The sequence below is a fragment of the Nothobranchius furzeri genome, chromosome 1, assembly GCF_043380555.1.
Source record: "Nothobranchius furzeri strain GRZ-AD chromosome 1, NfurGRZ-RIMD1, whole genome shotgun sequence".
NCBI lineage: Eukaryota > Metazoa > Chordata > Actinopteri > Cyprinodontiformes > Nothobranchiidae > Nothobranchius > Nothobranchius furzeri.
The window spans coordinates 99,904,431-99,976,519 of record NC_091741.1 but is presented as its reverse complement, the minus strand read 5'-3'; the positions used below and the strand labels follow the sequence as shown (position 1 = coordinate 99,976,519).

Here is a 72,089-nt window from a genome sequence, read left to right as displayed (position 1 = left end):
ACACACACTCTCTGCTCAAACTCTGAGCATGATTTTTCAACTTCTTCAGCATGGATTTTCTCCTGCGCCGCTCGCTCTCTACAACTGCTCAATTCTAACTCCTGTTTTTTCCATGCTTCTGCAAAAAGCCACATCATATCTCTCACTCCTGCCAGCGGCGCTTTTTCTTTAACTTCTATCCGCGTCAAACGGTCCAGCACCACGGCGGGGCTGACCACTCCATTTAACTCTCCCCACGGCCCAGGGCGTCCACCGCGCTGCCTTAACATATCACCAATGGTTCGGAACTCCTCCGTTTCCCAGCCGGGAATCGGCACGGGAATCGGCGTTCCCTCCCCAGAAGCACTCGGCTCCTTTTTGCTTCTCCAAAAACACTTCATTGTTGCTGGAATAGCTTGACTGATCCTGTTCGTGACGCCAAAAATGTTCTAAAATAAAATGTTTTATTTTATTTTAATTACCTTAAAAGACTCAAAGTCTCTTTTTACACTTTATATTTATTTAATCAGGATCGTTGTCAAGTCGACGCCAGAAACAATGAAACACAACTTGAATATCAGATGAACAACAAGGCTTTATTCAACCGGCATTCATACAAGTTATCAATCATGAACGAAACATTTCTCTTACCGTTGCTTATGGGTGGAGAGCTGAACACCCCAGTTAGAAAACGTAATCCATGATAGGTGAAGAACTGAACACATGTAATCCATGAACCTCGTCAGGTAGAATCCTTCAAGCAGCTCTAACCCCCCTGAGCCCTGCTCTGCTCCTTATACATTCCCTGATGTGCGTGCAAAGCTGCACACCTCTACCATGATTACCTTGATTACATCCTCATGATCACATTATGTTCGGCTCTACCATGATTACCCTTGATTACATCCTCATGATAAGTGTGATTGACAAACAGTAGTGATCAATAACTTATATAAAGCAATTATACAACAGATGACAAGTTCATTTTTATTACAGGGGTAAACGAACAAACTGGGGAAACCAATAAATCTCAAAACACAAGTCAGAGTCGCACCGGTAATATTTAACTATTAATTAATTTGCTTGTTTTTTTTTACAAGTTAAGTTGGGACTTATTGTTGAACTTTGTAACCCAAATTCTACAATGTTGTCTTTATCTTTAGGCAAACAAGCTAAACAATGTATTCACAAAATTTGAGAAGTGACTTAATTTAAAGATGGTTAAATGTTTTATGAGTGTTTTTAATAAAAATGGTGTCAGCAGGCAGACAGAAATAAAGTTATGATTTGTTTGTGGCATTTAAAGACTAAAATAAAAACAAAGATTGAACATAATTACAAAATTTATCATTTTAAGCAGAATAAACTTTTCTCAGTAAATTGTAATGTAATGTAATGTAAATTTAAACATACTATCAGTACCTTTATTGTGCAACGTCTCTGTATATGTCTGAGTGTAGACCTCCACCGTGCTTTCTGGTTTTTATTAACCTTGCTTGAGTGACCTGACATGAGATGTTTACTTTTATTAGGAGAGGTTATCATGACTACCCTGTTTTGCTTGTACTGATTTGTGATTATTTATGGTGCATTTATAAATAATCTAATGTATGGTGGTTCAACTAGTTTGGCAAGATAAGATCCCCGAAACAGCATCTTGTATAGGGCCCCCACAAAGTAGAGCCCCCACGATTCTGTCCAAAACCATCAACAATACAACGATTAATAAAACGATGTAATGTCTCTGAATATTCTTTCCAGATTTAAAAAACAAAAAAGCTCTCCACTTTCTTTCTTTGCTTCTGCAGCACCAATGGACAGAGGTGAACAAACCAAAGGCTGCATTTTTGCAGGGCCTGCAGTTTGGGGACGATTGTGAAACAAGACTGCAGCCACCCCAATAAATCTCTCACAGGCAGAATGTCTAAGCTTGTTTCAGAACAGAGCATAAAAGTTCTGTAAAGTTTCTTCTGGAATATAATGTCTTAAATTAACGGCCAACAAATTTTCTAACGTCAAAACAATGTCCATGATTACAGGTTCAAAGAATGACCTTCCTCATGCTCCCTGATAATTGCTCGGTGGTGCATCGTTAATCATCACAGCTGTTCTCAATAAGTTATCAAACCACTCACTACGGTTGGTCAGATCTTGCTGTTGCACACTTGTTGTCTGTTACTGTTCAGCCAAGTGATTTTGTGAATGTTTCTTGCTTTTATTGAACTGCCCCATCACTGGTCATTGTTTGGTCACATGTCATGAAACCTGCCTGCTTTGATTTCTCCTGCACCTTCTAGGTTCAACCTAGCATGGCCTGCGAGACCCGCCCGCTGTCTATTCTACACAGAGGACAAGTCTGGATACTCAGAGGCAGAGAGCACCATGAGGGGCGGGACTAGTGAGCTCAAAAATAACCAATCAGATAAAAGGCGGAAATGACAATGGTATCCACTTCCTAGAAAAGTAGCAGATGGGGTGATCAAGTCCATCAGCGTCTTCTTGAAGCAGCACAGCTCCAGCTCCGGCATCAGAGGCATCGATCTCTAGCTTAAAAAGTCGGGAAAGGTCAGGGGCTGTAAGAACTGGAGCACAACAGAGTAGGTCACGCAGAGCAAGGAAAGCCTGGTTACAATCAGAGGTCCAAGAAAATGGGATGTTGGTGCTTAACATGTCGGTAAGTGGTTTGGCAACAGTGGAAAAGTTACGACAGAAGCAGTGGTAGTAACCGGTCATGCCCAAAAATCGGCGGAGTTCTCTACGTGTGGTTGGTGGTGGAAACGAAACAATTGCCTGGATTTTATCAGATAGCACCCTCACCTGGCCTTGTCCTACCTCTTTTCCTAAATAACGGACAGTGGCTTTTACGAACTCACATTTAGCGAGATTTAAGGTAAAGTTAGCCATTTTCAGTCAGTCAAACACTTGAGCTAGAGTCTGAAGGTGAAGATCGCAAGATGGAGTGTAGATGACGATGTCATCGATATACGTGCTGCAATGAGGCACATTAGACAAAATCTGGTTCACCAAACGTTGGAATGTGGCAGGAGCGTTCCTCAAACCGAAAGGCAACACGGTATACTGGAGTAGCTTATCTGGAGTGACAAAAGCTGAAACTTTGGAAGCAAACTGAGTTAAAGGCACCTGCCAATAACCTTTAAGAAGATCCAGCTTGGTAACAAATGAAGCTGAACCGACTCTATCTACACAATCCTCCACACGAGGCAACGGAAATGAATCTGGCACTGTCTTCACGTTTAACTTCCGGTAGTCTGTAATAAACCTATATGAGCTATCAGGTTTATTTTCTAACAAACATGGAGAGCTCCAGGAACTGGGGCTGGGTTTTGCTGTTCCATGTTCTAATAGATAAATTCACCTCATTTTTCATTAGCTCCCTTTTCATCGGACTAGCTCTGTAAGGGTGCACACACACACTGGGATGGAATCAGTAAGGTTGATGTCCTGGGTTATCAGGTGAGTTTGACTAGGTACATCTGAAAACAGTTCTGGAAAGGAGTGAAGTAGATGAGAAAGCTCCTCCTGCTGTGAAGAGGTGAGGTGGCTCAAACTGGACGACAGGCTGGAGAGAGCTTCAGTGTTACAGAGACGTGGGGTAACTGGAGGCAGTGAACTCCACGTCACAGCATCATCTTGTGATGTACAGTATCAGGCAGTGGGGGAGGAACCTCTGCAGAGACTAGACAAGACTGAGTCACAGTGTTATCACATTCACGAAATAGTTTTAAACGATTAACGTGGCAAGTCATGGTTTTCTTCCTCATTAGAGGAATTCTGATCACATAGTTACATTCATTTTGTTTGGAGAGAATCTCAAAATGGCCCTCGAACTTGGGAGACAAAGAAGAACCCACTACAGGATTCAATAGCAAAACCTGGTCTCCAGATTGTAGTGTTCTGACAACTGCCTTTCTGTCAAAGTTTATCTTCATTTTCTGCTTTGCATCCCTTAGGTGTTGTTGAGCGAGAAGATTAGCCTCCCTTAACCCTTTTTGGAAGGTGTCCACATACAAAGGTGCACTAGAACCCGCAGTGGGAGCTGGCCACAAAAACTTATCTTTTAGGGCTTTGAGGGGGACCCTCGGAGAGTGGCCAAAGACTAGTTGGTCGGGACTGAATCCAGTGGATTCCTGACCGGCGTCTCGAGCAGCGAACAACACAAAGGGAAAACAGTAGAAATCTGATTATAAACTTACTTCGTATATCGATCCAGCCACAGCTCGCTCTAATGCCTGGTCCGACACTTGTCTTTTTCTCTTTAGCTCATGCCGAGCACAGAATCTTCTGACGCTCATTTCTGAGCATGGTAGGATGTTCATCTGCTGCAGCGTGTAGGCGATTTGTGCGTGTGTCAAACCGGTGTTGAATAAACTTGTCATCAAATTAGTGTGTGATTCTAGTGCTGCAATGTTGACGATGTCACCAAAATAGATTACCTGCACTTTTCTACTCAACTTCCGGGTCACGTAATCCCAGAAATATTAAAATCAAATTCGGTCCTGCGGCCGTTTAACCATTTCTCATATTTGATCCGAGACTAAACTAGAAATACCAAAAATATGACTTTTTTTCTTTTAAAAATCCGTTTGTAAAAAAAAAAACAAAAACACAAATCAATTTTTCCCTTTTTGATTGTTTGTTTTCAATCGAAAATAGAAAGAACGAATGATACACGGATTCCGTCTTCCCAAGACCTGCCCAAGGTAAAGCAATATTTCTTGAGCATTGTCTTAAGGGTCTGATGCCATCTTTCAACTACTCCCTGACTTTCCGGATGGTAACTAGAAGACTTATGGTGTTTAATGTGTAAAGTCTCTGCTACCTGAGCATAGATCTGCGAGGTGAAATTTGTGCCTTGGTCAGACTGAATGACTTTAGGCATGCCAAAAACAGAAAAGAAGCCCGTCAGGGCCTTAATGATGTTTGCTGCTGTAATAGATGACAAAGGAACGGCTTCTGGAAAACGGGTGGCGGAACACATGATAAGGAGGAGTAGGGATGGGTACCGAATTCGGTACTTTTTAAGGTACCGACCGAATTCCATAGTACCGACCGAGCACCGATTCACGTCATTTCAAACGGTGCCTCGTTTCGGTACCCGTCCTTCATAACGAGAACTTGCCAAGACAGCTGCGCATGTGCAAGAGCGTTATGTCGTTGCTCGCGGCGAGCCAGTTGTAAACAGAGCAGCATGGTAGAAATAACGCACCATAAAGCTTGGGTCCACTTCACTAAATGTGATGGGTAACTGGGTGATGATGAGACCAGCGACAACGATCTAAGTGAGACATCCTCATCTGCTCTGGTAGGTAAATAAAATGTTTAAGATAACGTTAGCTTGATATGTTAGCTTCTGTTTCGCTAATGGTGCGTTCGCTTTCTCCTCGGAACTCCGAATTTCTGACTAGAAGAACATGAACGCGCTCTAAAACTTGGCTTCACTTTAGTAAATGCGATGGGTGATTGGGTGAAGATGAAACCAGTGACAACGATCTAAGTGTGAGGCATCATCATTTTAATCTGCTTCAGCAGTTAAATAAACTGTTTAAAATAACGTTAGCTTGATATGTTAGCTTCCATTGCCACCGTTGTTATCAGCTAATGGTGCGTTCGCTTTCCTCTCGGAAATTCTAACTTCCCAGTAAGAACAATCAAATGAAAAAAGACGGCAACAGGAATGAAGATACACTGTAAATTTAGTTCACAGTAAAGATGTTTGCTTCAGTTTAATTATCAGCTTAGAAAACTACAAGGACAATGTTAAAATACAAACAGTTGAATGTTATTTATCGTGATATTTATCAAATATTGTTATATATTGGGAAAAAATATATTTAATTATAAAAGAGAATTAAAATAATAAACACTCAAAAGCATCGAAAATTGGTACCGTTAAGTACCGGTATCGATTCCGAGGCACCGGGAATTACTACTGAACCAATTCAAATGTCAAAGGTACCCATCCCTAGTGAGGAGATATTTCTTTCCTGAACAAGACGGAGGAAGTGGCCCTACACAGTCTATGACTGTGATCGAATGGGGTGGAGATCACAGGAGTGGGATGTAAAGGTGCTGGCCGTATGGTCTGGTTTGGATTACCCACTGTCTGACATGTTGGGCAACTCTTACAGTAGTTTGAGACCTGTCGTTTTAATCCTGGCCAAAAGAAATGGCGTAATATGGACTCATAAGTTTTCTTTATCCCCAAATGACCCGACCAGTCACTCTCATGAGCTAGTGACAAAATGTGTGAACGGAACTTCCCGGGCACAACAATCTGTTTTATGTTCCCCCAGTCAGCCCCTTTAGCAGAGGGCTGAGCCCAACATCGAAATATGTCTTTTTCAAGCACATAAGTAGTCGAACTACTTGCAGACTTAGAATCACCGCAAGCTAGGGCAAAGAAGGGTTGCAGAGTCTTGTCAGCATTTTGAGCTTCCACTAAAGCATCACATGTTATGGGGAAAGTTCTCAGGAGTAACCTGCGGCGACACATGAAAGGCAGAATCTGGGCGTTTATCAGAATCTGAGAAAAGATGGTTTAGGACAGAATCTTGGAGAGTTATGTCTAGGTCCCTTTTTGCTTGAGCACGAGTTAACACACAAGCGGGTAAAGTGTCAGTACTCGCTTGCACCTCTGGTTCTGTGATGAGCTCAGGAACAGGCACAATCAAACCTCCTGCGGCTTCATTTCCTAGGATTAAATCAACCCCTTTTGTCGGTAGATTATCCAACACAGCCACAACTAGTTCACCAGTAACTAAAGGACAGGACAGATTAATTTTATGCATATCAGCAGCAACTGTTCCCATCTCAATGCCTTGTAATATCACGTAATAGCCAGCTCGGCTCATTTCAGAAAAAGGCAACACGTTCCTTTTAATCAACATTTGTGAAGCTCCTGTGTCTCTTAAGATCACCACTTTCTCATTCGTCTCAGAACCCAGAAGTGATACAAGCCCCTCTGACAGAAATGGTTTGTAGCATGGATTTGGTTTGGTAAGATTTATCCCAACACAGGGTTTTGGAGAATAAAGGGCTATTTCTGTTCTGGTTTTGTTTGGCGAGGCTCCATTTCTACGGTTTTTCTGTTTTAATGCATAACAGTCACGGATGACATGGCGGCACTTGTGGCAGTAAAAACACTCAGAACTCTCAACATTTGGGTGAAGCTTAGCAAGTGGTCTGACTACTCGTACTGGCTCTGAACTAGTTTCTCTGCCTCGATGGGTGAGAGAGAATTAATCTGCCATTAAAGCAGCTTCAGAGAAGGAATAACTTTCTGTTCATTTAAATAATGCACTAGTCTTTCTGGGACATGTCTCTTAAATTCCTCCAACAATATTAGTTCTTTAAGTTCAGCTAATGAGGTGACATGTGAAGCGACACACCACTTTTCAAACAGAACTGACTTGCTATGGGCGTATTCAACATATGATTGATTTACTCTAGGCTTTTCAGAACGGAACCGGTAGGCTTCCGGTACAAGTTCATATGCATGCATGACTGCTGATTTTACTTTATCGTAGCTAGCACCGTCTGTTAGAGACAAAGCAGACACCACCTGAAGAGCCTTACAGTTCAGAAGTAAAGGCCAAACCTCGCGAGGCCACTGCAGAGTCGTGGCAATCTGCTCGAAAGCGAGGAAATACCCATCCACTTCAGTCCCTCGAAATGGGGGCAGGGGCATGATGCATTTGCTCACATCGAAGTGTGGTGTAGACAACGTAGGACCAAGTTGAGTCACTGGTTCCGGTCAGTCATCCCCGAGGGAAGGCAAAATGGTGGCGTCTGAGCCTTCGGCGGGTTGAAAAGTCCTAACAGTGGCAGGATCGAGTTTCCTGCTCTGTAGAGTAAGTTCAAGTTCTCATAGCCGGATGTCAGCGTCCAATCTTTTTACTTCCAGCTCATGTCTTAATTTTCTCTCAAGAGCGCCTTCCACGGCCTCAATGCATAGACGAGCCAGTCTGAGCTTCAGGCGAGCGCTGGTTAGTGGAGAAGACGGAGGGCTCTGATGAGGTGAAGAGGATCCCGAGGAGCAGGCTTCTTTTGGTTTTTCCATGCTCTCCTCTTCCTCGTGAGTCACCGGTGGTGACGGTGGGCGTGACACCGGTTCCGAAGGCGACGGAAGGATCTCCTGGGAAACCAGGTAATCCAGGACGAACTGACATAGGGCGTCTTTGGTCAGCTGCTTAGGGACGAGCAGACTGAAGTGGGCGGCAACCTGCTGCAGGTCGGATTTCCTACAACTCTCCAGCAGCTGGCGCGAGGGAACCTCCACAAATGCCTGTACGTCAAAGGATGACATAGCCTCTGCTTCGCCTCTAAGAGAATAAACAAGGTTAGTTCAAACACAGTACAAGTGGAAATGAAAACCAGGTTGTAGCTGTAACAAGTCCCGGATGAGCCCCCACTCTTTTACGTCCCTTGGCTTCGCTAGGAGCATGATTTAATTTAAGGGTGTAAAGAAAAGATGTCTGTGAATGAAAAAAACCAAATGAAAACTCTTGGAAGGAAGTTTATTAACCAAAACAGCGCTCTGGGCTGAAATAAGAAACAAAAAGGTTATCCACTTACTGGGAATTAAGATACGAAGGGGTCTCTAAATAACGAAATGAATTCTAATAAACAAAAGGCACAGCGCAAAAGGGCTGGGAATAAAACTAAACGAATTAACACAAAAAACTGCACCAAAAGGGTGAGCCAAGTCTCTCAGGAAGTGAGGACACAAAAACTACTACAAATACTAAAACCACTCAGGTAACAAAACAAAGAAATACCACTCAGGTGACAAAACAAGACCACTCAGGTGTCAAACAACGACTTTAACGTCCGGAACAAGGAGAAAGAGAGGAGAGCTAACACCTCCGCATCAACGTCCATCTGGAATCTCTTAGAATGTCTCCAAGAGCTCCCTTTTAACAGGGAGACTCAATGAACATAATAGCCTGCAGGTGTGCAGGCAGAGTACCAAGACCCTCTAGAGGCCAGGGACAGACAGCAACTGTCAAAGTGATGCTGCAGTTTTTTAGCTGTAGACAAAGATGGCGTTTGGCGACAAACATCTTTCTTTAGAAGAAAGGCTTTTAGTGCTTCTTTTTATGGTTTTAAAGACATGACCAGGTCATTTAGGACAGAGGAAAGAAATGCAGCAAACTCTGCTTCAGACGCCGTCTTTGCTGTTTATGAGAAACTGAGTGTTGCGGTGTGTGACTTACGATGCTCAGCGCTGATTGGCTCGGTTAAAATTCTCAGGGGGTGGGGTTATATGAATGGGAGTGTTACCAGGCCCTTTGCTTCCCATCAGGAAGCACTGGCATGGCTGGCGAGGCTTAGTTAAACCAACTCCACCAACCAAACCATTACACTTCACTTGAAAGGTTTGCTTCTGAACAGATGCCTCTATTTTTTTCCAGTGAGCTATGCTCAGGTTTCCTAGATGATGCCTCTTGGTACTCAAAGAAGTGGCATCAGGCTTAGTTGGGCAACTGAAACCCACAAGGGTGTTTACTCCACTCGGGAGATCAGAGGGTCATTGGTGTTTTTGACCATCCTTAGGGAATGGTTCTTAAATGATCTACTGATCAAGCCAAAAACAAAATACAAGCAGATATTGAAGGTATATAAATATTTAATCAAAAAAAAAAAAGATGACTCACTTAATTGTGATCAGGAAAAAAAGTCCAAAAAAGCCTTAATTACCTATATAATTTGGTTCAGGAAATATGATTCCACTTGGAACGTTGTCTCTGGAAACAATAACTTAGAGAACTAAGGCCCTGTCCACACGTAGACGGGGATCTGCCAAAACGTAGATATTTTTCTACGTTTTGGCCTGTCATCCACATGAAAATGGAGTTTTTTCACACGTCAACGGATCTTTTTAAAAACTCCGGCCAAAGTGAAGATCTACGTTTTCTCCGTTTTGAGTGTCTGCGTGTGGACAGACAAAACCAGAGTTTTAAGGTCCGCAACGTCACTTTCCCCGACAAAAAATGCTGACATCAAGTGTGCGACTTGTGTTTACACTAGCTGACAGCATGGATGCCCTCAGAGCTGCGCTCGCTTTATCAATTGTCCAAGCGCTTTTTGCTTGTTTGTTTTTGCAAGCAGAAGTACTGCTCCTTGCGGAAGACCACAGGAAGACGAAAAGTTAGCTGACTGGATACAATTCAGGGGAAGTACTGCCGCCTACAGGTCTGGCATGTCCTTAACAACGCATTTATCCGGGTACGTGTGGACAGAGTTTTTGTGTGGCAAAAACTTGTCTGAATGCCAGAGAGGATTATAAGATACCTTTCGTCAAACATTTTGACAGGTCTATTGTTCTTTGACCTTTTTGACCTTTCAGTCATATTGTTCATTTTGACCCTTGACCTTGCCCCCCTTTCCTATCATTAATCAAATGGACAGGTGTATTGTTCAATCTTTGCCCCCCCTTCCGTATCATTAATCAAATGGACATGTGTATTGTTGATCATCCAGATGGCCTAGACCCCCCACGCCGCATCATCAATGGCGTATTGTTGACCGTCCAGATGTCCATGATCCCCACGTCATAGGCTAATGTGTGTAATGGCGTGTGAAGTTTCTTATTGTGTTACTCCAGCGGTTCTCACAGCCCCCTCCCTTCTGAGTGTAATCCTATAGTGGATAACTCTTTAAAAGCTCAGATCTGTCCGAATGGTGAAAAGCCGAGCTCTAAGAAAAAATGATGAACCACGAGGAGATGCATGAAGCACCAAGCCACGAGGAAGAGGTGCCTACTACATCCGACGCTTCAACTTCAACTCAAAAAGTGAAAGAAGAGAGCGTGGATACGCCGCTGTCAAAAACCATGCTTTGTGAAAAATCCATCGCTATACATCAGATGCCGGCTGGAATTGGTGCTCCCCGCAAATCTACATTTTACATCTGCAGAGTGCAGGTTCCTCCTTTCGGCGGTAAAGAGATCTTGGAGCAAATATGGCAGTTGGAACCTTACGGCTATTCCGGTAGTTTTGGGTACCGGTTCAGCTACGACACTAAGGAACTGTGTTTAATCCAAGATGTGGCTGAGGGGGAACCTCTTAAATCCTATTTATCAAACTCACCAGCGGTTCTCTCCTACAACGATTGGGCTGTGCTCAGGCTGGCTGTTCCACGCAAGGTGCACAGAGATGATGAAGAGAGACCTCGTCCGCCTGTCAATCGCAGCGGGCTGCAAGCTCTTCCAACGTTGGATGAAATCCAGAACGCTGTGACAGCATTCAGCGCTTCATGGGAGGGGGAAGAGGATGCTGATGGAGAGTGGATGTTCAAGGCCTCGGTCCGTGTGAGAGGATTTGAGCTCTTTTTTGTGCTGGAGAATGTGCATTCTGTATGCGGAATTTACCGCCTTCTACAGGTTGTACCTTTCGAAGCCTGGTGTGAAAAAATAAATGAAGTGGAGGATCGTATTACTTCACTTTTTCGTACCAGCCGCTGTTGGAACGACATTCTGACAGTGCGAAAAAAGCTGGAGTTCTAAGACCTGCCTTAGGAGGAGGAGGAGGAGGTTGCATCATCATACCACGCCCCCCACCCAGCACTAGTTATAAAGAGCTTACAGTTAGAAACCATTTCATCCAGACGATCTAGGCATCAGCATGACGGGGTTCTACAATCAGACGACCCTTAAAGACCTTTGGAGCCCACCACCGAGCTGGGTACTAACGGATTCATCACCACCGAGATACAACACCAGTCCGAGGTCCAGATCGCTACCATCACCACCACCGCCGAGATACAACGGCAGTCCGAGGCCCGCATCGGCACCATCGTGTTTTCCAGAGGATAACCTACCACGACTCCCCACCATCATGGAGGTTCCGGAGAACGTACCATTCAGGCCCTGGGTCGACGGGGCTGATCCACCTTTGGTGACATCAAACCCTGAGCCGCCGCCAGGTCATGAGGAGGAGGAGGATGTGCAACCCCTCGACATCCAGAGCACCGATGAGGAGCCTCACCGTCTGCCTGACTGGGTGTTTTCAGAAGACAAAGTAGACCGTGTGAAAATGGGTCTTCTTCACTTGGTCAACATGGCGATCAAAGCTCACTTACCAACCATCTGCCACGGATGCAAGATCGATCACCCCAGTCAACGGCAACACGAATGTCTTTACGTAGCTGAAAATGAATTATTTTACGATTTTCACTTTACGGACATTATTCGCAGGGTTTTAACACCTAAACTGATTCCGGCTCTTCAAAGTTTTCTCAGTCTGCACGGCTTCCAGCCTCTGGACACTGAGATTCTGTTCACCATGGCTGTGACGCAGCTGCACGGATTCAGGGCTGTGATGCCCATTCACAAAGACATTTTTCCAGTGTACGATCGCCTGTCCAAAGCTGACCTGGACGCGCTGTCCGGGGTGGTGATGGAGTGAGCGAGCTGCGGAGGGTCTCTTCTACAACTTTATTATTATATTTGACGACAGTATGATTAGATTTTAGTTCTGACTAGTGTTTAGATTAGACTGTGTGATTTTATTCATTATATTTGATGACTGTTTTTAGTTCTGACTAGTGTTTAGATTATATTTGACGGCAGTATGATTAGACTGTGATTTTATTCATTATATTTGACGACTGTTTTTAGTTCTGACTAGTGTTTAGATTATATTTGACGACAGTATGATTAGACTGTGTGATTTTATTCATTATATTTGACGACTGCTGTTTTTACAGTATGATTAGACTGTGTGATTATATTTGATGACTGTTGTTTTTTACAGTATGATTAGATTTTATTTCTGACGGTAGCGTCGTTAGATTTTAGTTCTGATTAGATTGTGTGATTTTATGAAATAAAAAGAACTAATGAAAACAAATATGCATCATTTTTGCCAACCATTCATCAGAGATGGAGGAGGTAATGAAAAAGGTTTATTTTACACCAGAACATCAGGGTAGTTACGGTGGTGTGGAAAGGTTTAGAACCGGTTTACAACAAGATATTGGGGAGAAAGTTTCATCGGATAAGGCTCGCGATTTTCTCTCAGAACAAGACGCCTATACACTTCACAAACCTGCAAGAGTTCATTTTCCGAGAAATAAGGTTTTTGTCTCAGGGCCGCTAAAACAGTTTCAAGCTGACTTATGCGACATGCAGGCCTTGTCAAAATCAAACGACGGCTTTAATTACCTATTAACCATCATAGATGTATTTTCAAAGAAAGCCTATGTACGAGCCCTGAAAAACAAATCGGGGAAAGATGTTACAGAAGCTTTTGCTTCAGTTTTGAAAGACAGCGGTGTCCCTAAAAAATTGCAAACGGATTCCGGTAAAGAATTTTTTAATAAGAAATTTGAAGCCCTCATGAAGAAACACGAAATTGTGCATTTTGCCACAGCCAGCAGCGTAAAGGCCAGCGTTGTGGAGAGATTTAACAGGACTCTAAAAGGTAGAATGTGGAGATATTTCACAGCCAAAAACACCCATCGCTACATAGATGTGATTCAAGATTTGGTGAAAGGTTATAATCATAGCTACCACACTTCTATCAAAATGGCCCCCTTTGAAGTTAACACGGAAAATCAATGGCAAGTGTTTCGCAACCTTTACGGGACCACCGCACCGAAGCCTGCAAAGAAAATGAAGTTTAACAGGGGTGACGTTGTGAGAATTTCCAAACTCAGAGGTGTTTTTGATAAAAAATATGAGCAGAGTTTCACGCACGAGCTGTTCACAGTGGACCAGTGTCTTCATCGAGCACCGCCGGTTTATAAACTCAAAGATTTTGATGGGGAAAAAATTGAAGGGTCATTTTATGAACCCGAATTGCAGAAAGTAAACTTATCGACCGAACGATCCTTCCACGTTGAAAAAATTTTAAAGCGCAGAACTTACAGAGGCCAGAAGCAAGTTTTTGTTAAATGGCTTGGCTGGCCTCAAAAATTTTCCAGTTGGATTAAAGCCTCAGACCTGCACGACGTTTAAAAAAACAGATACAATAAAAAAATGGATCTGAGACAAGAGGAGGGTTTTTATATCACATTGCCCTCTAACGCCAGTAACGAAGTGTTTAAAAATAACACGATTGCCAGTTACAGAACCGATCTAGCCCGTCACATCAATCTCAATGGCAGGTGGCAAGTGGGACTGTCTGAAATCACTTACGTGCACTCGTGGTTTAATTTACCGAACGATCGTGCGTTTGTTGAATGGCGACGAGTGAAAGAACCTAAGAAAATCAACAGAGCTCCGATTACTCCCGGATATTATAAAGCTATCCAAACACTTAGAATGGAATGTGAGACTGCTATGAGAAAGATTGATCCTGATTTCTATCTCATTCACAGATTCCCCGACCCCATTCTCAAATATCAGATCGGTGATGAAATAGAATTTAGATTTTTAGCGCCTCTGGCCTATCTGTTAGGTTTCAACGCGGGTGAGTGGTTGACGCCTGAAGGTACTTCAGGCCTCGATGAACCGATCAAATCGGCGCCTCACCCACCCGATTTAACAGGCGGTCTATATCAGTTTTACTGCTACACGGATGTCGTGACCGAGCAGTTGGTCGGGGACGTCTTTGCGCCTTTATTAAGTACGGTGAAAGTTGAAGGGACCTTCGGTCACACGGTCACTCATGTGTTTAATCCTGTGGATTACATCAGCGTTTCTACGAATCATATAGAAAGCATTCATATCGAAATAAAATCTGATCAGAATGAGCCGATTCACTTCTTATACGGAAAAACAATGGTGAGGCTTCATTTCAGGCCTGCACATCAGAGAAATACAATAATATAACGCTCGTGAAACAGGGTGAGAGAGTCAGTTACGCTCATACGTCTTGCAGACATGATTTATCACCTGCAGAGAAACGATCCCAACCGTTTTATCAATTATTACGTCACTCAGGCCGGTCATGGTTTACCAGGTTTTAGCGGTGTTCCTTATATGTACGGACGTGGCTTTGGATCGATATTTTCAAGACTGTTTCGATTCATATCACCTTTTGTTAAAAAAGGATTTGCTCTGGCTAAACCGCATCTCAAAAAGGCCGCTACAGGAATCGTGTCAGATGTGTTGACGAGAGCCGTCGGTAAAATCAATGACCCTAATGCCCAAGAGGGGTCAAGCCTCATGGTTCTGTCGAGGCGTGTTCGCAAAAGACCCCCCGGCAGGCGTTTAAAGTGAAAATATATGTAACTCTCATATAAGCTCTTTTATTATTCATTGTTACATGCTACTCTTTTCATTACGGGATCATGTTATAATATCAAAGGCCTCTCTGTGTTTCGGGAGCAGGTCGCGGGACCTGCTGTATGTTGCAAAGGCTCTCCCCCTCATGAGCGGTGAAAACAGTGACTGGACTTCTGATCATTTGTCTCCACATTCTGCCAACTCAAAAGGTGTTTAACTCCATCTTCTCCGTACCCGTGCTTGGTCTAACAGAAGAAAGACCAACAAATTTGGCGTCACGAACAGGATTTTTTCTTTTTGAAGAAAAAGGAGTTTTTGGAGGACAATTTGACCAACCGACCCAGTGAACGATCTTGGCACAGAACACCGCGGTGGAAAACAAGGTGAGCAGAACCTTATTTCTAAAAACTGCTCATTGGATTTATCCAAAGCCTTTGTGTCCAGAATCATAGTAGCTGTGGTCCTAAAAATAATAGTTGGAGAAGAAAGTGGAGACAAGTGCAGAAGAGATAAGAGATTTTTGTAATGGTTTAATGGTGAAATAAGATAAGGATTTTTACAATGGTTTAATGATAAATGAGATAAGGAAATAGTACAGAAGAAGGGTTGGAGGCCCAGGGTTATTAGAGAAGCCCTAAATTCCATTTTCCAGGTCGTGGCTGACCACACTATTTGCTGACAAGCGAATAGAAAATATAACGAGGTTATATTAAGCTAGGGTAGGGCCTTAGGGGTGGGAACCCTAAAATACTGCAGGTCAGGGACCTGGTTCGGGTTAAGGCCCTGGGAGGCTAAAGAGAGCTCCCTAAATTTTGAAGCACAGGTCAAGGACCTGGTTTAGGTTAAGGCCCTGGGAGGCTAAAGAGAGCTCCCTAAAGTTTAAAGTACAGGTCGAGGACCTGGTATGGGTTAAGGGCCTGGGAGGCTAAAGAGAGCTCCCTAAATTCGAAAGGTCGAGGACCTTTGCATGAGATGAGAAAAATGTTCTAAGGTAACTGTTTTTGCATAAAATGAGCAATGTTTAAAATATGACAAGCAGCCCAGTTGAAGCCACGAGAAATAAGGTTTTATTGAGAAAGTCAGCAGAAAAGGCGATGAAGGAAAAGGGGTAGATGTTAACAGTAGAGGTAACTGGAGCAAGATTTGGGAAGTGAAGGCTGCAGAATCGAGAGAAAAAGGCACAGCTGTAGACAAGCTTCACTGTGTGTGTAAGCTGAGTTCAGCCTGTGTGTGTGAGGCGCAGCAAGAGGCTGCTTACGGCTCTGGATTGAAAGCGCAGCACTAGGAGAGTGCAGAATGCAGAGCAGAGTTTTGGGAGCTCCGTGTGTGTGTGTGTGTGTGTACAGCGCTGGATGGTGTGTGTGAAGGCCTGATGCGGTACTAGAAAATAAATAAATAAGATAAATAAGAGCTTTAAAAAGTTGCAACTCGTATATGTAAATTACACTGCAGTGCTAAAATTAATGTTTGGAGCTACGCAAAATTCAAATTCTGCAACCCTGTTCTGATCAGTCTTTGAACAGAACACCATAAGTTAATAAATAAAAGGTTTTTAAAGTAACATATGTGTATGTATGTGTGTATGTATGTATATGTGTATACATATATATATACATATGTAGTGTACAAGCGTGATAATCATTTGTGTGCGGAGCAGCATGTGAGGGACCAAAAAAAGGGGGTTAAGTGGCCTGGAGATAAAAAAAAAAAAAAAAAAAAAAAATTGCAATTGGATTTGCTCTAATGTTACATAAGGCCTGCTTAAAAGCATAGTAAGCATTAAATTCTGAAAATAACCAGTGCAGTGTTAAATAAATTCTGTGCTTAAAATATTATATATATATATAGAGAGAGAGAATAAATAAGTGACGGACTGACTTACTTTAAAAAAAAAAACTGTGACAAACAAAGAATGTCTCTGTGCCTTGTGAATGAGTGGATGCGTGTCTTCTTGCATGAGAAGTAAATGCTGCTTTCGCTGGATCTTCTCCTGAATGACTCAGTTTTTAATAGAGGGAACAGCTGCTTGAGAAACGGTGCGGTTCATGTTTTTGCTAGACGGTTATTTAGTTCAAGAGACTGTGGAAACAATAGAAAAAGAATTTATCGTTAGTGTGATGACAAGTAAATCCTTTAAAATACAAAAGTTGCATGGTTGTGGTTATAAAGGAAGTATTTTGTCTGATTATGGGCCGTGGAGTCAGCTGGACTCCCTCGCTCTCTCTGTTTTTCTGTGTAACATGCAGTTTTAAGCAATTTGTGACTTTAGAAAGGATATTTTTCGGTGTTTTGGACGTACCTTAAGGCTCCTGGTTAGGGTATTCAGGAGATCCTTCCTCTCGGACAGATCTAGTGAGAATGACTGGAGTTTCAGCCTGGGGACCTGACTCCACCCACTTTTACACACAAGAATCCCATAGTCTAAAAATAGCACAGGGTGCTGCGAAAAGCAGCTCTGAACTTCTCAGGATCATCTTTATGAAAACCATAAAATTAACAAATAATCAGTCAAGAAACAAAATATTTGTTAAATCTTGCTATAAAACAAAATCCAATAATTGTCTTGCCTCAACTTTAAGAACCATTAACGTTAATGGCTGGATTTTGGGACGCTGAATAATGAAAAAACAGATAAACTAAGTATTATTTCCTGTAACCTGGCTAGAAACTGTACCAGGCTGTTTTGAGTTAAAAACTGGTAGTTATTTTCCTAAAATAAAAATAGATAAATAAAAAATGAAAGGAGGGATCTTGCATTTGGGATAGATTGTGCTTAATGTTTAAAACCTGTGTAGAACTGATTTGATGATTCAGAACAAATTGTGCATAGGAAGTAGTTCAGATTTATTTTTGAGTCAATAAAGTCGACTAATTATTAGAAACCATCGTTGATTTTGATTTGTAAAAGAGAAAGTTCTGTCATTTCAACCCAATCAACATATTTAAGGAAAACGTTTGCTGTGCATTGTGGTGGGCATGAACTTTACTGGGTGGGCCTGTCACAACCAGCTGCAAAGAATGTTTGGGTCTGACTTCTATACAAAGAGAACCTGGAAGCCCTCACCAAAAGCTGTGACTTATAACATCAAGACGGGGGAGCACTACAAGATGGACAAAGAGGCAGAAACTTATTTGCCCTGCTGCTAATGAAACAAAGTACAAAAGGGGGAGCATGTGTGCTAACATGTGAACTTTAATCAATGACGGTGGTCATCCTGGACTTACAAAGAGAGGCTCAAAAGAGACTGTTTCCTATGGTTACACCCAGTAAAAGAGTGCTTGCTGCAGTCAGGTAATGAACAAGGCTTTTTGGCAACAACCAGTTGAATTGATGAAATGTCAGAACTGTGAAAAATTTACTAAACTACTGTAGAACATAGTTAACTGAGAAAGTTAGCCAAAAAAAAAAAGATAATAATAATAATATCAATAAATAAATAAATAATAGGATTAGTAACCTGGATTTCAGCCCAACTCACCATTGGACGTCAATATAATCTTTATTGTCTTAGGATTCTCAGCTGCAGCGGACATGCAGTAAAGCCTTATTTTCTTTTCAAAACGGAATACATCAGCGTCATCACTTATTTTCATTGGTTAAGGAAACGGTGTCTATTTATAAGTCTAGGAGAACGCTTTAGGCTTCAACAGTTTTCTCCTTCGAGCAAACATGCGCAAATTTCCGGACAGTTTATAGTAACGTTCCATCCCATTCCATTCATTGCATAAAAATAAACATTAAATGAATAATTTGGCATTCAGCTGACTAAATGATTCATGGAACATCTCATCCGAGACAACAGTGTTGTTTCAGCTCCGTTGAGTTTCCCAACAGATCTAGCCAAACCTAGCTGATCCTATATTTTTCTATCAGCTGTAAGTTCTAACGTAGAAAATAATGTTACAAAAATATTGAATAATGGTACCCCTCATTCGATAAAAATTATGTTCACATTTTTATCTTGTGAAATCTTTAACATAATATTTTTAATTGGCCTTTTTGACGACAATTGGCTAAAAAGTCTTTAAGATTATCATCACAGGATGGCATGATAAATAAGTAAATAACATAAATAAATAAATAGATAAAAATAAGAGAGAAAAAGCAAAATTAATTAAATGAAACGTAATAGTAATAAAACGTTAAATTGATCTAAAATCTGTCATTCAGTGCCACTGGAAAAAGGAAGAGGATAGGGGAGTATTTCTTAGCACAAATCACGTTATTGATTTAGCAATGCAGCTTAATTTCAGATGCTTTAAGGATGATACTAACTTGTGTTATAGATGGAGGAGTAGCACAGAAATACACTTCTAGATGAGGAGATAAGGAAAAAAACTGCTGATTACCAATACTATGCACAAACAAACCTGTAACTGCAGTTTCGTTATTTATGAATTAACCTTAAGTAGTGAATTAATTCTTAGGATTTCTTGTGCGAGTAGTGTTCTTAAAAAAGAAAGAAAGAAAGAAGGTAAGAAAGACAGGTAGTTTAGGTAAGGGACAACCTGAAACTATTTGGTTGAATTGATAGTAAAAGTGGTTGTCCTAATTTCTAATTGGAGAGATCACACCGCAACATGAGTTTAGAACGGCAGTTATGGGAAGTTTTGTTGGATTAATTTGATTACACGCTTTAGGTCTTATTTTTTTCTTTCCACTGATTTAGCGTTAGGTTAAGTGTTTTCACACTTTCGCTTCAGTCTGACATTTGCTTGGTGTGTGAGGGCACAGAGACGTGTATGGACCGTGTGTTTGACTGTGTTTGTCTTGTTTGTTTGTTTATTTATCTATATGGGCATGGCCGAGCCTTGAGAAACAACAACAAAGCCATTGGACTATTCTGAGTAAATTGACCAATTCAAATTCAGGATCCTGAAACAATTTGGCTATAACCTCTAATTGATGAAGGACATCTTAAGAATTCATTGTACAAGGCATCATCTCCAGTGTTGCTGGAACTGTTATAAAACCCATGCATGGTTGTATATTTTAGTTTGATCATTTATACTCATTGAATTATTGTTGTTTGCTTTATGTTTTAATTTCTTTGTAATTTTTTCTCTGTGACACAGGTGGAGATGCTGGTGGCAAAGTGGATCCCACTCATTTCTTTCTCCCACACACATTCTTACTCTCTCCCTCTCTCTCTGTGTATGTGCATGTGTATGTGTTTGTGTGTCCGTGTGTGTTCATGTCGTGATGTCACTGTACCTTTAATTGCGCTTGCTGTTTGTAACTGTATGTGTCTGATGTTGAAGGTATCAGAGGCTAGGGTCAGTAAGAGCTAGGACATTTTTGTGCATAACCTTTAATCCCTAGGCGATCGGTTCGGGGAACTTCTGGTCCGGCCGGAGTGTGAATCTTCCTACCAACTATCTGCCGAGATCAATTGGACTGCACAAGCCGAGAAAGTCTTCATTGGACCAAAACCACACACACGAAGATACTTCGCCTTCGGTGCCAGGCGTCTGGGTCCTGCTGAAGGTCACCAAAAGAAAGTGGATGGAACCAAGGTGGACCGGGCCATACAGGATCACGGAGAGGACGTCACACGCTGTCCGGCTGGACGGTAAAGGAGACTCCTGGTACCACTGGACCCAGTGTGCTGCAGCGGAAGAGCCACACCGCACCCTGATTGAGGTTCAAGAGAACCTGTCACAAAGGGAGGAGCCTAACCTGGAAGAGAAGCAGCCAACATCTGCCTGACCAGGAGAAGTACCCAAGGACCAGGACGAGAAGCAGCTGACATCTGCCTAACCAGAGAAAGGATCCAAAAACCAGGAAGAGAAGTAGCTGACTACAGTAGCGTGCCAAGCTACCACCACATCCTGCAGGACGAGAATTGTGATATCATCACCCCCTGCAGCTGCCTGGAGCCAGTGAAGGGACCTCAACAGGGGGAAGAAGTAACCACCCTATGAACATTCTACAAGGGTTATATTTGACACCCTCATTTAACAGGGTTATATTTTACACCCTCTACTCATTTTATATTATTATTCATTTACCTGTTTAGTATTAGATATATGTTTGTGCTCATTGCATTTCTACAACTTAATGTACATATTGATCACTCACTTGTCCTGGCCAGAAGAAGATTCTGAGGGTAACATAATTCAACAAGAATCCTTTACATTAGTCTGGTATCCAAGTAAGCTGAACCGGTTGGCATACAGGGACAGTAGGTTGGGGTTGTGGAACGACAGATACTTTCGCGATTTCTCTGATTTAGAGGATTTGGTAACAATAGCAATTTTAGCTTATAGCGCGTTCTCTGGTACTGATTACAGCAGCTACAACCCATACAATTTCTTAAATTAACACCTTCATAAGTCTAATTATGTCCTGGCCATTCCCTCCCATCCTCACGTGCAGGCAGCGTCTCCTGATCCTACTTCTCACTGTTATCCTGCTATGTATCCCATTGGCTATTTTGTTCCTCTGTAATGACCTCCCCTTGCCACCCTCACCCCCTACATCCCCTAAGGATACCCCGCTAGCACCAACATCCCCAACAATACGGCCTCGGACGGTAGCTTAACTAAGGCCTTAGACGGCCTCCGCTCTTTGACAGAAAAAATGAAATCCCACTCTGGTGTAGACACCTCCATGTGGGACTCTTGGCTTGATGTATTTGGTAAATACAAATCCCTCGTTTCCTCCATCCTGGTGTCCATGTCTGTCTTCGCTGCCATTCTTGTTACTTGCGGCTGCTGCTGTATCCCCTGTCTTAGGCAATTAGTCCAGAGATTGATAACTATTGCCATCTCTCCTCCACCTGCTGACCCAATTATCCAGATGCCCTTGTTACTAGCCAATCCTAACATCTATTTGGGAGGGGAACCCTCTGATGACAGTGATGACTCTCATGATGAAGAAGATGATGTTAGAGTGTGAGAATGTTCAGTGATTTATGTAACAATCCCTTCACCTGTTCATTTCTATGAGTTTTTTGATTGTGTTGTTTTTATTTTTTGATCATTGATGTCCTAGGCATGCCCACTCTGTGCCAAAAGGCGTTCGCCTTAAAATGGGGGGACATGGGGGAATTTTCCCTATTTGACGTACGATAATTAGGGTTTTTCGCCCTCATACGGTGAGCATGCGATCCATTCATGTTGTAACATGTTCAGTTAAATATATGATCATGTTTTTTGTATTAGTTTACTGCTAGAAATATGAGAAAATGTAATCTGATTGATTGTTTGTATTTGTATTTTAAAACTTTGCTTATTAGATTCTTTTTGATGAAATTTGGTGTTGTTGTTTTGATTTCCTACATCTTTGTTGAACTCTTAAAAGAGTTCAAAAGGGGGATTGAAAATATATGTAACTCTCATATAAGCTATTTTATTATTCATTGTTACATGCTACTCTTTTCATTATGGGATCATGTTATAATATCAAAGGCCTCTCTGTGTTTCTCTCCTGCACAAGCTCTAAAACAGCTGCAGGAACTCCAAAAGGGAGTGAGACATTGCAGTCTCTTCTTGTACCGGTTACCAAGGATGCTTCTGCTCATCTTAGAATTACAAGTTCTTGTGACATGTTAGTTCCTGCCTAACAAGGCAATATATATATATTTACCTTATAAGCTCATTTTATTATTCTATGCTATGGAAACTCGCTCAGATACTCAAGGCCTCTACACAAAGGTTAATAGCTGTATATCTTCTCCTGCACCAGAGAAGGGAGTGTGCACATTCCATCTCCACTCAGTGCCTCTCGGTACCAGTGAATGTATCTTCTCCTGTCATGAATGTATCAGGATGTTCCTGGTAATCTCAAGGATGCATGTTCTAGTGATGAATTAACTGTCCACTAACAAGGCTGTTATTCTTTACCTGTCATGATCATTGACGTATGTACATGGCAAACTGCGTATGTTACATTCCTGTACTCTTCAATAAAAATCAGCCGTTTCAGCAGAACGGGGAGAGTCTGTCCGAAGCAACTGACGGGAGCAGGTCGCGGGACCTGCTGTATGTTGCAAAGGCTCTCCCCCTCATGAGCGGTGAAAACAGTGATTGGACTTCTGATCATTTGTCTCCACATTCTGCCAACTCAAAAGGTGTTTAACTCCATCTTCTCCGTACCCGTGCTTGGTCTAACAGAAGAAAGACCAACAAAAGACATCTACATCACGAAGCGACCGGCGCATCAAAGCTCCAGTTACAAAACGCAAGCAAAAGAGGAAGAAGTCTCGCCAGACGGGCTCTGATATTTTTTAATCATGTCACTGCTCCACAGCAAATCGTCAGAATGTACGCTGAGTGAACTGGATCTCTTCACCGTACCCATGACGCAGTTGTATATCGAAGATAAGATCTACAGCGAAATTTTACCCATAGCGGCCCTGACAAACGGCGGGCCTGTAGAATTTTTTGTCCCCGGAGATGGAGAAAAATATTTGGATTTAAACGACACTCTTCTATTTTTGCGGGTGAAAATTACAAACGATGACGGCAGCCCGCTAGATGATGGTGCTGCCACCGGTCTGATTAATTACACGATAAACACGATTTTCTCACAATGTGACGTGGTTCTCGGCGATCGTCTGATTTCACAGTCCAGCGCCACGCACCCCTACAGAGCGATCATCGAAACCCTGCTGAACTTTTCTGAAGCGAGTTTGAATTCTCAATTCAGCACGGGATTGTTCTTCAAAGACACCGCAGGCGCGCACGATTCCACCGTTGTAATTAACGGACGCAATTTAGGCCTTAATCAACGAGCGACTTTTACAGAAAACTCCAGAGAAGTGGATCTGATAGGACCCCTGCATTCTGATATATTTTTCTGTGAAAGACTTCTTTTAAATTCTGTCGATCTCAGAATTAAACTGACACGCGCGTGTGATGCTTTTTGCCTGATGGGGGCGCGTGATTCCACCTACAAGCTGAAACTGCTAGGTGCATCGCTTTTTGTGAAGAAAGTTAATATTTCACCCACCGTACGTTTGGGTCACGAGTCTGCTTTACTAAAAGCAAACGCCATGTACCCGCTCTCATGCGTGACCGTCAAAACTTATTCCATTCCACAAAATTCGAGGATATGTAATCTGGAGAACCTCTTTCTCGGCGCCATTCCTAAATATATCGTCTTAGGATTAGTGGATCACGAAGCTTACACAGGACATCGAGATCTTTCGCCTTTTAATTTTCGCCACATGAATGTGGAATATCTGGCGTTGTCCAGAGACGGAAAACAGATTCCATCGAAAGCCTTCCAACCTACTTTTTACCAGGGAACATCGGTCAGAGAATTTTATAATCTGTTTACAGCCACTTCAAGACAATTGAAAGATTTGCCTCTATCGATTAATAGGTTGGAATATCAACAGGGGTATACACTCTTTGCCTTTAATCTGAACACAGCGGATGACTCGGAGGCGCTTTCAACCGTTTCCACCGGCAACCTGAGGATGGAGATGCGCTTTGGAGAACCTCTGAGAGCCACGGCTACACTCATTGTGTATGCGTGTTACGACTCCATTCTGGAGATAAACTCAAAGAGAGAGGTATTGGTGGATTACTATTAATGGATAATCACGAATTGGACGGCATATTATCGAGCCTGCTGGGAGATTATTTTGGTGGTGTGTACGCGTCTGATCAGCTGTCTACCATCCCAAAAAACATTCGACTACCGGCCTACTTTGTGGTAAACACTCATCCTGTCCATTTACCCGGTGAACACTGGTTGGCGCTAGCTGTGGAACAAAATGGCCTCGGGACATTTTTTGACTCTTACGGTCTATCGCCTGAATTTAAATATTACCCTGAAAACATCCTGAATTTTCTAACAGAACGTTGTTCACGAATACAATATCAGGATTGTCAGCTACAGAGTTTTGCATCCGACCGTTGTGGCCAGCATTGTGTTTTTTTCCTGTGTCATAAGGCTTGTGGACTTTCTCTGAAACAAATTCTATCTAAATATCATAAAAATGTAGATAAAAATGATGCTATGGTTTATCATTTTGTTAAAAAATTTTCAAATTGCATCAAACGTCATGATGTATACTTCACACAGGTGAATTGTACTCTTGAAATGTTTAAAGAATGTCACGGACTGTGAAATTTGTTTTGAATAAAGTTTTATTGAACAAACAAGAGAGTTAAGGTGTAAAGCTGATCCATTTCTTCAAAGTGGGGACATTGCTCCAGCTTGGTGATAAAATGATATTTCTCCTCGGTTTTTTCTTTTTTTTCTTCAAAACACCGTCTTCAGAATCCGGAAGCACAACCCCTCCGTTCCTGAGTTGCGTAATCTGACGTTTCGCTAGCGGATTGGACACGATAGATAAGGGTACATTTTTTTCTACTAGAGTTTTTAGGAAAGGAGTCCAACCCGTCGGTTCTGATTGTGGATGTTTTTTTAACGCGTTGCTGATGCTTTTAATCAAGTCAAGGATGTGTGATCCTTTCTGCACATCGCCTTTATATTTAAATTCCCCCGTCGGAGTCCAGTTTAATCGTGTCATTTTCAGCAGGTACTCGGCGTTTTTTCTTCAGCGTACAGAAAGATTCTGTAGCGTTTCATTAATGAGTGTGTCAGCCGCTGTTTCTACAGCTGACGTAGGCTCAGCCGTCACCGTGGGCGGTTCAGTGGGAGGTGCACTTTCGTGTAATCCGCTTCTCAACAACTTTAAATAACGCTGTAGCAGCGCATTGTATTTTTTAATTTTCTCATACGGCGTTAATCCCGTCTCCTGCATAATTAATTTCATTTCAGAGTCAAGATTCTCTTCAGCCACGTCCCGTATCGTAGGTTTAACAAGCTGACGTAATTGTTGGGGGGTCACCATAAACATTTTTTGAGAAGCCATCGTTTATTTCCTTATTAAGCCACCTATCAGTTCACCGATCAGAGGCGCAGCGGCTGCTAGTAGTATGGGTAGAAATCCGCCTTTCTGGCCGACTAAAAGCTTCTTTTTTTTAAAAAGGCTAGTTTTGTTATGAGTCAACTGTCTGAGCAATTCTTTGCTTTTAGACAACTTTTGAAATTGACGCGGCGACAGACGTATATTTCCTTTGATCACGTTTAAAGCTATCTCGCACAAAGCCTTCAGAACGTCCTCGGAGCACCCTTTTAAAAACTCCTGACGTTGGCGAGGCTTCATACGTGACAAAGCACGTAGAATCTTGGCGTTGCGTTTTATCCGGGCTGACATGGCTCTGTTTTAGACAAATACACCGCAGTGAGCTGATCCGGAAGTAAACCCGTACGGAGACGGAAAGATTCTGGCGTTTCCGCTTTTAAATCCACAATTAAATAACCGTACGGTTCTGACGTAGCGTCTTGAAAACTCTCCATGAAATATCTTTTTTGGGTAGGATATATTTGATTTGCTAAAACATTGATTTGCAATTTGTCTCGAGGGTTTTTAAACAAAATCAAATAATTGGTGTTTAAGCTGATGGAACGACTATGTTTTCCTTGATGAAAAACATTTTGAGTGATTAAAATGACGCTCATATTTCTGTGATGTCTCAGCTGGGTAAATAAATTTAGCACTCCAGGATGGCTGGACATTTGAGACATCATGTCATCCAAGATCACCAAGTGGTTTTGACCCGATGGAAATAAATTATCATCCTCGAATGAAAGCGGGAGACCTTGAACGAATCTAATACTTTTATTACAAAGATCATCATACATAGGTTGATAAGATGTAAAAAACCACACGATGTTTTTTGGCATTTCAGTTAAACATTGCATACAATTTTCCAAAATACTTTTTACAAAAAAGGTTTTTCCACAGCCTGACGGACCAGCTATTTGTACACTGAATGGAGATTTTAGTCTAGCGTCAAAATCAGTTTCCATTTTTAATACCCAAATGGTTCTGTACTGCCGTCAGCAAATAACCTCCGCTTATCAAAAATCACACGAAACCTTTTCACAAATGAAACATTCGAGAGAGTGAGGCCTTTTTTATCCCTCTTGACGATCTCCTGCCGAGTTTGCAAAAATCTTCCCCTTTCTCCAGCCACGTACCCCTCAACCAGCAGCGCTAAGCTGTCAAAATTGATGTGATCAGATGAAATGAATGACTGTGTGATACCCTTAGCCTTTAGCACCACCTGCTGGCGGTCCCGGGTTTTGTAAGCATACGTTTTTGGACCGGATGAAGCAAATTCCGTGATGGAATCGCCGTGCAGTTCATCGGTTAAATCCCCCAGCAGCGGTCCTCTTGGTAAAACACACTCATTCTCTTTGACAGAATAAATTATAGAATCTGTATCGTAATAAATGACGCGATTTCCCAGTTTGTTCAACGCATTTAATAATTTCAGTCTGGCATAAGTTGTGGTGAAAGCGGCTATAAATATGTTGTTGCTTCTGCCAGGAGTCGTTAGGCATTTTTCTGTCAAACTGTGCTGCACCAGAACGGCTCCTGAAGTGACAAAGCTGAAGAATTTAACTTTGTGTTTCCCTGAAAACAGAATGTCAAAAAATTCATCAGGTTTTTGAACAAATGTGGTTTGTACAAGATCATCTCTTTGGCCAAACTTTCCCCAGAGTGAATTGAGACATAATTTTGAAATGGCACGCTTAGCAGGATTGTGCTGAATCTTAGACTCATCTAATTGTATTCCCTGATGAAGTTGGTAGTCCTGAATGTATTTTCTTTTCGACTCATCGTCAATCAATCCTTCAGGAAAACCAGACGCTTGTTGTTTCTGCTTCAAAAACGTGTTAATGTAACCTGCGAACACATCTTTACTGCTTTTCTCAAAATCCCAGACTTCAATCATTTTCACCAGACGGTAACCTGACTCCAAAGCGTAATTGAACTCTACACTCACCCAAACGCCCGTCAAAGCACGTTGAGACGCTCTGTGTGAACAAAAATCAGATTGATTATTCATTTCAGCGCATGTGCGACATAGTGTAAAAACAAGTTTACCTTTGGATGTTTTAAAAGGCAGAACAGGGAAAAACAGTTTTCTGGGTGGCAAAACGACAGCTTTAATCAAGCCAAAATAGTGACTTGGATCTCTGAAATTTTTAACATGAATTTTGGGATGGCCTATGGGATAAGCCTGTGTGGCATTTACATAAGGGTACAGACTCGTAAAATCCACATAGTGGATTTTTTCACCGCTCTGAGCCGAATGCCTCAGCCGAACCGGACAAGTTCTGCCTCCATACAGGGCTTCACGAGGTAAAAGAGGAGCTGGCGGTGGGTCAAATCTTGAGACAAACTGTTTCACGTCCGGATCAGTTTTTACCATCTCCTGCCAATCATGTTCCCAAATGACATTCATTTTTAATCGATGCACAGTTTCCAACGACTGAAGCTTTTCGACGGTTTTGTCATAAATTTCACCAAAAGTGATTTTTCTCAGAGGACATATGGATGACTGTAAGAAACATTTTGGACAGCCGTGGAAAAAACAACCCATATACTCAAACCCTTGTTCGACGCCTGAAATCACAGCATATCCGTCGAGATAAAAATCTCCCACTTTATACTCCCTCAAAGGCGTTAAAGCGTGTTGAATGTCTACATTTTGACTGCGTGAAACCCATTCCAGCCACACGATGCTTGAACTTGAAAATGGTTTTTGTTGCGGTCGATAGCCGAGCGGACAAGGAATGGCCAATGTGTCTGGTTTTAGGAATTTTGATCTAAACACGCGCATGCAAGCTGAAGTGATCGTGACAGATTTCAGCGGGTCGATACCTGTTTCATTAAAAAACTCCTCTCTGAAAATACCGCATGCTTTACGCAGAATTTCCACATCGTTTCTACAATAAAACACGGCCTCCTTTCTGAAATCAAACAGCTGCTGTTTAGACACATCGGTGTACCATTCTAAAAATATTTTTTTATGCTCCGGAGACATTTGTTCAATCCCATAATGGCTGACATCTGGATAAGGCCCTTTATAATTCAGATGTTCAAGCGATGAAAATCTGTGAGGAAAATAACCTTTAGTTTTATCTGTAAAGCCCAAAGCAGCTGGAAGGTTGGCTAATTTCATCATGAGAAAACTTAAGGAATCTATGAATCTCAACCCGAAATCTGGATCGTGAAAACTCAGGATTTTACAGCCTTGCATGAGTATATTTTTGGGAACAATTTTTAATTGACACATAGCTCTCAAAATTATATAAGCATCAAATCCGCGCGCATTGTGTGCAACAAATGTATAATTGCTGAATTTAGGACGACACATCTGCATAATAAAATCTTTAATGCAATCTAAACCAAATTTCTCCCAAACATCGCCTGAATCGGATTTTGCACAGATTAAAGAAGGTGTATGCACACCGTTCTGATCCGTAAACGTTTCAGTGTCATAATAAATAACCTTTTCCGTTAAACCGTCATCTTTTTTTTCAAGCTGAATAAAACAGCGATGATCATCCGTGACCACCGACTGTTTGCAAACGATGCATTTGGTCGCTGAGCAAACGTGCTGTGAACCATTTCCACCCATGGCGATGTAATAAGTTTGTTTACAAATGGTGCATTTTTTTAAACATTTCGCAAGGAGAAACTGCCCTGTTTGCTTGAGGCCTGAAAACAGGTGTTTTGTGGAGTTTGAAAACATATTACATTTTGGCATATTCGATTACAATCAGAACATGTGATGAGAGACGTTTCTGTTCGTTTGCATAAATCGGTATTACACACGCGACAGAACCATTTACAATGATGTCCGTTCATGTTATTATAAGCGGAAAAGCACCATGAACAAAAATATTTGGCTCCTAAGAAACCTTTAATATTTTTTATGCCGTAATAATGTTGATTCAGTAGCAAAATGAACAACAGATTTGACCGATCGCTAAAATCTGTTTCAAATTTAGAAATGATTCTGTCGGATCTGTAAAAAATGATTATTTTTCTTTGAACAATATTTTCAAATCGAATCACGTCGCTAAATGAAACGGTTGATTGCTCCTGAAGCCCTGCCTGTTGATGAATATTTTTAGCCACATTCAATAATTCTGTATCTCTCGCTGAGGGATTTAACAGTCCGGCTATGCTTAGCGCAAAACACAACGGCTGATTGGCCTCTGGAGGGCAAATGAGATGGTTTCGTTTTTTATTGACTAATTCGTGATCCAGAATGGTTTCGATTTTTCGTTTCCCACCGCCGGAAGGATTATTTATCACTTGCAGTCTGAAATTAAATTCGTTGTCGGCCTCTAATGCTTCATTTGATTGGACTAACAGATCCAGTAAATACTGAAGCTGATTTAACATATTTGATCCGTCATAATTAAAATTAACGTGGTGCGTCGTGTGCAAAGTATTAATTTCAAACTGGACTCTATCGTTGGGACGCGCGATCTGGCTTCCTCTTTCAGCAAACCTGTTTAATATTTCCATCAGATTAATATAAAACTCGGCTGGGTCGTTGATTGCTTGAAAAGACACTCTCTCTCTAATTTCACGCTGGTTAAAAGCTGCGTTTACGCTCCCTCCGATCTGCCGGTGTTCTATTTGTCTCAAAATTTCATCTACTGCTTGTGGAGAAGGGTCATCTGAATTTGCCAGTATTTGATCGATCTCGTTTACGCTCTGCTGGTGTTCTATTTGTCTGAAAATTTCGTTTATTGCTTCTGATGAAGGCTCATCTGAATTTGCTAGAATTTGATCGACCTCGTTTGAAACGGCTTGGGATGCTAAAATATCGTCTAAGATCTCACTATCTGAAGCTAATTCATCTACTTCACTCAGTCCGCTTAAATCAAACCAGTCAGTTAACACCAAATTATCGGCCTCCTCCACTGAGGGATTTTGGCTGGCTAAAATTCTATCTAACATTTCATCATCAACTACGTTTAATTCATCATCAACTACGTTTAATTCATCATCTACTTCAAACAAATCTGAAAGGTCATCAAACCAATTTTCACTCATGATACAAAAGACATTAAAAACCTACTAAAAATGAAGAAAAAAAATCTGCATCCTCCTTTTACAGAGCCAGAACTTGCTGGATCACTTCCACCAGGCCGGAATTCACTTGCAGGAGCAGGTAGCCAAGCTTCATCCTGTTTGATCTCTGAAGTCACGTAAATCTGCCCCGCTTCTTCTTCTTTAACCGTTTTTCTGATGAAAAAATAAATAAAAAATAAATAAAATGAACGAGCTTTTAATAAATTATATATATAAATTTAACTTACTCTGTACAGGCGCAGGAGGTGGTGCGTTGTCTTCGTCTGTCGTGGGTTGTTCTGAAAGGATAAAAAACATATTTTTTTACTTCAAAATTTAATATACTCTGCGGAGCGGTTTTGTGAAACAGCTTACCGGCTGGCTGCTCAGTAGCACGTTCAGCGGTTTCAGAGTCGCTGTCGGATTGTTCTGAAAGAATAAAAACAAGGAAAAATATGAACGAATCATCTTTGAAGTAAATAACCACCTTTTTATATATCTCTTACCCTGTGCAGGAGAAGGGGGAGGAGGAGGAGGAGGAGGAGGAGGAGGAGGAGGAGTGGGCGGTGATATTGAAGCGGCTGTCTGATGTTGTTCTGAAAGGATAAAAAACAACGGTAAATGTGAACGAGACATCTTTGACTTATTAATCAGTTGTTTTTTTATCGTTACCATCCGTCTGCGCATGAGAAGGGGTTGGAGGTGGTGGGGGCTGAGATATTGGGGGTGCGTAGGCCGTCGGCCGTTGCTCTGGAGAATAAAAACGATAAATATGAACGACACATCTCTGACTTATTAATCGCTATTTTGTAATCACTTACCAGCTTCGAGGATCGTCTGTGGCGTGATGGTCCTGTAACGAACAGCTTTCACGTTCGCATTCGCGTGTGATCTGACGGTATGGCTGGGCTGATACGAATGTAAGATGGTTCGGCTGGTGGATGGAGGCGTGGTTGGGTAAAAGTTATCACTTCCGGGGTAAGGTTGAACCCCCTCCTTTTCTGTAAAATGAGATATTTCTCAGCTGAAGAAAAGAACGTTACGTATATATTTATAAAATCCACTCACTCAGATTCTCGACCGCACGATTAATTTTAGACAAATCATCGAGAGGGACCGGAGTTTTACAAGTTAATTCCTCAATAGGAATTTCTTCCCACTCGCCGTCCGATATGACAATAGCGTCTGAAAATAAAGATGTTAAACCAGAAAGAGAAAAAAAGATTTGCGTCTTAAGTTAAAAACTTACCCATCATCTTAGCTTGTTACACCTCAAATCACGACTCCGAAAATGCGGTTTTACATTTTATACAGCTGTTTAAAAAAAAAAATCTTGAATAGAAAACGGTTGCGATTGGTCGAAAAAAAAATGTTTATAAACAATACAGAGTCATTTGCTTTGTTGTATAGGTAGACAAATGTCTGAATGGGTGTTTAGAGTTGTGTGTGTGTGTGTGTGTGTGTGTGTGTGTGTGTGTGTGTGTGTGTGTGTGTGTGTGTGTGTGTGTGTGTAACTCGTATCCATTGCTTCATCAAAACTCCCCGGAGCAGAAATAAAAAAACCTTTACGATCCAAAAAATAATACCGGACCGGTTTTGTACCGGACATTTCTTCCTGAAATCGCTTATGAAAAATCTGTTGCGTTGTCAAGCCAATCTCATCATGTCTCAATGAGGCAGGAAGCAGTGTGTGTGTGTGTGTGTGTGTGTGTGTGTGTGTGTGTGTGTGTGTGTGTGTGGGCTTACAGCCATTAATTTGATGTGCTGCTGGACAGAGAGTTTTACACAATAGTTTTAGTTCTGGTCAAAAAGTGTCAGTGAGCTGCATGTAAAAATTTACACATTTAAACACAAAGTTTAAGACTGAACATACGAAATCCACCGTGAACATCTGCCAGATGGCTGAGTAAATCAAAGAGAGTATTAATGACATAGACAATGTGTCACTCTGAAGAGTTTGTGTGTGTTCAGTAAAAGGCTGCAAAAGTTCTTGCATTGACCTCAGCTTCTGTCACTCACTCGAGAGCAAGCAGACCATCCCATCTTGTCTGCTACTCCAAAAACAGATTCTTTAACTTTGAGGAGACGTACAACCATTTCATAAGTACTTGACCAGCGTGTGGGGCTGTCATTCACAGCAGTTAGGCCGCACTCATCCACTGTCAGTGAGCCATGTCATGTTTGATATAAAAAGTCCCACGAGGTTAGACTGATATGGTGTGCCAGTAAGGGCTGGTAAATGCATTATAACGGCTGCAGCGTCAGACTGATGTGGTTCTGCTCACTGGTGAGGCTGGCCTTCTTTTTCTTGCTTCTCTGCATTTGCAGTACAATTTAGATGACAAAACTTTCTGTGTGTTGAATTTAGGTGATGAACATATCTGAGAGGTAAGACATTCCTCTTCCTCGTGGCTTGGTGCTTCATGCATCTCCTCGTGGTTCATCATTTTTTCTTAGAGCTCGGCTTTTCACCATTCGGACAGATCTGAGCTTTTAAAGAGTTATCCACTATAGGATTACACTCAGAAGGGAGGGGGCTGTGGGAACTGCTGGAGTAACACAATAAGAAACTTCACACGCCATTACACACATTAGCCTATGACGTGGGGATCATGGACATCTGGACGCTCAACAATACGCCATTGATGATGCGGCGTGGGGGGTCTAGGCCATCTGGATGATCAACAATACACATGTCCATTTGATTAATGATACGGAAGGGGGGGCAAAGATTGAACAATACACCTGTCCATTTGATTAATGATAGGAAAGGGGGGCAAGGTCAAGGGTCAAAATGAACAATAGGACTGAAAGGTCAAAAAGGTCAAAGAACAATAGACCTGTCAAAATGTTTGACGAAAGGTATCTTATAATCCTCTCTAATGCCAGGTTAGAAAAACACCTGCAAACACTGAAATCCATTGATTTCGCTTCTTTTTCTATTAGTTGGTGTTTGTGAGTGAACTGGCAGAAGAAGACAAATTTAAACATTTATAATCATAATCTTGTAACAGAAGTATTCAGTTTGCACAGGGGCAGACGATCGTAGCACGTCTTTTCTTTTCTTTATATTTTGGTGCAAGTTCACAAAGAAAAAAATACCTGAAGAAGAAACAACATTCAAAGTAATTTAAATTCAAAATAGGAGAACCAACAGAAATGAAAGCCATCAAGTTTTGGAATTCGATTTTTTTTCCAATAAGGTTGACGATGATGATTACCTTTGGAGTGAGCATGCATCTTATCACAGACGTCCTCTCAGGAGAAACTTATCAGTTCAATCAAGTGGCCCATGAAAAGTCCAGATCTCATTCTGAAGGGAAACTTTCAGGGAAAATTGAAGGAAATTGTCCGTAACAAGACTTCAATCTAAAAGCAGAGCTTTATCCTGCTCTGTGAGGAACCTGGAATCTTTTTGTTTCTATTAGCAAAGTCTGTTTCTGAAGAAACCGGGCTGTCATTAGAGGTAAAATGCAGGTTGGGCTTAGATAATTTTACATAGTCCCTAATCTGCTTGCTCTTGCCAAGGATTGGGCTGAATGCTGGGGTGATGCCACTGAAGGTGGAATGTGGGGTGTCGTTGGAGACCCAGACTATGGTGGACTGGGATGACAGGCATTTCTCCTTCAGAGCGGGGGGGCAGACAGGCACTTTATTAAAGTAACTCCTATACCGATACCAATGGGCACGGTAAAGTGAGAGGCTACAGTGCAACTTCTAACATCTAAAAAGATTAGGTTATCCAGAGTTATCTCTGTAGTTAAGCTGCTATAGGCTTAGACTGCTGGAGGATACACTGACCACTTTTCTCACTCTACTACTTTCTTCTACAATCTGCTCTTTAACTGTATTATTTTCTGCAATTTCAGCTGTTAACATTATTTTCTCTCTGTTTTTCTCCCCAGAAGAAACTACAACCATGTTCTGCTGAGCTGTGGTGGCCTCATGGAGGGGGGCCATCGTCTAGCACACTGCTGCTAAACACTTAAACATTCTCCCTCTCCTGATAATAACTTTTTGCTTTCCTTGACGTTGGATGTGCTACTGCTAGTTTATCCGTTTAATTATAGATCCACTAGGATAAATGCAATAAAGTTTATCTCTCACCAAATAGAATATGTACTAAGAAATCACAATATAACTATAGACACATTACTTTAGCCCTTTTCAGACAGACATTCAGGAACATTTGCGGACAATTCAATCCGGTTTTTAACTGGAACTGTGTTTTCAGACACACCACTTTTGTACCGGAACTTGTCCTTTCGGCTGCGTTCACACAGCAGGGAAAAGTTCCAGATGTCTGACGGCAGCGGGGGGGGGGGGGGGGGGGGGGGTGAGAATCGGACTTATGTTAAGAAGAAGAAGAAGAAGAAAATGTCATTTCTATAGCGCCTCTCAAGATAAAAATCACGAGGCGCTTGAGCATAATTCTGCGCACACGAAGACGCATAAGAGACCTGGATGATGACGCTCAATGGTTAAAGGAATCGCGCGTCTAGGCGGTGCCGTAGGAGGCGAGCTGCCGTGGTTCGCCGCATGCTACAGCAGCGGGCTGCGCACAGCGTCCCCCGGTCCCCTCCTCCTCCCCCTCCCCATTGTCCGGAACTTTACCTCACCAGTCTGAAGCAGCCACCCTGTCCGTAACAAGTCCGGACCTGTTACTAGGGGCTTCGTCCGGATAAATTCCGGAACACGTTATCCGGATGTTTGTATTCAGACAGAAAGGTCTTACGGACAGATTCCGGAACATTTACGTTTTTCATGGCCTGTCTGAAGGGGGCTTTAGTCGTGTGTGTGTGTGTGTGTGTGTGTGTGTGTGTGTGTGTGTGTGTGTGTGTGTGTGTGTGTGTGTGTGTGTGTGTGTGTGTGTGTGTGTGTGTGTGTGTGTGTGTGTGTGTGTGTGCGTGTGTGTGCCTGCTCTGTCTTCTCGATCCCCAGTGAGTCGTGGAGGATGGCTGCTTATACTGAGCCAGGAATCTCTGGAGGTTTCTTCCTGTTAAAAGGGAGTTTTCCTCTCCACTGTCGCTACATGCTTGCTTAGTATGAGGATTGCTGTAAAGTCACTGACACTAGTCAGTGACGATGCAATTTGCTGGGTTCCTTATATAGGAAACATTATTTCTGATTAGCTTAATGAACTGACCTGAATTGGAATGTTTATTATGTGAAGTGCCTTGAGACGACTCTTGTCGTGATTTGGCGCTATATGAATTAAAATTGAATTGAATTGAATTGAAGTTCTATTGATGTTTTGAAACACTTTTTGAAACCTTAATCTGTATGTGTCGGATATGTGGTTTCCAGCTTAGTTTACTGTCAATAATTATTCCTAAGAATTTAATTTTCAACACTACCTCTATTGCAATATACTCTATATTTATTCCTAGATTTAAATTCCCTTTATAGTTTCCAAAGAACATGACTTTAATTTTATCTAAGTTCAGGGATAGTTTATTAATATCCATCCATGTTTTCAGTTGTATTAAATCCTTATTATATATTAATTCATCATTAAAGTATATAAATGCACGGACTACGATGTATAAGTTTAGGTAAACGCCCAATATTTACAGGCTTGGTTCCTGTTTTATCAAGACCTCTGCACTTCACTTTGACATGCTGTAAAAGAACATGTGGAACAGAACCTGGTGGATTGCTATTGCTATAGTGTATGGACTTTTTTGGAATTAGTGAGTTTTTGTTTGCCTACCTGCCCCTTAAATATTTAGCACATGTCTTTGATAGTACTAAAGTCTGTGGAGTTGCCTATAAATTAACCCAAAATATTGATTTAGTAATTTGTCTGTCCGTTTTTGTTCCCTGAGTCAATTTTGTCTTTAGCCTTGGAGCACAGTGCTCTGTTGTGCTGATTTGTTTGATTTAGTGATGCATCTGTAGAAACTAAGGAAGCCTGTGAGACATTTCAGCAGTTGGATTAAGGTGTTAAAATACAAATGCACAGCAAGGAGATATGTTTCATTTTCAGTTTGTCATCGGATGATTAATGAAGGACACTAGGGGGTGCTAAAAGCAAGCAAAACTGCCAAGTGTTCCTTAAAGTGATGTGAGGACACTGTTTGGAGGCAAAACCTGATGTGTATTATTTTAAAATAACAATTTTATCAGTAGGAGTCTAGCCAAAAAGAAATAAATAAACTGGAAATAATAACATGTCAAAAAATTGAGGAAAAGTCCACAACACACTGAAATTACATTTCGCCAAACTGACTGGATGAGTGAATGGAGTCATTCACTCGCTCAGCTCTATAGAGTATATTTTCAGCTTCACTGAGAGAGAATCCTGTCAGAGAGAGAAATCTCGTCTATCCTGTCTGCTGTAAAATCTTTGATGCTGTAAAATCTTTGACAACACTGTCCTTCTGTTATGTCCCTAGGGTGTTTGCAAGGACGGTTTGAAGAGCTAATAAGGGGAGAAACAAACAAATAATCATGAGGATGGACCAGATTTACAACATGGCTGTATTTTAAGGCCTTGCTACATATTAAGATTAGGACAGAGAAATCTTAAGTCAGCAGCATCAGTAGTCAATGTACGCGTCTGCAGACTCTCACACGTTGACTACCAATCTGAGCCTGGGATGGAGGCTGCACAGAATTACAAAAATGAGCTCCAAAGATCCCAGGAATCCAGAGAGAACAAAGTGGAGCTTGCTAAAAAGTTTACGTGAAGTTTGATCAAGCAAGTGTCTCAGAGGAGGAACTGAGACCTCATGATGTCTCACTCTTTCTGTTCCGAAAGCCACAAAGGACAGAGTCGGGTAGTTTGACCTCCAACATGTTTGCCCGACTTTGTCTCAGCGGTGAGATGTGGTTCTGAAAACCTCTGTGGAGGAATACAGTAATGTCATCACACTTGTAATGGGAATGGAGCTGAATAATGAGGATACTGTTAGATTGAGGCAAAGCTTTGTTTTTACTCTGTATAAGGTCGGCCCCTGGTCTTTAACATCGCTGTAAATGTTTCTGTAGCTGCTGTTGTAGACTTTCTGCTCAACTAATTAGCATGCCTGTCCACATGCACGCACTATGCGAAGGGGCGTGGCATTGTTGAAGGTGTGATCAGTTGCCCAAGTCCCTTTTCATGAGGGCTGCATTGCCTTTGATTTTCTTGTTACACACACAGACACACAGACACACACACACACACACACACACACACACACACACACACACACACACACACACACACACACACACACACACACACACACACACACTCACACACACACACACACATGCAGTGGGCTGTACTCAGAGGTTCTGTGTTTCTTCAGCACAGCAGAGACATTTTCGGATGCAGACTGCACACAGAACCTAACCGCAACCCCTCAGAATCCCGCTGCAGCTCAGCAAATGTTTTAAAAAGGTAATCCAAGGAAGTTCCAAATTGCACATTGCCACTTCTGCCTTTGATTTTCTTGTTTGTTACTTTGAACATTGGCGCTAAACTAAAAGCTTGTTAGCTAAAAGGTTAACTTAACGCGTCTTTTCAAATTAAGACGGGCTCAAATAAAGCTCTGCTACTAGCGGCAGTTATCCTCGTTTGCATGTGATGAATCGACCAGCTGCAACTCTGTACTATGAACCTGTTTTCAGCATCACAGATGACCACGTAAGCAACGTTACTTACAAAGCTAACAGCCCAGATGAAGCCATCCAAGATCTTTGCCGTCTGGGCTGCAAGGCAACGAAGTGGACAGAATTCATTTCAGTTCAATTCAAGTTTATTTATATAGCACCAAATCACGACAAGAGTCGTCTCAAGGCACTTCACATAGTAAACATTCCAATGCAGGTCAGTTCATTAAGCCAATCAGAAAAGCGTTTCCTATTTAAGGACAGAACATCACCATGGCAATGCATCATGGCAATGCTTCCAGCTTTGGAGACAACCACATTTGTTTTAATTATATAGATTAACAAAAACATAGTTTTTATTTAAGTGAACATCTGGCAAGTAAAACTGTTATTTATTAGATTTAGCCAAGAATGTTGCAGAGATGTGAGTCTCTAGTATGTCATTTTCCCTACGAACTCTACAGCGTCAGCATTCAACCCTGTTTGATTGGGTCCATTACCTTTTAGGTAACATGCATAGACACGTGCTGGTCTGTATCTTATTTAATGCACTCTTTTACTGCTCTCCACTGAAGCATGTTGTTTCAGCATGTACAAACAGATGCATATGGCAGAGATTATAGCTTCTTGTCTGACAACATGTTGTCTCTTCACAGCCAACTATGTGTGGAATTGGGCCCATCACTGAGATTTACTACGCAAGAGAATGATGATGAATTTGTGATAAGTGATGAATGTGAACCGTCTGTTCAGGCTTACTAATCATACACTGACAGTGGCACCCCTCCAGTGTTTGAATGTTTATTTTTTCAAGGGCAAATAGACTTATTTTCTCTTTTTTTATATATATTTTGCTTCTCATCTAAAGAGCTTACTCAAATGGAAAAGTGCTATGTTTGAAATTGTTACATTGAAACTTGCAGAAGATTAAAAGTTTGGAACTCCACACGTTCTAATTTGAAATGAGAAAATAAAATAAAAAAGTTAGAGGTCAAGTTTTTTGATCGTCTAAGTTCTAAGTGTAACAGGGTTAGTAGTTTCCTCAAAGATCTTCTCTAATATATCTAATTAAATACATGTCTTCTACCTTCTGCTGGAAGATGTATGATAGGTGGCACATAGCAATCTGATTACTATAATGATTTAAATCTTAACATAAAATATTGTGTAGATTTGGCTTAAAAAACATAAATAGGTGTTTGTTATGGGCCAGGAGGTCGAGCGGGTTGTCCAGTAATCGGAAGGTTGCAGGTTCAATTCCGGCTCCCAACAAAGTCCTTGAGAAAGGAACTTGATCATCCCCTGCCTGCTGATGGTGGTCTGAGGGACTGATGGCCCCGTGCTTGGAGGTCTCACCTCTGTCGGTGAGCCCCAGGGCAGCTGTGGTTACAGTGTAGCTCATTGTCACCAGTATATGAATGGTGAATGATTCACTGTAGTGTAAAGTGTTTTGGTGACACTATACAAGTTTGGGTCAACAAATATTAGCTGGACTGGCAAACCAATGTCTCTTGGTAATGAATGTTTGGCGGATGGAAGGCCAGGTTCATTCTCCCTAAATGGTGCCACATTTGTAAGGGACACAGTTTCATGTGTTGGTTGTGATCGTGACAAATTTGCCAAATCTTCCCTGCCAGACAGCTTATTCTGCTATTGCCTCTTTTCTAGTCTTTTTTGGTTTGGGTGAAAGCTGCTGAAACATTGGCAGTTAATCAATTTATTAATTTAACAGACTCAGTAGGATGTGAAATAGCCATTTACAGCCAAAGCACCCTGGTACAGCGTGCTGCGTATTTCCAGACCAGTCAAATGTGGCACTCTTGGAGCAGAACCTCGAGAGAAAGGAGCTCAAAACAAGACTCAGTAACAGAATGAGCTGTTTGTCAACGAAAAATTGGAAACATTTATTTCATGAGCATATGTAGAGGAAAGCTAACCTGAAGCTACTCTTTCAGTGACCAACAACTCAGTATTACAGTGAAATGTATTTATCTACTTATCAACTTACTGTGTATGACTCATCTTCGCTTATCACCTAGAATCTTCTGAGCTTTACATTGCAACTGCCATAAAACTCACAGAACTGTAGTGAAAAAGTCACTTGTTTGTTTTGAAAAATAGGCTGCAATAACATCATTTGACCACCGGGTGTCATTCTTACTCAATTTTAATAAAATGCACATTTCAAATGAAATGAATTGACTTTCTAACTAAGATTTATCACCAAGAATTGTTGATACAAAACACCAACAATCATGTTTTCTTTATTTTTTAGTTAAATACATCCTCCTGTTTGCTATAAACACATCCATGTACATAATACAATGTAAAGGATATACATTTGTCACTATTTTGTAATGTATTTAAATGGCTAGATTAATTTAGAAACAGGTTTTAAACAACATTGTTTTAAATCACTGAGCAAGAATGTCACTAAAATTGTATGTAAAAATAACACGATGATTTACGTTGGCAGAAATAGAGTGAGCTATCAGTTTTCCAGCGATCTAAAATAACGAGCGGCAACTGGTTGAGTTCTCACTTATAAACTTCAGCTGCTGGGAGGCATAATCCATTGATTTTTAACTGCTATAACTTAGCAAGACATGTCACATTTTGTCAATATACAGCTGGTTTCATGCCCACCGGCACATACAATCATCAGTTGTTGTTTCCTGGTTTTATTGCTCATACTTCCTTTTTAGACCTTTATTTTTTTAAGATATTATTTGCACACATTCTTTCTAAAATCCCTCATTTCCAGCTATTTTATGACTAAACATAAAATTAATTTATTCTGACCAACAGAAACCTGGCTCCATCAACACTAATATCTCACCTTGAATGAATCCACTCCCCTGACACAAACTGAGCCTCCAGCATTTCCAGAAGAGAAGGAGCTGCAGCCAAAGCTAAATCAAACTCTTTATTAAGCCCAACTTCCTTAATATGAAAACATGCAGTGTTTTTATGACTTTTGGAATGCCTCATAGTTGGTCTCTCTTTTCTGGATTGGACGACTCAAAAGCCTGTTTTCCTTTTTGTATTTCAGAATCCACTCATGTCTTGCACAGATGTATCTTAACTGTAATTCTTTTCTCCTTTGGGTGTTTGGATTTTGCACAAACAGAGCTATATTAGCAGGGGTTACCAAAGGGGGCAGAGCGGTGCTTTTAACCCTCAGCTTTTTCAACTTCTAAGTTTACAATTAAGCTAGACCTATTCATTGATTGAATAAAAAAAAAAGACAATGTTTTTCAAGCCAAGCTCACACCAGCACACTATCAGATACGTTTCAGTACATCTAGATGGAAGAGCAGTAGCCATTTGTAGCATATTCAGTTCAGCATGCAACACTTATGGGAGGAAATTCCTAATATTTTGGACAGATTGAGCATGTAATGCAAAAATGGCTGCAATGAAAAGCTTCATAACACATTGTTTACATGGACTGTGATCAGGGTTTGACTGTAGCCATCTTCATCATTCAGCTGTGTTCTCTAGCTTTGAACTCTGCCTTTTCCCAGCTGGTCGAGCTCCTGAGCTCCCTGCTGTGCTGACTCACCATCCACCTAGACCGAATTCCTAACCGACTTCGGGATTTCTTTAGACAAGGTGATGACTAACTATGAGCAAGCTCTTATTCTGAGATATTTTTATAAACTTGTCTGCTGTCCTGACAAACCATCAGTGAAGGAACCCCTAACAATAGTGGACACTTTCAATTTGACACAGGTGCTACATAAACTCACTCAGGTAGGTGGACATATCCTGGATTCTGACTTACTTTGACTGTTTTTAAATGTGGAATATGAGGATGTGGTCTTTTCTGATAACAGGCCAGTTTTATTTCATTTTAATCCTTCAATTCAATTCAATTTTATTTATATAGTGCCAAATCACGACAAGAGTCATCTCAAGGCACTTTACATAATAAACATTCCAATTCAGGTCAGTTCATTAAGCCAATCAGAAATAATGTTTCCTATATAAGGAACCCAGCAAATTGCATCAAGTCACTGACTAGTGTCAGTGCCTTTACAGCAATTCTCATACTAAGCAAGCATGTAGTGACAGTGGAGAAGAAAACTCCCTTTTAACAGGAAGAAACCTCCAGAGGATCCTGGCTCAGTATAAGCAGCCATCCTCCACGACTCACTGGGGATCGAGAAGACAGAGCAGACACACACACACACACACACACACACACACACACACCAAGCAATGTGTCTATGGTTACATTGTGATTTCTTAGTAAATATTCTATTTGGCGAGAGATAAACTTTATTGTATTTATCCTAGTGAATCTATAATTAAACGTGTAAACTAGCAGTAGCACATCCAACATCAAGGAAGCAAAAAGTTATTATCAGGTCATTATCAGAGAAAGTTTAAGTGGTTAGAAGCAGTGTTCAAGACGATGGCCCTGTCACGGTGTAGGAGGTGGAGATGATGGACCATGTGTGGTTGAGCTGAGCAGGAGGAAAAATGCAGGCTTCAGTAAAAGTAAAAATGGTTTAATGGCAGGATGGGATGAACAGGAACACCAGCAAACAGCAACAATGATCTGACAAAGGACAGGGGCAAAACAGGTGGTATAAATACAGAGGGCTGATGAGGGAAACATGGGCAGGTAAACGAGGGACAGGGGAGAACAATAAGGGTAATCAGGGCAGGAGAGGAACAAATTCAGGAGGGCAGGGGGCAGATCGTGACAGTACCCCCCCCCCCTTAAGGGCGGATACCAGACGCCCCTAAGGCTACACTACAAAGGAAACGGGGACTCGAAGACTGGACAGGAGACGGGGACTTGACTGGACGTGAAGACTTGACTGGACGTGAAGACTTGACTGGACGTGAAGACTTGACTGGACGTGAAGACTTGACGTGAAGACTTGACTGGACGTGAGCAGGTGTGGAAACCAGGCAGAGAAACTGCAGGAGCAGGCGTGGGACCCAGGCAGAGAACTGCAGGAGCAGGCGTGGGACCCAGGCAGAGAACTGCAGGAGCAGGCGTGGGACCCAGGCAGAGAACTGCAGGAGCAGGCGTGGGACCCAGGCAGAGAACTGCAGGAGCAGGCGTGGGACCCAGGCAGAGAACTGCAGGAGCAGGCGTGGGACCCAGGCAGAGAACTGCAAGAGCAGGCGTGGGACCCAGGCAGAGAACTGCAAGAGCAGGCGTGGGACCCAGGCAGAGAACTGCAAGAGCAGGTGTGGGACCCAGGCAGAGAACTGCAAGAGCAGGCGTGGGACCCAGGCAGAGAACTGCAAGAGCAGGCGTGGGACCCAGCAGAGGCTGCAGCAGTAGGCGTGGGACCCAGGCAGAGAACTGCAGGAGCAGGCGTGGGACCCAGCAGAGGCTGCAGCAGCACGAGACCTGCAGGCATAAGCCCCACAGCGTGGACCAGGAAGTGGACGAATGGCAGGAGCGACGCGAGGGAACCCAGCTCGGCGGCAGGTACTCGACAACCGGTCTGAGCAGGTGCACAGCACGATTCGCTGGATCTCAGGCAGAGGCTTGGGTGCAGGGAAGCAGGAGAAGAGCGGGGAGACCAGCCCTACCACCCCGGAGAACGATGGCGTGCGTAGGGGGTGTAACTCCTTCAAAGCTCCAGGATGCGCGGCTTCCATGACAAAAACGGGACGGGGGCAGAAAGCAGGAGAGGAGAAGGGCTCGACCACTGCAGGAAACGAACTGGATGCGCCGAAACCCACCCAGAGGCTTGACCACCCCGGAGAACAGGTAGGATGCGCCAACGCCCTGGGCCAGAATCCCCTTCTGCTAAAGGAAAAAAAGTAAAAAATAAATCCTCCAGGGAGATGTATAAGTGCTCACCACAGGTCCAGATTGGTCAGTTCATTCTGTCACGGTGTAGGAGGTGGAGATGATAGACCATGTGTGGTTGAGCTGAGCAGGAGGAAAAATGCAGGCTTCAGTAAAAGTAAAAATGGTTTAATGGCAGGATGGGATGAACAGGAACACCAGCAAACAGCAACAATGATCTGACAAAGGACAGGGGCAAAACAGGTGGTATAAATACAGAGGGCTGATGAGGGAAACATGGGCAGGTAAACAAGGGACAGGTGAGAACAATAAGGGTAATCAGGGCAGGAGAGGAACAAAGTCAGGAGGGAAGGGGGCAGATCGTGACAGGCCCCCTCCATGAGGGCACCACAGCTCAGCAGAACATCATTGTAGCTTCTTCTGGGGAGAAAAACACTTAGAGAAAAAATAAAGTTAACAGCTGAAATAGCAGGAAATAATACAGTGTGTCCTCCAGCAGTCTAAGCCTATAGCTCTGGCTCCTTCAAAGGCAGTTCGAAATCTGGGTGTTGTGATTGATGAACACCTGACCTTTAAAGATCATGTTGCCTCTGTTGCCCGTTCATGCCGCTTTGCGCTGTACAACATACGTAAGATCAGACCATACCTAACACAACATGCCACCCAGCTCCTGGTGCAATCTACTGTCATCTCCCGCCTCGACTACTGCAATGCTCTTCTAACTGGTCTTCCAGGCTGTACTGTGAAACCTCTTCAAATGGTCCAGAACGCAGCGGCGCATCTGGTCTTCAATCAGCCTAAAAGAGCACACGTCACCCCTCTGTTCGTTGAGCTCCACTGGCTACCACTAGCAGCACGCATCAAATTCAAATTGCTAACACTAGCATACAAAGTCCGAGACGGTACGGCTCCCATCTACCTGAATCCTCTTGCAAAGGCTTACGTCTCGGCCCGGCCGCTCCGGTCATCACAGGATTGTCGGCTAGCAGTGCCTACACCACGCTCAGGACAATCCAGACTTTTCTCATGCATCGTTCCACAAATATGGAATGACCTTCCTAACACTACCAGAACTGCGGCTTCCTTTTCTATTTTCAAGAAACTCCTGAAGACCCTGCTCTTCAGAGAGCATCTTCTTAACTAGCACCTTGTCTGCACCCGTCCCTCCTCTCTACTGTCCACTCCTTGTTCCCTCCTCTCCATGACTGATGTCAATTTGTTGTTGTTACTATTGTTGTAAGCCTCAAGGGCAAAATGCCGATTATCACTTGTAAGTCGCTTTGGACAAAAGCGTCTGCTAAATACATAAACATAAACATATAGCAGCATAACTACAGAGATAACTCTGGATAACCTAGCCTTTTTAGATGGAGGCATGTTGGAGGCAGGGCAAGGGAGAGCCGTCTTTACCAACTGTACACGCCACCTCCTTCTACTCCCCCACTTGTCCAGATCTAGGCTAACATCAGATTTTAACCATAGGCCCTATCAAATAAAAATGTTTTAAGCCTAGTCTTAAAAGTAGACAAGGTGTCTGCCTCATGGACTAAGGCTGGGAGCTGGTTCCACAGGAGAGGAGCCTGATAACTAAAAGATCTGCCTCCCATCCTAATTTTAGATATTCTGGGAACCACCAGTAAACCTGCAGTCTGAGAGCGAAGTGCTCGGTTAGGAACATATGGAACAATCAGATCACTGGTGTATGATGGAGCTTGATTATTAAGAGCTTTATATGTGAGAAGAAGGATCTTAAAATCTATTCTGAGTTTAACGGGCAGCCAACGTAGGGGAGCTAAGGCAGGAAAGATGCTGACACACCTTCATGTCAACTAGCTAAACCGTGTATTCTAGCTAAGTGGCACAGTGTCATCCAATCCAAGGCGAGATTTCCAAATATCAGGAAATAAGACTCAACCCTGATGTGGCTCACTTCCAGTTCCAGAAACTGGTGCACTGGAGCTTGTTTCCCCTGGGAATGACTTACAAGGCATTCATTCCTAACAGAGACCACTTCAAGTGTAATGATTAAATGAGTGAAGCACACACTTTTAACACTCACATTTATACATTTACATCACTGACAATGGGGGGAAATAAGGATTGCCTCTCTGCAGCAAGTTTATGTCAACCCAGAGCTAAAAGGTTGTTAAACGATGGATTCTGTAAGTCCTCAACAGTGATGAAATGTACAAAATCAGTATAAGAAAACGACACATAAAACCTTTGTATCACACAGCTGACAAAGTTCTTAATGCTGATACAACTCCATCTAATGATGGTGAATGGTCTTTTTTTAGACTCTAATTAACTCAATGTCTGCACTGTCTGAGTTAATGTCAACAATCAGGGCTTTTATGTCAACATGTCTGCTGGATCTCATCCCAACTAGACTCTTAAAGGGTCTTCAATCCTTATTAAAAGCTCAGTTCTCTATTGGATCAATCTGTCTCTTAAGTGGCTGTGAATCAAATGCCTTTGCTTGGCTGTAGTTAAACTATTGTTTAAAATGCCCACACTTGTTCTAGCATTCTAGTCTGCTGAAAACAAGCAAACTAACCAACATAGACAGTGTTTTTTCTTATGACTAATAGTGATGATTAGAGTAGTTGTGTTGAGTTTATAAGGACTTACTTAAAGTACAACACAGTAAACTGTGTCTAAACTAAATCATCAATACACACAACCTTTTACTGGCTCCACAATGGTTGTGTTTGGGCAGAACTGGCATCACAAAACATGTAATTATGAAGGTCTAAACAGATCATCAGGATCACAAATGTAACTTTGAAGTCAGCGGGTAAAGTTTTTATTCTTTAGCTTAAATGTGTTAGTAATAAAATAACCCAAACTATTTGCTTCATTTCCACGGGGTTTGAAACACATTATTGCGTACAAAAACTGCAAATGGCCGTTGTATAGTTATGCAATATCTTAAAGTTTGTGCCCTTTATAGGGCAAGCGTCTATTTTTAAAAAACTTCTACTCATATAATCATTGTGTCAATCTGCCTCTTTGTGGGCTCTTAGAATGCCGAGATTTCCTCAAACAAATCATCATAGATCCAACTAGTCACAGTTCGTGCTATGGTGCAGTTCGACCAATCAGTGTGGCTCTGTCACACACTGATTGGTGTGTCTGCAGAACCAGAAAACTGCCTTCCGGTAGCTCAGACTCGCCTTGTGTTTACAGTCTCAGCTCTAGAATTAACTTAGGGAAGTTTATGAGACTCACGTCACAAAGATGACTATTGCCTAACCAGCCATTCCTCCCCATCCCCGCATATTTCTCTCCTCCTGCTCCCTCACATCATCACACAAACATACACATAGGACCTTGGGGGTGGGCAAGTCAGGGAGTGCGGGTATGGACCCCATTTCCACATTCCTGTGGCAACCTGCCCCCCAATTTTATTTGCACCTTATACACTTCCACTGATGACATTCCACACAAACACACACTTACCCCCAAATTCCACTACCTCCGCTCCGCTCCGCTCCGGTCCGCCCCCGCCTTCCGCAGCCGCTCGCTTCCGAACTCAATTTTTACTGGTACCCGCTCTACAACGGCTCCGCTCCGGTGCGGAGACCTGAGGGGGGCAAACAAGCATGCGCGGGATTTTCGAGATCTTGCGATACAGTCCGAGCAATAAACGCGGAAGTTAGATCCAAACACCCGTTGTGCGGGAGAAGCATCGGAAATGAGCTGTTTAATCTGCCCATCATTGTGTTGAGAGATCAGCAGTGTTTGGATCAACAAAGTGTGACTACTTTGATAGTGGCAACTGTATTTATGGCTTATTTTTGTGCATTTAAACTTCAGCCGCCATTGATAGTTGTTAAAAGTTGTTAAACCTGTGCATATGAAACAAAAAACGCCTTTTGTTTAGCGATTTATTGTGAAAAACGGAAGTTGTGCTTGCTCCTTTTCCTGTTGGGCCGTTGTGATTTCTGTCCATTTACTGCGGAGGTGCTCCGGCGTCCGGCAAAAATAGGATCGATTCTATTTTTGCCGGACGTCGGAACAGAGGGCGCCGCACGGCGCCGCACTGCCGGAGCACGGCCGCAGTAGTGGAATTGCTCTGATTGACTAGAACGGGACCGATTTTGCTCCGGCGTTCGTGTCGGAGCGGAGCGCAGCGGAGCGGAGGTAGTGGAATTTGGGGGTTAGGGCCTTGGGAGTGAGCACAATCAACGGCATTTGGCAGGGGGATATTTCAGCCTCCTCCCTAGTGCCGGTGCCCACTTACAATTTTAAACTGCACTTAGACACTGATGGCTGAGGGTGTAAGTGGGGTGGTGCGGTGGCATCAGCTGGCATAGGTCGGATGATGCCCGCTCTGCCCACTCACCACAGCCATGGAATACACCTCATGATCACACAACACTATATTGGAGCAAGCAGAGTGAGACTAGGGGTCTTAGCCACCTCTGTTGTCACTGGGCTTCCTGGGGCTGGAGGCTAGGAGGGAGATCTGGCCGTCTGGTTGGGGTCTGGGGTGGTGGGTTGCTGTGCTCAGCGTTGGGTGGGGGAGCCTGCTCATCAGCACCCAAGCAGAAAGGGTCAAACTCTGGTTGCCGGTGATGGTTGTACCCAATTTGCAGCAATACCGGGACCAGAGTGAATAGGGTGTGTATGGGGAGCATGAGTGGGTGTCCGGCGTGCATCTTTGTAAGTCTTGGGTTGTATGTGCATGTGTGAGCATGAGGGAGGGAGTGTGTGACTGTGTTTGTGTATGACTGTATATGTCAGGTGGGGCCTTTGACTCCTCCCCTCTCCTGGAACTTCTCTTGATGATATAGATCTTTGTCCCCCCTCCCCCTGCCACACTTGGTGTAAGGGGTTGTGCCATGGTCTGCCTGAGTGCTCGTGGCAACCGGGTCTGGGGGTTTAAGATTTTGGCATCTGCCTGATCAATCCCGCTGGCTGCCTGGTGGGGTCTGGGTCCCTGGGCTCTGCTGGGTCCCTGGCAGGGGTGGTCACCCCTGGGTCCCGGGTCGCTGGGTCCCAGGCTCGGCCGGCTAGGGGGTGGGAGGCTGCGGGCGGGCCTGTGGGCTTGCCGCTGATGTCTCCCGGGACTCTGCCGGCTGCTGGTTGTGGCCCCCCGGGGCGATCCTCTGTGCCTCTCGAGGGGGGCGGGGGCCTTCCTGGTTGCAGTCTCCTTGGGGTTCCTGTGTTCTGGGGCAGCGCCTGGATCTCTGGGACTTGGAGCCCCCCCCCCCCACGTTCAACACAGGTCTTAAGACTATGGTGGGCACTTAATGCACTGTGATTTATTATCGTGATTCTTCAGTTAAGCAATGTTGATTATATTTTTTTTTTCATCAAGTTGACGCAGTGATAGCTAGATCTTGTTGTATTGTTGTTGTGTCCCTTTTTTGTGTCCTTTTGCTCTTTTTTGTCTTTTTCTGCAGGTCTAGAAGCAGACTCTTGTTCATTGTTTATTTTTGTGGACCCCCCCCCCCCCACACCTTTTCTTTTCCTTTCTCTTTCACCTCTGTCTCCGTGTCTGGTCGGAATTACAAAGCATTCAACAACAATAACAATAAAGTTTTAGGTATCAGGCGTGACATTAAAAGCAAACGCTTTGATGCTCCACCTGAGAATAAATCTGTAAGGCTTGTCACCAGCATTCAGACATCAATTCTGCTTGCTTCACAGCCAGACAGGACACGGTAAAAAAAAACAACAAAAAAAAACAAACAAAGATGACTATTGTGCTAAACAAGGATGCATGGGTTAAAAATGTTAAACTCAGTGAAGTGATATCAAAGCATGAAAATGAAAACAGCCATATTTGATCAAGCGCCCTAAACAAGTAAAGAAAATTACGTGTATTTTTTGAATCAAATTTATAGATTTTACACATAATCTTCATACTGATGATAACATTAAGAACAGCAATTATAATGCTGAACATCTTTTGCAGTTTTCTATTTAGACTTCTATGGAAACTGGCGGACAGTTATGATGCCAGTCAGTCTCAGCATCGGTGATAATGATGAAGAGGAGGAAGATGATGAGTAAGATTACATTCTAAGGCATTCTCATATTCTATATTTGATCTGAAATGGTGTTCAATAACTTACTAATAGTCCACAGTTGTCTGTTTTAATAGAAAATATCCTCTCTTGTATAATAATTATAAAACATGTTCTATTATTCAACAGTGATATAATCTTCTAAAATGCGCTAGGGAATTTTAAAGTACCCTATGGTTTTCTATACTATTCTAAATTAATGTTAATTTAAAGGAGACATATCATGAAAAATCCACTCTTTTACCCCTTAAATTCAGTGTGTTGTGCATTTGAAGTCTCTAGGTTTGCCAAAAACTTAAATACTTCTTTTCAGGCGGTTGTTAGAAGTTTTATAGCGTTTTGTCATATTTTTGAACCTGTTCTTTTTTCTAAATCTTCTATTACCTTTTGTTCTCTATTTTGTCAAGATCTTAACTGTGGCAGACGGGGCTCAAACCTGCAACCCTTCGGTTACGAGGCAGGCAAAAACTCCTATTTTTGCTTCTGAAAACAACAGGATGGATCCTGAGTACCCCTGGTCCAACTTGTACCATAAAATACGTGGTTGAACAGGATGGGGGCAGGGGGTGGTGAACCTTTTATTAATATTGTATTTATCAGTAAAACCTAAAGAATCTATTCTGCTGCCATGACCTCATCTGTAATGTTTTACTCTCAGATTCAGGCAAAACCAAGGTCAATCTTTTGTCTCTCAAAGCCTGGTTTATAGCATTTGTCTTAGCAGGCTTCCAATGCTACTAAGGTAAAACATTAGAAACACTTTTGTATTAAGAATAATCTCATAATTTTTAGAATTAACAGGTGTCACACCCTGTCCTGTCTCCCCATTCTGTTCAGTCCTGTGTCCATGTTAATTGCTCCCACCTGCCTCTCGTCTCCCAATCACCCAAGGTCCCAGCTCCTCCTGTATTTAAACCCTGTTAGTCCATTTTGTCTGGTTGGTTCATTGTTTCATTGTCCTACGTGTCCCAAAATAAATCCTTGTTTTTAATGTTCCCGTCTGCCTACCTGCCTGCTTCTTCACCCGCTCGTGGATCCTCACCTCCGTCTCACTCACTGGCGCGTGCTGACAACAGGCCTCTATTGTGGCCTTCATCCATTTTAATGTCACCAAAAATAACGAGCTTTCATTTCCAAAGTAAAACTGAAAACCTGATGCTGGTCTTTTATTTTACAATCAGGCTGCACCACTGTGTTAGCAGGGGATCCACATAAAATGCTTAATTTAATCAATAATTCCACGGTCAGAGCACTGATGGATATTACCACGCAAGACCATCTCTCTGAAGTTTGAGGTTGTCCACAGAAGGCTTTAAAACAACTTGTCTCATTTCTCTGGTGAAACAGGCTCCACGTTTGTTAAGGACATAGTAACTCTTTAAAGCAAGTTAATTCATTTTTAATGATTCATGTATGACGTAGCTTTAGTCCTTCAGTGTAGCAAGTTTAACTTGATTTTTATTGCTAATAATAAGATTATTGTAGAATGCATTCATTAGCTCTATTTGATTGTCTTTTATAGTTTTATTTCGGTTTAATTAACATGATTGTTTACTTATTATCTTTACATGGTAAAGCATTTCTGGTAATGTTGAATGCTGAATAAAATGATCTCAATGGTGTTGTTGAACCAAACAGTGTAAACATTGTAAACATGATTTATTTTATCACTCCTCTTTTAATTCTGTGCTATGACCGAAATGGGAAACAGTCGATCGACAGCTCCTGCAACACTTTGTCTTTTTTCTGAACAATCACCAACTCTGACGCTGCTGCGTTAGTTTTTCCCAATGATTTCTTGTAGGAGAGCAGACGAGACACATTGAAAAATACTTTTGTTTTCAGGTTGTTGTCAGAGAGGTTTGCTCATGATCAAGTTTGCAAAACAGCATCATATGTGCAGGCGAGAACAGGGTTATGGTGATTGACCAGGAGTTAGAACTCACATCCAATAATAAGCTTTTAGTGATGGAATTAAATAAACCTGAGATGCTTCCACTTGTTTTCAGAACAAATATCAGAGGGCAACACAAGCAACTGAGATTTTCAGCTATATTGAATTGAGTGCCTTTCAGCACAGCTAGATTACCATGGTAACAGAAACTTTACTCATGACACAAGCAAGTCATGAGGTCAGAGTTTGGGATTACCGAGCTGTGAGAAGCTAAACTTATTGATTTCTATATTTTTAAAGATATCCCAGAACGGTCTAGCTTAAACATCTCATATGATTCCCTGATATTGTAACATAAAACAAATAAGATGCTTAAATTTAATTTCACCATACGATCTTAAAAACACCACACTGAGATGGTCTGATTTGTGTGTTATTTGGGTTTAGATTCTTCAGATGATGCCAGCTGTTGCATTACATTAAATATGGACCCAGTGTTGTGACTGGGAGGCAGAGAGTTATCTGGATGTCCTGATGATGAAATAAAGTGCAAAGAAACTTTTAAATATCAAAACACAAGGACTCAAAGAAGTCACAGATTAAGAGAACAGTGTGGGTGTCAGGGACTTGCATAAACCAGCCAGGAGCGCACGGATGATTTTCTTGACATCTTAATTTATTACTTTTTTCCTTTTCTCCAAAGAGGGTTCCAACCAGCACTTGACATTACAAGACAATGGACGTAGTAACAAAGTAACCCAAACTCAGGACCTGACTACAGACATGTACAAAAAAAAAAACTTCTACAGACACAACAGGATCAACTTAAATAGTGGCTGATCAGACCACTGCCAACACAATAGGGTGGGGAGACATCAGTAAACAAAGAACATAAATAAACTACCCCTAACAAATTCATACTAATCAGTCCATTCTTTTTGAGTTACTTCAAATGAAAACATTACTATCAAAACTCAACTACTATTTACAAAAAAGAAAAACTAAATACATAAACACAGGAATCTTCTCCCTCCTTGAGAGTTGGTATGACCCAATGGTGCTGATTAGGCCAAGTGATCTGCTACAGCTGCTCCAACTCCAAGGCCACTGGCAACTCAAAGAAAACATTAGTCATACAAACCCCTACAGACTAAAACCGATGAGTAACTGAATGTGTGCACTTAATACAGTCACCCAAACAGTCAATCTACAGAAACAAACACCTTTATTCAAAATAAAAGAAATATTAACAGTCATTTACTTGAAGTGTGACAGCAGGGCAGCTGTCACAGTGGGTCACAGCAGAATTTGACTAAACATTGAAGAAACTGTGGAGCACGTTCACAGGGAGGGCTGATCACAAGGTGTGAGCAGCTGACTGACTGACTGAATGATGGTGATACAAAGCATAAGAGGGTAAAGTGAAAAGTAAACAGTAACTGGAATATGAAAAAAAACTGTAAATTAATGAAGAACAAAATAATAAATCAGAACTAAACAAGGTACGACACAAACCCTATTGGCCCAGCGTTTTTAGGAATGCATGTGGCTTGCAGATTTTGCACCAAAATGGTCAAAAGTTGATAAATAATTGATTCAAAGTGTCACGCTCTGCTGTGAGACAGGTTCGTACTTCCCACTTCCTGTTTTATTTTGGTGTCACCTCTTCCATTTCAGTTCTGTTTCCTGTTCCTCATAACTGATTCCTCTCAGCTGTGTGTGTGTATTTTCAGATTTCAGATTTATTGGCAAAGTAAAAATTGCATTTACAAGGAATGTGGCTTTGGTGTAGATGTTAGCCATCTAATATATATATATATATATATATATATATATATATATATATATATATATATATATATATATATATATATATATATATATATATATATAACTGTTTATTTAACCTGTTTCTGTTTATTTAACCTGTTTCTGTTCTCTTTCAGTTGCCAGTTTGTTAGTTCTCACTCTACCGTGCATTCATGTTTTTGACCCAGTTCTGTTTTTTGGATTACCCTCTCATCTCTGATTTGGATTTGGATCTTAGTTCAACTCAGTTCTTGACTTTAATGAAGACCTTGGGTTTTGCATCGAATTCTGCCTTGACAGTACAAACTGGCTAAAATGGACTTAAAAGATTTGGATTCAGTTTGGATTGCCTTAGACGCTCAGGGCAAGCATCTTCACCAGCAGGGGCAGCATCTAGATTATCTCACTCAACGCTTCATGCAGATCTCAGATATCATGATGTCTGTGGGTGAGGCGCATACGCTTCTCGTTGAGCTGATGTAGAGCCTGCAGCCCGGTGCTGCACCCTTGTCTAGGGAGTAAGCATCCACTACCGCATAACGTCGCGGGGCGCCAACACCAGCTTTTCAGGCATCTACGTCATTCCCTCCTCTGCCTTCTCCACTGGCCCACCTGGCTCGTTCGAAGAGGTTCTCTGGAGATTTGGGCTAACTGTCAAGCCTTTTTAATGCAGTGTTCCCTACACTCTGAACTTTTGACTGACTCATACCCCACAGACAAAGCAAAGGTGACGTTTGTCATCGCTCACCTGACAGGAAGAGCCCAGGCTTAGGCTACGAGCGAGTGGGGGCGCCAGCCTTCCATTTGAGACTCTTTGGAACTTTTTATTTGCAGCTTCAAGCAGGTCTTCCACTGCACTTGACCCGGCCGTGAGACCGCTCAACCTATATACAGCTTACAGCAAGGCAGGAGACAGGTCGCTGATTACGCCATCGAGTTCTGGACCTGGCAGCAGGTAGCTACTGGAATGAACCTGCCCTTTGTGATGTGTTTTTGCATGGTTTCTCGGACAACATTAACTCATTCACTGTCAGTCATTTCCTGATCAGTAAAGCCCTTCGCTGCCAGCGTTTTTGCTGTTTTTTTAAGAGTCACAGAACGTTGCATGTGTAACTTCAGAGTATGTACACGTCTTGAGCTAGGTTCCTAGGAGCTGTGAGTAAACAGTAAGCCAGAGACACCTGTATAGTTTGTAGTACAACTTTAGTAATAACCTTTAACAACAATATACAGTACAAAACCTAAGGGCCCAAAAACTATTGATACAAAAATAAACAATTTCCTCTTCAGTTTTCAGTTCAACGTTCAATCCGGTTTGTTTCAATGAGAGTTCAATCAGGGAGATGAATCCAGAGTTGGTTGTGTGCGAGTGTCTCTGTGGAAGGCACAATCCTACCACTGAATCTGTTGAATGACTTTTCAATGGATTCAGTGTTCATTGTGTAGCGACATGAATGACCTCATTTGTGACCCAAAGGTCACACTTCCCCGGCTAGGTCAAGCTGTACTTTGTCCACAGATTATCCATAACAGGAGATGTAAAGTCTGCTAAAACCATCTTTAATCTGACTGCCGTTTATCTGTCTGCTGTTCCAGCCCAAAATGAAGGATACTTCAAGATTTAAAATAATCATTTTTAATAAACTCTTTTCACTGTTTATTACAAGATTCAGAAATAACCATCATAAATAATCATCATGGTTCATTATAAATGTATTTAATTACTGAAATGAATTATTATTCTTTCGTTAATAATAACTCAGTTTTGGGGGATTATATAAAGAAGTTTGTGACCGTCTACCTAGATGATATTTTGATTTTCTCTAGGACTATGGAACAACGAATTCTGCATGTTCGATCTGTTTTACAGCGTCTACTGGAAAATCGATTATATGTGAAGGCTGAGAAGTGTGTCTTCCATGTCTCTAAGGTCAAATTCCTAGGTTTCATCATTGAGAGCGGGTGGTTGAAGGCAGACCACAAGAAGGTCCGGGCGGTCACAGAATGGCCCACACCAACGACCCGTAAACAGTTACAGAGGTTCCTGGGATTCACAAACTTTTACAGGAGATTCATGCAGAACTACAGTCAGACAGCTGCCCCATTGACCAACTTAACTTCCATTAAGCAACCTTTTGTTTGGTCCCCAGGAGCCGAAGCTGCTTCCCAGGCCTTGAAAAGGAGATTTACTAATGCCCCTGTGCTACACCCTGTGCTACATCGACCCAACCCCCTACAACAGTTCACACTCGAGGTGGACGCCTCCGACACCGGGGTTGGTGCAGTGTTGTCACAGGTATCTCCATCTGACCATCGTCTTCATCCCTGTGCCTTTATCTCATGTCGTTTAACCCCTGCAGAAAGTAGTTACAACGTGGGAGACAGAGAGCTACTAGCTGTAAAACTCACCACTGAGGAATGGAGACACTGGTTTGAGGGAGCAGAGACCCCCTTCATCATCTGGACAGATCACAAAAACCTGGTCTATTTAAGAGAGGCCAAAAGACTCAACCCGCGGCAATACAGGTGGTCCCTTTTCTTTTCCCAGTTCAATTTCCAGATCTCTTATCGTCCACGTCCCAAGAATACCAAGCCTGATGCCCTCTCGAGACAGTACACACCTGATCAGGATACCGAGCCCTCCGTGATCCTACCCCTGGCATGTGTAGTGGGTGGTGTTACCTGGGAGATCAAGGGTCAGGTTTTGGAGGCCCTGAAGACTGACCCGGGTCCAGGTAAGGGTCCTCCTGGCAGGCTCTATGTGCCACAAGTTATGAGGGCTAAAGTCATTCACTGGGCACATACAGGCAGGTTTGCTCTTCACCCCGGAGTGGGACACACAGTGGCCCTCATTAAACATACATTTTGGTGGCCTTCTATGTACAAGGATGTTAAAACTATATATCAGGATGTCATACACTGGGACGTAATTTGGGGGGGGGGGGGGGGGCGGGTGGGACATGTCCCCCCCACTTTTTCAAAAGGCAGTTTTGGTCCCCTGCACTTTTTTCCGTCCAAAAACAATGTTACGCTCCATTAAATGGATTTGGTTGAGCACTAGGACCGAAACGGAAACCGGTTTACTATTAGACCCGCCCAAAAGCTAATCTATTGGCTCTGCTGATACTTGCTAACGTATTATTGGCTGTTGCTGCTGTCACTCAAGTTGTAAACAGTCAGAACGTGCTCACGTTGTTTTGCTAGTTTGGAGCCGCTAGGGAACACCGGTACTGAGTCACATCGTCAACTAGACGCTGTGTAATATCAGAGCTCAGCTCAGCTTCCATTACATAACATTTGAATAAGTGTTCATTTGTGAGTCTTTGGTAGTTAGGCACAGCCAGGAGGCAGCATGTCAAGAAAACGAAAAGTGGATATAAGAGACTTCTTTCAAAGTCAAAACGTAAGTTGGACATGTGACACCCCTGCATTAAGCTCAGACTCACCTCCTCCTTCACACACAAACTCAAAACTAACTTTTACAAACTCATCTCCTCCACATAACTGACTCCTCAGACACAATTTGTTCGTATTATTATAATAATTATTTTTTTATTATTACTATTATCATCATAATTATTATTACTAGTAGTAGTAGAAGTGTAACTTCAAAACTCGTCTCGTCTCGTCTTCCTCCGCTTATCCGGGTCCGGGTCGCGGGGGCAGCATCCCAACTAGGGAGCTCCAGGCCGTCCTCTCCCCGGCCTTGTCCACCAGCTCCTCCGGCAGGACCCCAAGGCGTTCCCGGACCAGATTGGAGATGTAACCTCTCCAACGTGTCCTCCAGTCTCCAACTTCAAAACTTTTATCATTTAACTTTATTGTAAACTTATCTATTGCAATGTATATTTTCACATTAAAAAGCTCTGAAAAATGAACAGTATCATCATTGTCAACAGATTTTTTTAAGCTTAATGTCAAAGATGTACACTTTTCATTAGATTTATCTTATTTTTTCCATTTATTTTTTGTGTGTTGAAATGCAACAACTGTTTAAACACTTTTAAGGGAAAAAACATATTTAATATGTTTTTATACACTCAAATGTTAGGGTGATGATCATGTGTAAAACATTAGTTCAGCATGTCCTCTAACACAGCAAATGAACAAACGGCCAGATCTCAGGAGGGACCGTTTATGTATAAATAATTTTTATACTTTTGACTAGGCCTGGGAAAGTAACAAATTTTTCTGGACGATATTTTGTCCAACAAATTGTTGATGATAAACGATATTGTCAACATTATCTAGACCAAAATAACCACTAATATAATGTTAATATATCATAATAATGCAAGTACACCCTTTAAAATGCAACAAATAAACCTTAATTTAACATTGAAATGTCCAGAACCAGAACTTCTAAATGAATAAAAATAACAAACAAAAATTGAATAAAAAAGGAATCTCACTCCCTGTTAGAAAATGTTGCACCAAAAACAATAAAAAAGACCCAAAACAATAAATACAATGGCCTATCCATTGTCAACAGCCAAAACTGCACTTCAATAATGATAATAAATAAAAATAATAATAGAGTTGTACATTTTTTAACTTTGATATATATATATATATATATATATATATATATATATATATATATATATATATATAGAGAGAGAGAGAGAGAGAGAGAGAGAGAGAGAGAGAGAGAGAGAGAGAGAGGATGGAAAAATTATTGAGATGGGCACGTGACGTGTCAAGGGGTCTTTACATAACACCCCCCACCCCAAATCCGCACAAGCCTGCTGTGTCCCCCCCACTTCTGAAATCAAAATTTCGTCCCTGGTCATACATGTGCCCAGCAAAAGGGAGACCATCGGTCTCTGGCAGGATTGTTAAGTCCTCTCCCCACTCCCACGGTCACATGTGGCCTTAGATTTTATGTGCGGTTTGCCATACTCCCATGGGTTAAACACCATACTCACCATTGTGGACCAGTTTTCAAAAGCATGCCATCTCATCCCTTTAAAGTCTCTCCCATCTTCTACAGTTACTGCTCAACTCCTCATCAAACATGTTTTCCACCTGCATGGTATCCCGGAGGAAATCCTATCTGATCGTGGGCCCCAACCAGGAACTCGGAGCCATGCTGCACTGTCTGTTCCGCTCACCCGTCATCCTGGTCGAATATGCCCCTAACAGTCACGTCTCCACATCAACAGGTCAGTCCCCTTTCGAATCCTATTTGGGTTATCAACCTTCCCTTTTTCTCCTACAGTCGTCAGTTTCCTCCACAGTTCCACAATTACTCCAAGGTGCCAAACGCGCCTGGGCCTCCACCCGGGCGGCACTGGACAGGACAGCTTGTAGAAACAAGCAGCTGGCTGATCACCGGCAACGTCCGGCTCTGGTTTACGCCCCCGGTCAGAGGGTCTGGCTCTCCTCCAAAGACATTCCGCTTAAGGCAACCACCCACAAGCTGACACCCAGGTTCAATGCCAGTTCCGGATTTTGGATGTCCCCACTCCCTCCACGGTTCGGTTGGACCTCTCTCGCTCCCTTAAGGTCCACCCTGTGCTTCATGTTTCTTTGGTTAAACCTTTGGTTTCGAGTCCCCTCTGTCCAACTCCTGAGCCGCCCCCACCTGCTCGGCTCTACAAGGGGGGCCTCGTTAATATGGCTAACAGGATTCTGGATTCTCGTCCACATGGCCGGGGAACCCAATACCTCGTTGACTGGGAGGGTCATGGTCCAGAGGAGCGGTCCTGGGTTCCCCGCTCCTTCATTGAGGATCCATCCCTTATCCGGGACTTTGAGGCTGTTACGATGCCAGGAGGCATCCGTTGAGGGGGGTACTGTCATGAGCTGCGGTGAGTACTCTCAACTTTCCTCCTTTGAGTTGTGTGTTGCAGTAGAGGGAGTTTGCCAGCTGTACCTCATTTGCAATTAGTGGGTCCTGCTACTTACGGAGGATGGAGAACACACCACGATGCCGGATGATTGCTACAGCTTGGTAATTTCCAGCCCTCCTCATGCTACTTGGTTTTGGATACTCTAGTGTTTGTGAACTTTGTGATTTTTGTATTTTGTGATTACCTGCCTTCAGGTTTTTGGACGTCTCAGGAAACAGCAAAGTCTCAGGATTATTCACTCGTGCTTCAAAGGATTTCTGGGCTCAGCCCCGATACGTTCTCCATCCATCCTGACCGACCCGCTCTCCTGCTCACCGCATGCTCCCTCTCCTGGACCCCTGACCTGGATACACCCCGGCTCTCAACCTGCCCCCCCCCCCCCCCCCCATTCCTGTCCATCCCCTGTCCAACTCCTCAATTCCCAATGCTGCGCTCCCGTTCTCAATCCCACTGGACTTCCCAGTGCGCCTTCAGTTCCTCATTTTTTCAATAAATATATATTGTTTCCCATCATTCTGTGTTCAGGTTATGATTCTGCATGTCTTGGGTTAGACGAATTCTCCAGACCATGACATTTTGATTCTCTTCAGAGAATGACAGTTTGCATAGGCAGGAACAGAGAAACAATGAGCTGTGTCAGTGTTCTGACCTGTGTTACATCCCCTCCTTCCGTCTAGGAGTAGGTAAGGGGGTGAACACAGAATAATTGAACTTAAGGAAGACTTTGAGGTAAATGAGGAGAAGCAACTGAGAGTCGGGAGAAGAGTGTTTTCCAACAAAGGTAAAGTAAAAGGGTTTATTAACACAAGGGGTCAACAGTTTTATAACAAGACACCAGAAATTAACCTAAAGAAACTCCCCCTTTCTAAAATGGGGAGTGTGCCAGCCACCATAACCAACTTAACAAGCTCTTACAGGCGTTAACCAGGGAGAAACCTCAACAAAACCCCATTAAAAGGGGCCACCAAAAATATGAGGACTGGAATGAGCTACTTTACACAGGGTGTTTAACAGAACCCAGTGGCTTAACAAGGAGAGGAGATCACAGTGCTCAAATGACAGAGTACAAGCTTTAACGCTCTAACCTCTCTGTTACTGTGTCTCCCCCTCTGATGAAAATAGGAGGCTTAATATAGGATCCAGGTGTTGATGATGTGATTGGAGTCAGCTGTCTATCAGTCTCTCTGCTGTCCTCTTGTGGCGGTTCTCAGGACTCCAGGAGAGTAAGTCAGCTGCATTTGGCTTGCCAGGGCAGAGGTCGTCACAGTCCCCCCCCCCCCCCCCCCCCAAAAAGATTCAAGAAAGGAAGTTAAAATAAGAACCTCACAAAACTTACTTTCTTGACAGTTCCTAAGTCGGGCGCCAATCCGGCTAATAACTTGCATGGTGTGTGCTAAGGTGAGCGTCCCCTCTAACTGCCTAATCAAAAACTATCTAACTGGACCCTGCTCTTCATGCACTGTAGGGTGGGCAGATTAAGCACATGTGTCGGTTGGGACACATTGAGGACCAGCCGAGAGAGAGGGCGTAGCCCCCACTCTTTCTGGGGTGCTCCCGAGATGGTAAAACAGAATTTTACCAACACTAACCCATTACACGCAACTCTACAAAAACAACAAACAGGTTATATCCCAAAGGGGAAACACCTCTGTACCTGACCAGGGTAAGACTCACCACACCTTTTGCACACAGTAACTTAAAAAACCATGGGCCATTTATGACTCAACGAATCCTCTGGATAAACAATCGGCAACAATGTTGTCAGTCCCCTTTTTGTGGCGTATGTCCAACTGGTACTCCTGGATGAACAAGGCCCACCTCATTAAACGCTGGTTTCTGTTGAACATACGAGACAAAAACACTAAAGGATTATGGTCAGTGTACACAATCAGTGGGTCTTTCATTGAACCAACATACACCTCAAAATGCTGCAATGAGAGTAGCAAGGCCAACGTCTCCTTTTCGATAGTTGAGTAATTTAACTGACAGCCAGTGAATTTTTTGGAAAAATAGGCGATAGGATGGTCAACTCCAGCGTCATCTTCTTGGAGCAGCACCGCACCAATTCCAACGTCGCTAGCATATGTCTCCAGTTTAAAGGGCCTGGAGAAACTTGGGGCTTTCAACACCGGGGCGCTGCACAGCAACATCTTGCAGGCTTCAAAGGCAGCTTGGGCAGCCTCACTCCAAATGAATGGAACTTTTGGACTCAATAGAGAAGTTAGAGGACAGGACACAGTGGCAGAATTCTTACAAAAACATCTGTAATATCCTGTCATCGCTAAAAACCGTCTTAACTCTCTGCGTGTCTTCGGAAAGGGGAATAGAGAGATAGCCTGTATCTTATCCTTTAATATACGTACACATCCATGCCCAACCTCTTTTCCTAAGTAGGTGACTGTAGCCTTCACAAATTCGCTCTTGGCCAGGTTAACTGTTAATCGAGCATCTGAAAGTCGCTGGAAAAGGTCACGCAAGGTGGTAATATGTTCAAACTAGGTAGAAGTATGTACCACAATGTCGTCAAGGTAAGTACTGCAGTGTGGTAAGGACCCAGTCACGGTGTTCATCAGTCTCTGGAAGGTGGCTGGGGCATTTCTCATCCCAAAGGGCATAACAGTATACTGAAGGAAGGTGTCTGGGGTAACAAATGCTGATATTTCGGACGCAGAGGGCGTCAGTGGAACTTGCCAGTATCCTTTTAATAAATCGATCTTTGTGATAAAAGAGGCATCTCGTATACTGTCTACACAGTCGTCAACTCGCGGCAGCGGGTAAGAGTCTGGTACTGTAACGGCATTCACCTTTCTATAATCCGTTATGAACCGAGGAGTGCCGTCTGGCTTCTTTTCTATAATACAAGGGGAGCTCCAAGGACTCCGACTGGGAACAGCCAGACCATGTTCCAGTAAATAATCCGTTTCTTGCTTTATCAGCTCCCGTTTGATAGCATTTGCTCGATAAGGGTGCTGTTTAATAGGAGTTACCTTTTGTATATCGACTTCATGAGATATCATATCAGTACAGGACGGAACATCAGAAAACAGATTCGGATATCATTTAATCAGATCCACCAGTTCTTTTTGCATATTGTCCTCTAAATGAGAGAGAGTGCTAGGTAATTGTTCCAACACTTGGGAATTGTTCAACCGAGGACTGACACCGTCAGTCAGTTTGAGAGGAAAGTCTCCCCCGGTGGGAGGCATGAAGCTTGCAGCTGTGCACACTGCAGCTTCAGATGGTGTGCCCTGCACCTGAGGGGAATGATGAAGCTTGAGCATATTGATATGACATGCTCTGGACTTTCGTCTGCGGTTAGGTGTGGAAATGACATAAGTGGTGGCGTTGATCTTACTCAGAACCTCATGAGGACCAGTAAACTGTGCTGACAAACTAGAACTCCAGAGCGGGTTTAACATCAGAACTTGGTCGCCCGGTTGTAGGTCTCTACTGGTTGCTTTGGTATCATAGTGAGCCTTCATCCGTGTCTGAGCTACATCTAAATGGTCTCTGGCCACCTGGTTGGCCATTTTTAGTCGCCATCTAAACTGCTTTATGTATTGGTTTACCTTTTCTTTCTTCGAGTCAGGGATTTGTAAAAACTGCTCTTTTAGAGCTTTCAGAGGTCCTCTTGGGGTATGACCAAAAACCAGTTGTGCCGGACTATAACCCAACGACTCCTGTGGGGCTTCTCTAGCAGCAAACAACAAAAAGGGGACCCCCTCATCCCATGACAGACCTGTACTTAGACAATACTTTTTTAACATGCTCTTAAGAGTCTGATGCCAGCGCTCTAAAACCCCATGACTCTCAGGGTGGTAAGCGGAAGAAGTGACGTGCTGAATGCCTAAGGTTTTAGCCACTCCTTTAAACAAATCAGATTTAAAGTTAGATCCTTGGTCGGTTTGTAGCACCCGAGGTAACCCAAAAACTGAAAAGAAGGACGTCAAGGCTTTGGTAACTGACCTAGCCGTAATAGATGACAGTGGTATGGCTTCAAGGAACCGCGTAGCAGTGCACATCATTGTCAGCAGAAACCACTTACCAGACTTGCTTCGGGGCAAGGGACCAACACAGTCTACTACAATGTTATCAAACGGGTTCCCCACCACAGGTATAGGATGCAGTGGAGCCGGTTTGGGTTTCTGGTTGGGTTTTCCTGCAAGCTGACAAACATGGCAACAGTTACAAAAAGCAGAGACATCTTTCTTCATTCCAGGCCAGAAAAAGTGTTCTAAAAGCACTTGATATGTTTTTCTTATACCCAAGTGACCTGCCCACTGACCTTCATGTGCCAAGGTTAAAACTTTGTACCGATATTTCTGGGGTATAACAATTTGTGTTGTTATGCCCCAGGGCGCACCTTTTGCTGCAGGATTTGCCCAATGACGCATCAGCACATCATCCATTATCAAATATTCAACCGTTTTATTAACAGGAGTTCCAACGGCGGAAAAGCATTTCTTTAAACTCTCATCCTTCTTTTGTTCCTCTCTTAAACTGAACCTTGTAACAGAAACCCAGGCGGAGGGAGGAGGTTTATCTGCTGCAGCAACCTCCTCGTCATCCTCCTTTACTTCAGAGTGACCATTCCTTTGGCTGCTACCATCATTAAACAAACTAGAAATGTATATTTCTGGGTCCTTTTTCCCACTTTGGGCTCGTGTCAAAACACATGCGGGGAAAAGACCAAAAGTGTTTATCTTCTCAAACGGCTCACAGGTCTCGATGGGCTCATTCACAAGCTGCAATGGAGGAGTAACCTTCCCTCCAGCAATGTCATTTCCTAGAAGTAGTGTGATTCCTGCTACAGGCAATGTAGAACACACAGCAACGTCAAAGGTTCCTTGGACTAAATCACAGGATAAGTAGATTTTATGCACTTTGTGAGGAACAGGTTCAGCATTCAGACCTGTTAAAAGAACTGATACACCAGTTGAACTGTCTTCACAAAACGGCAGGACATTTTCCAGAATCAGGGTTTGAGACACCCCTGTATCACGCAAAATTGTGACTGGTACAGGATCAGGAGCATCCTCAGTTAGCGTAACCCATCCAGATGACAAGAAAGAACTAAAGCATTCATTCACATCCTTGACAGCTAACCCGTTAGCTTCCTGGGGCTTGTTTAACAACCCAACCTCCCGTGGTGGAGATCCTCTCTGCTCATTCTTTCTGTTAAGCTTATAACATTCTTTCACTAAGAGGCCAGTTTTATGACAATAAAAACACGTAGGTTGGTTCACCCTTCTTGGCGGGCTAGAACGACTAAAAACAGAAACCACTGGAGCCGGTCTCACCACAGAGCAAAGATTAGCGTCTCTAGCGGGGTAATTTCCACCCACACGGTGGGTTAATGTGAATTCATCCGCTAGTAATGCCGCAGAGGACAGAGTAGTTACCTTCTGCTCGTTAAAGTAAAGCACTGTGCGTTCGGGCAGATATCTCTTAAATTCCTCTAGGAGGAACAGCTCTTTTAGGTCATTAAAAGTGGAGACCTTAGAGGCAGATACCCATTTATCGAAAAGCAAAGCCTTTTCTCTGGCGAATTCCACAAATGTTTGTTCATGTCGTTTGTGGGACATAGCTCTGAATCGCTGTCGGTAAGCTTCGGGCACCAGTTCATAAGCATTTAGCACAGCCGCTTTAACACGCTCATATTCTGAACTATCAGAAACTGAAAGATACGACATTACCTCACGTGCCTTCCCTGTGAGCCTGCATTGTAGAATCAGCGACCACACCTCACGAGGCCAGCTGAGAGCCGCAGCAAGACGTTCACAAAGCTGGAAGTAGCTGTCCACCTCGGTCTCTGAAAATGGCGGCACCAACGCAAGGCATTTACTGATGTCCGGCTTTCGGTCTTCCTCCGTGGCACATAGTGGTGTCCCTGGCATCTCTGGATGGGAGGACAGGTCTGAAGCCTGGGGCCGCCCCTTGCATTGGGGTAGAGACAAACATTCCAACTCCATTCTCTTCAGGGCGATCGCTGTTTGCGACTCGATTTTCACACGACGTAATTCCAATTCCAACTTTCGTAGCTGGACTTGCTCCTTCTCGGCTGCATATTTTAGCTGAGCCAAACGTACTTGCAGCCTGGCGCTTTCTGGTGTAGCTTTTGAGGAAGTTGGAGAGGGAGAATCAAAACGGGGCAAAGTCCTTGGCGATGCCCCAGCAGGAGTTTGCATACCGGAAGCAGCGGCCTCCGGTCCGTCAGCAGGAAGTGCTGACATATCCTCATCCTTAATGTCTTCCCCCTCCGTCAGTTCCGGTTCGCTCATTTTCTCAGAGTCCTTCTCGTCCTCACCTTGGTGTTCATCCGTCAGTAGGTTCTCAGCAACTAAGGCAGACAACACAGCCTTTTTCAAGTCCTCCTTTAGCGTTGCGTGAGTGACGCTCAGGCCAAGGTGTGCAGCCACCTCCAGCAGGTCACGTTTCCTGCACCCCTCGACCGCTTCCCGCGAAGGTGCGTTGAGAAACCCTTTAAGTGAAAACATCACAAGGTTAATACAAAGGCACACGTCACACACACAAAAAAAAGAAAAGAAATGAATGAACCCAAAACCACTACCACTTGCCAACTGAAAACACTCGTTACCACCTACGGGGTAGGTATCCACAAAACCTTAAATACTCGAAGGCTCTCACTAAACTAATAATCGTCCATTTGAAGGGTAAAACACTCTAAAAAGGTTCAGAACAATGATCCCGGATGAGCCCCCATTATGTTACATCCCCTCCTTCCGTCTAGGCGTAGGTAAGGGGGTGAACACAGAATAATTGAACTTAAGGAAGACTTTGAGGTAAATGAGGAGAAGCAACTGAGAGTCGGGAGAAGAGTGTTTTCCAACAAAGGTAAAGTAAAAGGGTTTATTAACACAAGGGGTCAACAGTTTTATAACAAGACACCAGAAATTAACCTAAAGAAACTCCCCCTTTCTAAAATAGGGAGTGTGCCAGCCACCATAACCAACTTAACAAGCTCTTACAGGCGTTAACCAGGGAGAAACTTCAACAAAACCCTATTAAAAGGGGCCACCAAAAATATGAGGACTGGAATGAGCTACTTTACACAGGGTGTTTAACAGAACCCAGTGGCTTAACAAGGAGGGGAGATCACAGTGCTCAAATGACAGAGTACAAGCTTTAACGCTCTAACCTCTCTGTTACTGTGTCTCCCCTCTGATGAAAATAGGAGGCTTAATATAGGATCCAGGTGTTGATGATGTGATTGGAGTCAGCTGTCTATCAGTCTCTCTGCTGTCCTCTTGTGGCGGTTCTCAGGACTCCAGGAGAGTAAGTCAGCTGCATTTGGCTTGCCAGGGCAGAGGTCGTCACAACCTGCTGAGGATGATCTATTAGCAGTTCATATGAAGAACATCCTTTATTGGGATCATGAGACTTGAACGTCTTTGATCTCAGCAGCGTAGAACCCTTAACAGTCAGTTAACCCCTTGATCTCCCCTGATCCATGTGATGTACTACTTATAAACATGGAGACATAATTCATTCGGTTGTCACATTTGGACCACAGATTTATGTACACAGACATCGATTCATCTCCTCTTCCCCGGATTCATAGGTCATGTGTTACCTTGCTCGGAGTCAGTGCTTGAATCGATCAATTGGATTTCATGAGTGCTGAGCAATGAAACCAGAATGAGAAATAAGACTGTTAATATCCACACTGACCTCAGGCTGAACCAACATCACAACCAGCTGTTCTGCTTAATGACATATTGACTGTTTCCATAATGTGGAGCCTAAAGGGAAAATGTTCAATCTTCAGAAGAACAGGAACGAATAAACGAGACATGTTTTTTTGTCTCTTTTGTACATTTTAGATTTAAACAACAGAACTAGCAGGGAAATATTCAGTTTGAAATAACACAAATATTATATCAAGGTCTTTTGAGTTGAGTTTTGGACACATTCTCACTTGTTTAACATTAAACTCACTTTGGTTCTAATCAGTTGTATTCTGTTACCCACAGCTCATTATTCCATCTGCCACAGACCTTAATTGCAAGTCAAACGTCACTCTAAAAGTTCTCTCATAAGTCATTTATGAGAGCTGATCTTATGACTCACAGTTGCAGATTAAATATTAATGCTGTCTTTGTGAAACTATTTCTCCAAACGAGTTTGGTTTATCAAATATTCTATAAAACTAAAGCAGATAAAGCTAACAAGACTGAGCCCAAATGAAGGCAGAACGTCTGAGAACGCTTGAGAGTAAGTGACATGTATCTGACGGTTTTGAATAGAAATCTATATATCTCTATTCAGAGAACGTGTAAACCTGCTAATAGAACATCAACACTTATTATCACAGATTGACAGTAGTTTTGAGCATGTACAAAACTTTTATAGCATCAAGGTCATGGGCGATAATTATTATAGCAGAGTATTTGTGATGTGGGTCCAGCACACACCAGCATGGTGTAGGCATAGAGGACTTGTTGGCTTCAGCGTAATCTGTAAATGCCATGTTGTTTTCAGTCCTGGACTGCAACTAGTTAGTTAGGCTTTGGTGATGTCATATTCCATGACTTCAACAAAATAGTGTAAATGTTAGCTTTGTTGTTATCATTCTGCAGCAATTCAGAACCTTTAATAGATTTTACAACATGCACATTATTTATTACTCTTATTTTTTCATCTAATATTAGGTTTTTTTTTTTTTTTTACTTTTTACCATTGACATATATACTGGACAATTATTGCCCAAAAGGCTAAATTTATGAGGATTTGTTCTCAAATGGGAGGTTCCGATCACCGCCCTTTTGATCGTGTCACACGTCCAGTCATGCCAAGACAATCAAAAAATGGGAAAAAAGGTGGAGCTGTTACGGTTAGAACAAATGAACCAATGTAGCTTCTTCGTCTTCGTCTTCCTCCGCTTATCCGGGTCCGGGTCGCGGGGGCAGCATCCCAATTAGGGAGCTCCAGGCCGTCCTCTCCCCGGCCTTGTCCACCAGCTCCTCCGGCAGGACCCCAAGGCGTTCCCGGACCAGATTGGAGATGTAACCTCTCCAACGTGTCCTGGGTCGACCCGGGGGCCTTCTGCCGGCAGGACATGCCCGAAACACCTCCCCGGGGAGGTGTCCAGGAGGCATCCTGACCAGATGCCCAAACCACCTCAACTGGCTCCTTTCGATCCGGAGGAGCAGCGGTTCTACTCCGAGTCCCTCCCGAATGTCCGAGCTCCTCACCCTATCTCTAAGGCTGAGCCCGGCCACCCTACGGAGGAAACTCATTTCGGCCGCTTGTATCCACGATCTCGTTCTTTCGGTCATTACCCAAAGCTCATGACCATAGGTGAGGATTGGGACGTAGATCGACCGGTAAATCGAGAACCTGGCTTTCTGGCTCAGCTCCCTCTTCCCCACGACAGATCGGCTCAGCGTCCGCATCACTGCAGACGCCGAACCAATCTGCCTGTCGATCTCCCGATCCCTCCTACCCTCACTCGTGAACAAGACCCCGAGATACTTAAACTCCTCCACTTGAGGTAGGACCTCTCCCCCGACCCGGAGGTGGCAAGCCACCCTTTTCCGGTCGAGAACCATGGTCTCAGATTTGGAGGTGCTGATCCTCATCCCAGCCGCTTCACATTCGGCCGCGAACCTACCCAGCAAGAGCTGAAGGTCAGAGCTGGATGAAGCTAGGAGGACCACATCATCCGCAAAAAGCAGAGACGAGATTCTCCTGCCACCAAACTCGACACACTCCACACCACGGCTGCGTCTAGAAATTCTGTCCATAAAAGTGATGAACAGAACCGGTGACAAAGGGCAGCCCTGGCGGAGTCCAACCCTCACTGGGAACAGGTCCGACTTACTACCGGCTATGCGGACCAAACTCACGCTCCTCTGGTAAAGGGACTGAATGGCCCTTAACAGAAAGCCACCCACCCCATACTCCTGGAGCGTCCCCCACAGGGTGCCCCTGGGGACACGGTCATAAGCCTTCTCCAAATCCACAAAGCACATGTGGATTGGTTGGGCAAACTCCCATGCCCCCTCCATCACCCTTGCAAGGGTATAGAGCTGGTCCACAGTTCCACGGCCAGGACGAAAACCACATTGCTCCTCCTCTATCTGAGATTCAACTATCGATCGGACCCTCCTCTCCAGTACCTTGGCGTAGACCTTTCCAGGGAGGCTGAGGAGTGTGATCCCCCTATAGTTGGAACACACCCTCAGGTCACCCTTCTTAAAGATGGGGACCACCACCCTGGTCTGCCACTCCCTAGGAACTGCCCCGATGACCACGCAATGTTGTAGAGACGTGTCAACCATGACAGCCCTACAACATCCATAGCCTTGAGATACCCAGGACGAACCTCATCCGCCCCCGGGGCTCCGCCGCTGTGTAGTTGTTTGACTACCTCAGCAACTTCTGCCCCCGAGATCGGACAGTCCATCCCCAGGCCTCCCAGCTCTGGTTCCTCCTCGGAATGCGCATTGGTGGGATTGAGGAGCTCCTCAAAGTATTCCTTCCACCGTCCGACTATAGCCTCAGTTGACGTCAGCAGCTCCCCATCCCCACTGTAAACAGTGTGAGCGAGTTGCTGCCTTCCTCTCCTGAGGCGCCGGACAGTTTGCCAGAACCTCTTTGGAGCCGATCGATAGTCTTTCTCCATGGCCTCACCAAACTCCTCCCACGCCCGAGATTTTGCCTCGGCAACTGCCACTGCTGCACCCCGCTTGGCTATCCGGTACCTGTCTGCTGCCTCCGGAGACCCACAGACCAGCCACGCCCTGTAGGCCTCCTTCTTCAGCCTGACGGCTCCCCGAACCTCTGGTGTCCACCAGCAGGTACGGGGGTTGCCACCACGACTGGCACCGGCCACCTTACGACCACAGCTAGCAACAGCCGCCTCGACAATCGCAGAGTGGAACAAGGCCCACTCGGACTCAATGTCCCCCACTGCTCTCGGGACGTGGTCAAAGCTCTGCCGGAGGTGGGAGTTGAAGACCGTCTTGACAGGTTCTTCTGCCAGGCGTTCCCAGCAGACCCTCACTATGCGTTTGGGTCTGCCAGGTCTACGCGGCATGTTCCCTTGCCATCTGATCCAACTCACCACCAGGTGGAGATCAGTTGACAGCTCCGCCCCTCTCTTCACTCGGGTGTCCAAAACATACGGCCGCAGGTCAGATGATACGACTACAAAATCTATCATCGACCTGTGACCTAGGCTGCCCTGGTACCAAGTGTACCGGTGGGCATCCTTATGTTCGAACATGGTGTTCGTTATGGCCAAACTGCGGCTTGCACAGAAGTCCAATAACAAAACACCGCTCGAGTTCAGATTAGGTGGGCCGTTCCTCCCAATCACACCCCTCCAGGTCAAGCTGTCATTGCCCACGTGAGCATTGAAGTCCCCCAGCAGGACAATGGAGTCCCCTGATGGAGCACTATCTAGCACTCGTCCCAGGGACTCCAAAAAGGGTGGGTACTCTGAACTGATATTTGGCCCATAAGCACAAACAACAGTCAGGACCCGTTCCCCGACCCGAAGGCGCAAGGAAGCTACCCTCTTGTCCCCCGGGGTAAACCCCAACACACAGGCAGAGTGTCTCGGGGCTAACAAAAAGCCAACCCCAGCCCTCTGCCTCTCACCCGGAGCAACTCCAGCAAAGTAGAGTGTCCAACCCCTCTCCAGGTCTCGGGTTCCAGAGCCAATGCAATGTGTCGAGGTGAGTCCGACTATATCTAGCCGGTACCGCTCAACCTCTGCCACAAGCTCCGGCTCCTTCCCCGCCAGCGAGGTGACGTTCCATGTCCCAAAAACTAGTTTTCTTGTCCGGGGATTGGACCGCCAAGGCTCCCGCCTTGGTCTGCCACCCGATTCGCATTGCACCGGACCCTTCATGTTCCTCCTGCGGGTGGTGGGTCCACAGTTGGACGAGCCCATGTATCCGGTTCGGGCTGGGCCCGGCCGGGCCCCATGGGCGAAAGCCCGGCCACCAGGCGCTCGCTCACGGGCCCCAACCCCAGGCCTGGCTCCAGGGTGG

General features: G+C 43.3%; 1 protein-coding gene across 1 annotated transcript in view; it reads right to left on the bottom strand.

Moving 5' to 3' along the window:
- The window catches only part of LOC139072190 (uncharacterized), a 1,663-nt gene extending 693 nt beyond the window's left edge, over window positions 1-970 (bottom strand). The window contains exons 1-2 of the mRNA XM_070555582.1: window positions 874-970; window positions 1-824 (exon numbers count right to left, since the gene is read on the bottom strand). The exon at window positions 1-824 is cut by the window's left edge and continues 693 nt beyond it. Of these exons, the coding sequence (XP_070411683.1) occupies window positions 1-380 (380 nt within the window). The 5' untranslated portion in view covers window positions 381-824; window positions 874-970. The remainder of the gene's footprint in view (window positions 825-873) is intronic.
- Between the last annotated feature and the right edge of the window lie 71,119 nt (window positions 971-72,089).